Here is a 71,458-nt window from a genome sequence, read left to right on the forward strand (position 1 = left end):
TGGCGAAGGCGTCTTCTCTGGTGATATTGATATTTCTGGCATGAAGGACTCCTCTGGTAAACACGTCTTCTCTGGCATGAAGGACTCCTCTGGTAAACACGTCTTCTCTGGCAAGGGCGTCTCCTCTGGCGGTAATGACTTCTCTGATGGAGTTGACTTTTCTGATGACGATGACTTCCCTGACGATGGTGACTTTTCCGGCGCGGATGATTCCTCTGGAGAAGAGGGCTCCTCTGTCAAGAATGACTTCTCTGTTGCGGATGACTCCTCTGGCTAGAGTCATTCCTCTGATGGATGAAATTCTTCTGGTAAAAATGGTTCTTCTGACCCATACGGCTCCTCTGATGAGAATGATTCCTCTGATTTGTACTCTCTCCCTACTCTGCATATATTGCTCCTCACCAGTTGTTAATTTACTATGACAACATTTCAAAGATCATACTATTAAAAATGTAAATGAGGTTAAAGTAGTGCAGTAATTGCCCCTAAAAAATGTAAAGCTCATGATTTTTTAGAAATACAAACCATATATGATATTGTAACTTTAATATATCACAAAGATAATTCGAATAGTAACCAATAATTAAATTTGAACAAACTAGACCAATAATAAAATAAGATGAAACTGTAATTCAGGAGTGTATTCAATTAAGATTTTAAAAGATTTTTTTGTATTTGAAGAGTCCACAGGTATCCAATTCAGATTTTAAAAAATCTTTTAAAATGATTTTTTAAAATATGTTGATATTCAATTATGACTCTTAAATATCTATCGAAATCTAGTGATATTGAAAATTTATAGGATTATAATATATCATGGACTTTATAGAATTCTTAATGCCCTAATATAAATACAAAGCCCCTCCAAAAATGTCATCTCTACGTAAGAGATTTTGATATATTATGTCTTTCTCTCTCCATCAAACATTAACAAGAAAGAGAGAGAAAGCAGGTATGTGAAAATTTTCAACTATTTTCCGTTTCTTTTTCTTTCGATTTTTTTGATTGCATCTTGTTCTTGTGAAAGTACCCTCTGGTTAGGGGGGTGTACATAACTTTGTCAAGTAACAAAAACTGAAGCAACTGCGTGTCGTGGAACTAATAGAGATCTAAAAATAACTAGATTAGTAAAAAGGGTTTTGGCTTATTCTAAATATTATAACACACAAAACAGTTCAATAGATCGAATCAGGATGTTTTAAACTTTTATATTCCCTCCGTACATAAATAATGACCTGTTTTTCTCTTTGGGTTTTTCCACAAATAATGGTCTGTTTCCCTTTTAGGTTACAATTAACACTTAATTTAAAATTTTAATTATGCCAACAAAATCTTAATTAGTTCACCCCTCCATTCCAATTCCACCGCCTCCTATCTCCCATCTCACTCTACCACCTCCATCTTTCCAATTCCACCATCTCCCATCTCGCCGGTTCCACCCACTGCCGCCGCCCTTCATCGGTTCGCTTGCCTCAACCCTCTGGCGAAGGCGCGACTCGCCGGACTTGTAGCAGTAGCAGCAGCAAAGGCGGAGGCAGCAACGCCTCTCTTCTCTCTACCCGCCTCCACCCTCACCTTTTCCACCTGAACCGCCTTCTCCTCCGCCAGCTTCTCCTCCATTAGCCTTCCCTCCGCTGGTCGCCGAAGTTCTCTCCTCCGCCGCCTTCTTCCACCAACAATCACTGAACCTCTCCTTCAACCGCAAAACCCTAGATCCCTCAAACCCAGAAACTCTAGCGTCGCCGCCTTCACCGTTCAGAAACTCTAGCGCAGCTCCACCGCCTCCACCATCCTCAACCCTCGCTCGTCTCCATTGTCTTCTCTTGCGCCGCCTTCACTGAAAATCCCCTCCGCAGGCCAAGCAAACGCTGCACTCTGCGTCGAGATCCACGCTCGCCTCCACCCTCCGCTTTAATCTTCAGAAATTAGGTTGCTTGACAGAGCAGGGGGAGGGAGAGAGACCAGGATGGAAATTAGTTTGCTCGCCTTCAGATTTGCGGCATCTCTTCCATTTCCGTCGGATCTTCACCGCCTCTTCCACCTCCTCCGGCTCTGTGAAAAATAGAAGAACAGAGGCTCTACCGCCTTCACCCTCTTTTGTTGATTTATTTTTTTTATTTTTTATTGCGTGAAAGATGAATTTCTTGAATCAATTGCTCTGTTGATTTTTTTTATTTTTTTATTTGTCTTCTGTGAATCGATTCATTTTTGTTCGGATATGTGGATGGATCATCCATTGTTATTTGAAATATTTGTAAATGGATTTGGGGGTGGGGAGAGACGACGAGGTGAAGGGAAGGCGGCGGCGGCGGCGGCCTCGCCGGTGATAAGAGCGCCGGCAGCAGCAGCATAATTTTAGATGAATTTTTTTTCTTTTATTAACAATATTTAAAATTAATTAACCATGACATTAAAGATGTGAGCCATACAACTTATCTCTTAATATAAGTCTCCTTAATTCCCGTGCCGAAAAGAAACTGGCCATTAATTGTGGGACGGAATGAGTATTTATTATTTCAACTTGTATTTATTATATCGTATGTTTTTTTATAGATATTTTTTGTTATAGCAATCTATAGATTTATAAAATCTATAAAAATATAGATAAATCAATCTAATAGAATCTGCTAGACTCTACATAAAATTAAAATAATCCATGAAATTAACAGAATCCATATATTATAAAATACTACCTGTCAAACTCTTTTAAAATCTTCATTGAATACACCTTAAGTGGGCAGAACCGATCACCTACCCACCGTAGGCATGCATAACGTGCCCACCATGATGTGGCAATTGTAATTATAGTAAGATAATTTTAATTAGAGTAAGATTTATTAATTCTCTTTCCTAATTAAAATTGTCACGTCAGTGGTGGGCACGTTATGCTTGCCCACGGTGGGTAGGTGATCGGTTCAACTTAAGTGGGACTTGAACCCAATACCTCCTAGGGCTCGTTTGCTATGTGATACGAGATAATATGCGATATTTTTAATTGAAATGTCTATTAATTTATTACTATATTAATATAATGTGTGATAAGATATACTTCATCCATCTCATAAAAACATAAACTTTTTGTCATTTTAGACCGCCTCACAAAAACATGAATGTTTTTATTTTTGTACACCATCCCACTACAATCACTTTACTTTTTATAAAGTGTGAGTCATTTTCAATTTACAATACACTTTTATCTAATATTTCTTAAAATTCGTACTATTTACAAATATTTATGTTTATGTGAGACGATGGGAGTATAAAAAAGTATATGTTATCATACGTCTTAGATGTGATATAAATTAAAAAAAGCATTGAATAATAAATAACAAAAAATTAACTTATAAAACAAATAAATATATTACGATATTATATATATATATATATATATATATATATATATATATATATATATATCTTACTCTTATCATGCATAATAATAAGTATATCGACTTTTGTCACATAGAAGCTAGACATCTTTGATGTCAAAGTTTATGATATTAAGTGCAACTCAAAACGATATTGTGTCAAGTGGACAAATGATTGATGCACATATACGTATACGACAACAGCCATATCAATTTTAATTCTGGTTAATTTAAATTTATCTTGTAATTGTAGAAGTTATTAAGATTATATTCTTTTTTTTTTTTGAAACTATTAAGATTATATTCTTGATCCAACAATTCAAAATGATTTTACAAACTAAAAGTTACTTTAAGCTGACGAGGCTTAGATAATATTCGGTCTGTAATTTTCTAATTTGATTATATATTAGATGTGGTTCAAAAAAAAAGTTAATTTAACATCACGCTAATCAATGTCAAACTAAAGCTGAGTTCTCATTACAGAAAATAAAATAAGATATATATATATATATTAGTGTATAACCCGTCGAAACTTGACGGATCATTATTTTATAGTATAATTTATAATAAATTTTATTGTTAATTAGTTTCGACGGATCATTATTTTATAGTATAATTTATAATAAATTTTATTGTTAATTATTATTTTAATTTGATATTATCTGTAGAAGTTTTAGTGTGACATATTTTTTTATATATGTATAGGGGCGCGCTCCAGTGAGACCCCCTAAGCCCTAGTTTTCGTGAGACACCGAGTACAATGAATAAGACGTATATATTGATGAACAAGGGCCACAAGGCAGTATATACTGATGAATAACTAAATTTAAAAAATTGGTAATGAATAAGACATATAAACTGATGAATAAGACATTATATAACGATGAACAATGCAGTATATACTGATGAATAAAGAAATTTAAAATATTTCGCTCCCTCCAGGATTCGAACTCTGAGAAAAAAATTCTCCCTCTAAATACAATATCAACCATAGGATTGATGAAATAAACACACGAGATCGTGTCTCAGGTCTCACTAAAAATAGAGGATCTCATTGGAGCGCTCCCCTATATATATATATATATATATATATATATATATATATATATATATATAGGGGAAGGCTAAAATAAGAACGCTTCTTAAAATATAAATTAGGAACCATTTTCAGCCCTTAGATCATCAAGATTTACGGTTGATTCATCACCTTGTTGGATAAATTCATGGTCCTGAGTTCGAATCCCAAAGGTAGCAAAAAATTATTTTTCGCAATTCATGCCTTTATACAGTTTATTCATGCGTGTTATACATAAAATTCATGCATTTTTGCTGGTTCGTAATTCTTAAAATAAGGATGGTTTATTGAATAACCCGCCCATATATATATATATATATATATATATATATATATATATATATATATATATAGGGAGTGGTTCAAATAAGAACCACTAATAAAATAAGAACAGAGAACCATTTTAAGTCATTCGATCATCAAGATCTACGGTGGATGCATCATCTTGGTGGATGGATGCAGATGCTGGGTTCGAATCCTGAAGGGAGCAAAAAAATTATTTTTTTTGGATGCATTAAATTTAATAGCGGATGCATTAATTTGTATAGCAGATGCAGTAATTTTATTGGTTCTTATGTTCTCACGATAATTGTGGTTCTCACTATAACCGCACCCTATATATATATATATATATATATATATATATATATATATATATATATATAGGGGTGGGCTAGAATAAAAACACTCTTAAGTGTATAAAATATAAATGTTTCTTAATGTACGAATTTTATGTAGAACACGTATGAATTTATCCAACAGAGTTACGAATTGCGAAAAATAAATTTTTGTTAGCTTTGAGATTCGAACTCAGGACGACGAATTCATCCAACAGGGTTACGAATCAACCGTAGATCTTGATGATCTAAGGGCTGAAAATCATTTATATTTTATACACTTAAGAGTGTTTTTATTCTAGCCCTCCCCTATATATATATATATATATATATATATATATATATATATATATATATATATATATATATATATATATATATATATATAGGGTGGGCTACCATGAAAACACTCTTAAGTGTATAAAATATGAACAAAATTCATCCGTCCATCTATCAAAAATCAGCGCTCCAGATTTAAAATAGATCAAATTTACGGTTCGTAATGCACTGATGATTCGTAACTAACATTTTCGAAAGGGTAGAAAGGTAATAGAGTGTAGTTGACTTTTCCACAAATTCTCTCTCTGTTCCGATTCTGATGCTATGAGATATGAAAAGATTTTTTGTTCCATTTCAAAAATGTTTATTTGTTACGAATTATAACTTCTTACGAATTATGTGATTAATTATTGCAGCCACTGCTCGTAAAAGGAAATCCAAAGAACGTATTTGTAACATATTTGTTTTGTTACGAATCCCATATTATTGTGTTACGAATTTTAAATTTCTATAAAACAAATGCGTAACATTATTTAAAAAATTCGTCTGGAATTTATCAAATCTTAATTCGTAACAAAACTTGTAGAATCACCAAACCAGAAAATTGGTCTGATAAATTTTGAGAATTGAAAATATAGTTGTTACGAATCTGAAATTTTATTAAATTTAAGAATTAATTTTTTTTGTGGTTTACTACATAATAAAGTCATTGTTACGAATCTGAAATTTTATTAGTGAGATTTGGTATGATAAATTTTAAGAATTAAAATTATAGTTGTTAATTGTGAGAACTTATGGCAATTATTCATTCACCAAAAATACAAATTTTTATAACAATTTGTTCATTTTAGAACTCTTTAGCTTAAAAAGATTAGACTTATATTTGTTCATTTTAGAACTCTATTTCTATTTTTTGTTATAACAATTTACTGTAACTAAAAAGATTAGACTTATATTTGTTCATTTTAGAACTCTTTAGCTTAAAAATAAATTTTAAAAGTTAAAATTTATATTAATATAAATTTGTAGATAATTAATTAATTAATTAATTAAATCTTAAAAAAAGAATTTCAAATATGATTTAGATTTATTAAATTTTTGTACGAATTTTTATATTTCTTTATGTTAGGTCCCGGGTGATCTCGAATAGGTGTATGGGGGGGGAATACACCTATGGGTTATTTTTACAAAATCCTCAATCAGAGGGATCTCAAGATAGAGATCTAAACGAAACTTTACACGCAAACAAAGACACCTGTTGACTGAAAATAGTTTTGACCAAACAGGTTGACGACTGATACTGAACGCTCTTCAGTAAGGAGTTATCAGTTAAGTTACTGGAACTTAACTGATGCACATATGGACTTCAGTCGAGTTTGCTAAAATAGAGATGATAACACTCTCCTGACTATCAAAAGATAGATCAGTCAGACTGATATCATACGCAGCAGAAATTAAACTTAGTTTCGCAATAGCCTCGGTTGAGCACGTTGTTGGTCTTAGGTTTCTCTTTGCAGTTAATCAGTATTCAGTTTATCAATTGAAACAACACAAGTAGGAATGTAAAACTGAAAGCTGTAAACAACACAGAGACTTTTACGTGGTTCGGAAAAACTTTTTCCTACATCCACGGTCGGTTGATCAGACCAACAATCCACTTCGCAAGTGCTTAACAGGTGCACACAACTGTACCACTGAAGAAAACCCTTCTTCAGTACCCACGCTTCACTCGCGTCGGATTTCTCTTGCTTAGCACAACCCGCGCTAAGACTCTCAGAGTCAGATAACCCTTCTGAACTCCGAATCACTCAAAACACTCAAATATTTCTTTTGGAAATGAGGTTTGAACGAGTGTCAACTATACTGCAAAAAACAAGTTCTTTGTAGCAAGTTTGACCTTGGCTTCTGGGTAAACAGAGGTTTGCCTAAGGTCTAAGAGAATGTATGTAATCAGCAGTGACTGATTTTGGCTTTCGAATTCTCTTCTTCGATTCAAGCTTTGGGGAGGTTAAGCTTTAGGCTGAGTAGCAATTTCGGCAGAGCTTCAGCTTATGTCGTTGAATCGGTGAAGGTTGAAGTGATCCTCGAGTGCTATTTGGAGGAGAACTCTTGAATAGATCCGTTGGCGTAGAACGTCCTCAAGATTTCTTCCGTTGGAAAGCAATTCGAATTTGGGCTGTGGCTTCAATCTTCGAGGTTCCTTGTCTGGTGGAAACGGCTCTCTTGAAGGACAGGAGATGTGACGTCTCTGATAAAGTAACCACCAAATAGGAATGACCTCTGCAGAGATAAGATCCTGAGATCTCTGCATTTAATGCGGCTGTACTCTTGTGAGTACGTGGCTTCCTTTGAACGTTGGAAGATCAGTTCGAGGAAGAATGATCAACTAATACTTGACTTTAGTATCAGTCTGTGGCACGCATTAAGTAATCAGTTCCAAACTGATTCTTCAATTGATACTTCAGTTGGTATCTTCAGTCTTCAGTCCTTCGTCCTTCAGTCTTCAGTCTTCCGAACCGCATATTAAACTAGAAACGAACTCTAACACTTGAGTTCAAAACAGTTCTAGTCTATTACAATTAAGACCTGTGAATTTTGGCATCATCAAAACAAGGATTAGGATATTCCACAAGGTTCCCAACACTTTATATTAACATATTTGTTATTATTATGTCTTAATTAAATTTAATATTAGATTGAGAATTGACAATCTATATAGTATATAAAAGATGAGTTTTTCTCCTCCATGTTTTTCCTCTCTTCTTCCACCAGTTTTTTCACTTTTTTTTTTCCTTTTTATGTTTTCCCTCTCTAAGGTTTTTCCCTTTGGATTTTTCTTAGAGAGGTTTTAATGAAGCTCGACCCTTAGTCTGCTTTCTTGTGCTTTTAAGGGTTCTTAGGTTTTTTCTCTTTTCTTTCTTTAATAAAATCGCAATTTAATATTTATTTTCTAAAATTCATCAAATTTGATTCCTAAAAAAATAATCATGTGTATCTTATATTTAATATAGTATAAAATTCATCAAAAACGAATTTAAAATGAATAAGTTATGAAAAGTATAAAATATTTTATTTTCTGTCTCTTCATTAAAAAATTACAACTTCTAATTGATTTTGTGAGTGAAAATATTTATTATGATGAATAATACTATATAATAATATACATAATGCAAATTTTCATTATCGAATAATTTTTTAATTTATTTAATAATTATAATTATCATTACACTTTGTATAAATTAAAATTTTATATTTTTAAATTCAGGATTTTATTGAGTAATTGATCTTAATTATTATATTATATTTTTAAAATATATGTTGTATTTGTTTATATATATATATATATATTTATTATTTATATATTTATTATTTTTTTATTTAAATTTATCATTTGATTTCGATGTCCGTGAATGGGCGTATGCTAGTTCTATATTATATGACAGTTTTACATCTTTTCTTCATCTATCCCACATTGAAATTATCCGAAACTTCATCAATTCATAATCTATATAAAAGGCTCAATCTTCATGTAGACATTAGGCCATCTATTTTTTCCACATTGATATTATATTTAATCATTGGAAAATACAGATAAAGAAATACTTATAATATGTATTTCAAATAAATAGTTTTCCACATATTTTTATAACTACAATAGATTATCACATTAAATTTATAATAAACTTCATAATTCAAAATATAAAAAGTCAAAATTAAATTTCAATATTTGCAAACCTAAATAAAAGTATAGATGTTTCAGTCCTCTTACTAACTGTGTGTGCAGATTGGCCCTCGAACTCAAAAAAATGGTGCAGATCGCCCCCTCTGACTTAACACCGTTACGGGCCGTTAGTCAGAGGGGGCGATCTGCACCGTTTTTTTGGAGTTCAGGGGCTAATCTGCACATTTTCCCTTTTTGGAGTTCGGGGGCTAATCTGCACATCGTTCATTAAAAAAAAATCACATCTCATCTTCTCCGACCAACTTTTCCGGTGTCAATCGCCGTCAGATGAGGAAAATCACGAAATCAAGTTCCCAAGCCCCAAATCGGGAATTCCAAATCGGGGTCATTGCTCCCGAAAATCACATAATCGAAATGGAAACTCGAATTCTCCCTCGAACGTCACCGCCCCCAATTGCAGAATCACCCCCAACGAATCGAACTTCGCCTCGCCGTAGGCGGTGATCGTGACCCCAATCGAGATCGAGATCATGTTGGCCATGGTCTCTGATTTGAAGGCGTCCTTCTTCAACAGCACGTCGATAGTGTAGATGGCGACGGGCATCGTCGGCCTTTATCACCGGATTTCGCCGGATTTGAGAGAAAGAGGTGACTCCTTATCGAGAAAAGCTAGGCGACTCCTCATCGAGAAAAGCTAGGTGGCGGGTTCACCGGATATTGCGGCGGCGATTTCCGACGGAATGGGAGAATTAGGGCTCGTCCTTGACGCTAAGCGTGTGCAGTCGAGCGAGCTCCGAGGTTTAGGGCCCAAGAGAGAAAGAAAGGGGCGGCGCCCTCCGCCGGCCTCGCCGGAGCTTGAATCAGTGACAACGACGATCAAATTTTGAGCGAGAGAGATGAATTAATTAAATAGTTAAAAGGTGCATATTAGCCCCTGAACTCCGAAAAAATGGTGCAGATTGCCCCCTTGACTAACGGCCCATAACGGTGTTAAGTCAGAGGGGCTGATCTGCACCGTTTTTTTTGAGTTCGGGGGCCAATTTGCACACACAGTTAGTAAGGGGACTGAAACGCTCTAAGGGCCTCCACCTGAGGGGCCTATCTGCACCTTAGTAAAATGATTGTTAGATATATTTTAAATAAAAAAGTAATTTAATTTAATTTGGTCATATAAAATAAAGAAAATGATAGTAAGATATATATTAAATAATTAAGTTCTTCAATTTAATTTGATCATGTACATAATTTGAAATAATCCTCATTTTCACATTAAACTCATAACCTAAATAAAAAGCTTAATTTTCATTCATATTTTAGCTTTTCATCATTCTCACATTAATATTCTATTGAACTTAATCACTGAAGATCTAGATAAAGAAATACTTAAATTATGTTATTTCAAGCACAGTTTTTCATATATATATATACATATATATATATATATATTTATAATTGCAATAGTTTTCCACATTCAATTGAATTTGGATATATAAAATAAATAAAATGATACTTGAATATATTTTAAATAAATAGGTTATTCAATTTAATTTGGTCATATGAAATAAAGAAAATGATACTAAGATATATATTAAATAAATAAGTTCTTCAAATTAATTTGAAATAAATCCTCATTTCCAAATAATCTCATAATAACATGGGTATTACTATAAATTGGTCCTCAATCAAAATGTATAGTAAATAATTCTTTATTAATTTTCAAACGAATACAACTATACAGGTGTGGATTTATAAATTCAAAATGAGTTTAATAAATTGTATAATATCCAAATATGTACCTTAAATTTGATTTTATATATTTTGTTATTTATCTATGTACTATATCAATTATTTACATACTGAGATGTCTTCACTATTCTTTATCCTATGTGGCACTCACACAATTTATATTTGTTTCACTCCCAATTCTGCACCATATGATATTTATACATTTGTTTTCATCTATCCCACATTGAATTTATATTAAACTGCATCAATTCATAACCTAAATAAAAGGGTCAACCTCTATGAATATATTAGATCATCTATCTTTCCCACATTGATATTCTATTAAATTTAATCATGAGAAAATCTTGATAAAGAAATACTTATAATATGTATTTCAGATAAAAAATAGTTTACCACATTTTTTTTATAGTTGCAATAGTGTTTCACATTAAATTTAGGGCAAATAGCACCAAAATCCCCATACTTTCCCCGAATTCGCATATTTCCCCTGACTTTAAAAATTCGCGTTAGAATCCTTGACTTTTAATCCCGTTCGCGTTTCTCCCTAAAAAATGACCGGCGATATATAGAAATGATGACATGGAGTCCGGAAATCCACATAGGCTTAAGTTCCGGCGTATTAAGCGACGTAGTTTTAGTTACCATTCCAAAACGTCGTCGTTTTGCCTATTTTCGGGTTTTAAATGTCAATCCCACATAGAAATTTAGGGGAAAATTTATTTGGTACAATAATTAGGGTTCTTATTCATGAGTTCTTCTTCAGCCAAATCCATGTCTTTCTCGTCATCTTCCCGGCGGAACGTCAGCAACGAGGGCCGAGTTATGTGCGGCCATGGACTCCCAGCTTCAATGTACGTCTCCCACACTGAAAAGAATCCGGAGCGCCGATTTTGTATATGCCCTATGGCTCCGGTAAGTTCTCGATGTTCAATTCTTGTTTTGGTGTCACGGAAATGGTGGAATGATTGTGTTGAATTGTTTATGTAGGCTGGTGATTGTGGATTGTGGACTTGGATTGATCCCGAGCTATCTCCATACTATAAGCAAGCCTTCAATACCTTGAAGCTTAGAATGAGGAACGAATTACCAGAAAATGAGGCGATTGTTGCACAAGATGAAACTGAGGAGTTGGCCATGATCAAAGAACTTCAAGTTGAGCTCAAGAAAATTGCAATGCAGATGAAACACATGTGTAGATTGTTGTTTATGCTTATTGTTTTCTTTGTTGTGTTCATAGCTTTCAAATGAAGTGTATTGTACTTGGCATTTTCAATGTTGTTTCTTTTGGACAAATGAGAGTACCATTTGAGCACCATTTTATGGCTTACTTCTTTCTTGTTATGAAGAATACTAAAGTCTAGCTTTATATCCAACTGAAATGGGTAAACAACTAAAATGCAAAAGAGAACCATTCAACCATACAGATATGTAAAAGACAAGAAACTGATCTGCAAAAACATCCATCAACCTTTATAGATGTTTCCATTCCAAATCCCTGAAGTTGCTTAACAAAAAAATAAGGGTTTAAGTAGTTTGCACAAAGTTTGCTGAACTGATATTAACAAAACAAAATCCATCCATAAGATGTAAACAAAAACTTCTTCAGAGTAGAGCCATCTAGCTTGGTCCAGCGGTGCTCTCCTGAGTTTGGTGGACTTGTGTTGTAGATGAACTCACTTTGCTTGAAGAAGATGCTGCCCTCTTCACATGAGTCACCACACTTTGTTGTGGTGACTGCTTCATTGATCATGAAGATAATCAGAAGTTAGTATAGAGATAGCTCAGTAATGTGCATTTACAAATTTTAAACATCTTACCTTGTAATAGATGTTTCCCGAGCCGGCCACATAGCAACCAGCCCCCTTTTTGGCTATGTTTCTCTCCCTTGCAATAGTCCCTGCTATAGTATTTCCCCCCCTGCCACGGCCTCTCCCCCTTCCCCTCCCTCTACCTACTGTTTCAGCAGCCCCCTCCCTCATGTTTCAGCACTCCCCCTCCCTCCTGCTTCAGCAGCCCCTCTCTCTCTTCCCCTCCCTCTACCTCCTGTTTCAGCAGTCCCCCTTCCTCTTGTTTCAGCAGCCCCTCTCCCTCTTCCCCTCCCTCTACCTCCTGATTGAGAAGTTTCCTCCCTATCATCAGTGTTTGAAGTACCAGCTTCATTGGGGTTGCTTCTTGTTCTTGGCCTTCCGGGCTTTCCCTACATGCATATCATTATCTTAGAATATCAAACATTTAAGCATATCATACATATACCATTAGAATATTGAAGCACATTACCTTATCTTTTTGAACTTTAACTACTGTCTTGTTTTTGCATCCTCTCGAGTTATGGCCAACTTGACCACAGTTCTTGCAAGTGATTTTTTGGCCATGCCTTCTGAGCTTGTTAGGGTTGACTGGATCCACTTCATGTGCTGCCCTCTTTCTCTTCAACTTGGGCCTTCCTGGCATCTTCCTAATGGCAGGGGGTTTCACAACATACCCCTCCACCTGAGGCCACAGCCTTTCCCCATTCAGTGGCTCCAACCCAAAGTTGTAGGCTTGTTTGTATCGCTCAATGGTGTAGTACTCATTCACATAAGATGCAGGATCGTGTTCCATGAATTCAATGCCATACTCTACAAGTGCATGTCCTATTCTCAACATGAACAACAAACTTATCCCCTTCTATATGAATTTCAAATTTTCCACCTAATGCAGGGTAAGGCATGCAATTACTACTCATTAGCTTATTATTCATAGCCTTTGAACATCTATGTCTACCCCCAACTGTCTTGATCTTGAAAGATCCATCCCCACTAACTCTACTTGCATAAATCCTCCAAGGACACCCTTTCTTACAAAATGCCTCACAAAACTCCCCTGACACCCTCTTGAAATGGACATGCTTGTGATTCTCAATTGCCCAAGCCTGAATGGCCTCTCTGCATTGCCAGCCATCTTGAAATCTAAGGCCTAGACAGAGATCTAAGTCTTTGTGGCTACACTTAGGGTCATAAAGTAGCTTCTTTGGTTTACCTCTAAGAACAACTCCCTCCTCATCAGTTTCAGATGAGTCAACATCCCCTTCACTAGCATCATATTCAGATTCTACATCTACTTCACCTACCAAATCTTGTTCTGTCCTAACATTGTCATCAATGAGCTCAAAAACATTGGGCTTGTTTGCTAAGTTCCTTCTTGACTGGACATATTCCTCATCATCACTCACTAGCTCATTCTCTGCTAAACCATCCAATGCTGAATCATCATCAGAACCATCTATAGAAGGGGTATAGTCATCATCATCTTCACTCATATCATCTAGAGGACCCTCCCCATCTCCACCCTCTATCCCTTCAACCCTCTGCCCCTCAACACCTTGCCCCTCAATACCCTGCCCCTCAATACCCTGCCCTTCAACAACTAAATCAGCAGCCTGCACCTCAATACCCTGCCCTTCAAAACCTAAAGCATCAGCCTGCCCATCAACATCCCCCATTTCATTGTCCTGACCTAAATCAATAGCATCATCATTGTTTCCCATCTCCCATCCCTCAACATAGACAGTTAGTACCCGTTGGTCTTTCTCTAGATGACCTAAAAGTTCCATAACCTGCCTGTCTGCATTTATAGTCTTATAGGTACTAGTTTCAGGTATTCTCCACCAAATATCAGTCCATTTCGTGTACCCTATTTGTTCTACGATTTCAGTTAAGTCAAAATATCCAAATAAATCAGGATCAAGACGAGACTTAATCTCAATCACACCCCCAACATAGTGATCTGCACCATTAACTGGTTCAAACCCACCCCCATGACGCACAAACAAGGTAAAAGTATCACTGTAACAAGCAAAACAATAAAGAATCAATCGTCAACATAACTTTGAAAACATGCATTGCAAAACTTAACTTTACAAAGGTTCTCCACATACATGCATTTCAGAGCTTCCCTTCGTTTTTTCCAGAAAAATTAAACTCAAAATAACATCTATAAGGAAGCACACTTACAGATTAGCCATCGCCGATGATGATGCAATCAGTTGGAACGCTTGAAAATGGAGATATCGGACTTTCCTTCTTCCTCAGAAGCCGATGAAGATGACACAGTGTGAGTGACTCTTCGTTTTTTTTACCTTCTTAGTTTTACTTTTTACAAATTGATTTGGTAGGGTTAAATAATTCTGTAGCCAAAACGACGACGTTTTTGCTATATTAATGACTCAGCAAAATTATGCCACATAAGTGACACGTCAGTGGGGTTAGTCGCCGGAAAATTAATTAAGGGAAAATTGCGAACTTAATCACCGGTCAAGGATTCTAACGCGAATTTTTAAAGTCAGGGGAAATATGCGAATTCGGGGAAAGTATGGGGATTTTGGTGCTATTTGCCCTTAAATTTATATTTAAATCCATGAAAATGGAATACTCCTATGTGGCATCACCATATTTTTGCATTTTTATTTATCCTAATTCTCTAAACATTTTCATATTTCTTGTCATATTTATCTAAATCTTCTCATCAAACATTGATTTTTTATGAGATTTCACCAAAATAAAATCTATATAAAAGGATGTTCTTACTCTCCAAACCAAAAACCCACATTTAATTGGTGAGTGATTGAGATTAATACAATTTAAATTGCAATAAAAGTTGATCAAATTTATTTAGTTGAATAAAAAATTATTTAATTTTTTAAAAAATAAATACTTGTGATTAAATAAATTATTTCTTTATTTTAATTTGGTCATGAAATAAGATATTTTGCATAAATTTTTTTATTACACATTCATTTTTTTTAATGAAAATTTACCAATTGAAATACTAAATACTTTGATATGATATAATTTGAATATCACATCAATTTTCTCAAGCCTTAGACGAGATGATTCTCAGAACTTAGTTATAGTCTTCTTTCAAACTTCAAACAAGATGATTCTCACGAATCGGTTTTATTCTTTCAAACTCCAAACGAAATGATGCTTGAAACTCAGTTATGATATTTTAAGCTCCAAATAAAATGATGCACAAATGGTGATTGTTTAAGCTCTATACAAGATGATGTTTAGAAGTTAGTTATAATCTCACAAGTCAGTCCTGGTCTTTCAAGCTCATAATGAAAATGATGTTTAGAAGTGAATTATGATATTTAAAGCATCATATAGCGATTTTCAAACAATTGACGCATTAAGTCAATCATACTCCCTCCGTCCCTGAAATAAGTTCCTCTTTTTCCATTTTGGGACGTCCCCCAAATAAGTTCCTCTTTCTTTCTTTCTATTTTTGGACAACTACCTCACCACTAATAATACTTTATTTATTCTTATTTTTCACTTTTTCACCACTCCCAATACTAATTATAACATACTCCCTCCGTCCCGCCCAAGATGCTACATATTCATTTTTGGGCCGTCCCAACGAAGATGCTACATTTCTATATTTGGCAAAAATAAGGAATTTTAAACACTTAATTAACACTAATTAAGTATTTCTTTATTACATTCTCTCTCCTACTTTATCACTTTATTATCTTCTCTTTCTTACTTTATCACTTTCTCTCTCCTACTTTATCACTTTATTACCTTATTTTTCTTATTTTATCACTTTCTCTCTCATACTTTATTACTTTATTATTACACACTTAAAACATTAATCTACAACTCCTTAAATCCCGTGCCGAAAGGTAAATGTAGCGTCTTGGCCGGGACGGAGGGAGTATTTTTCTCCACTATCAATACACTTTACCATTTTCCTTAAAACCCGTGCCGTCCCCAAAGATGAACTTATTTTGGGAACGGAGGGAGTAGTATTTTAGGGTTTAGATGAGATAATGCTCAAAAGTCAGATAGCGTCTTTTGAGTTCTTGATGATCATAAGATGAAAAATGAGATCTTAAATTAATTCTTATTCATCAATATATTAAAAATGTACAAAATTTATATAAACGGATAATTTTACCGCTCTAACAAAAAGTTAATATTTAATTGACAAATATAATTAAGATTAGTATAATGTAAATTCTATTACATCAAACTAAATTAATTATATCATATAAAAATAATATAAATAACTTAAATTATAATTTGAAATCCCGTCGAATTTCGACGGGTTATAAATTAGTGTTACGAAAAAGAGTTTCATAAATAGGAATATTCTGAGCTTAGGCGACAATTTTAACTCACGTTATTATTAAAAAAAAGAAAGTTATACATATTATATATATAAACAGGAAAAAAGCGATATATATTATATTTTGGAAAAAGTGAAAAAAAAACCAAAGGATTCAAAGCTTTCATCCGCAGAAAACTTCATCTGATTACCCTTTCCGTCAGACATTCGTTATTCGGTCAGCAATTTTCCTTTCCCTTTTTTCTTCGTTCAGATAAATTGTCATTTTAGCGGCTGAAATACATGAATAATTTTAGGTAGTTGAATTAATTGCTACAAGATTGATGGGCATTTTTTCTTTTAATTTTTTAACCCTCCCTACCGTGTGTAATTTTGGTTTGATGGTTTAATGAGGATAAGTAGTAGATGATTTTGTTGATTTATTAAGTTTTTTTAGGGTGGTGGGGAGGTGGGTGAAAATTGTGAAATTGTTTAGGAAATTGGTCAACGATCCAGAGCTGATGGAATTGTATTTCTGGGATGACAATTAATTGGGGTTTTGTTGATAGACTTTAATCAGTTTTCATTTGTCAATCATTCTGATAGTGTTTGTTTCTGCAGTGATTTATAAATAGAATCGATAATATGATTAACCTCTTTTAGTTGTTCTAGAAAAACTGTGTTATATGTGCTTGTTCTAATTGCAAGTGAAATCAAGTTTTGTTCAATTTTGTCAATGCACTGTTATTTGCTCAATGTGCTGTTTGGAGAGAGTTGTAGCGGTTGTCAGTGAGCTTTTTTTGGGTTGTGAAACAATGTGGGAGTATTGATGGCTGAGGACTCGAACTGAAGTTGGAGTTAGCACATTAGGGATTATTTATCGGCCTTTAATTGAATGAAGATGGAATGAAAATGCCGAGTTCTTAGTGAAAATGCTGAGTTCTTAGTGTTTTGGTTATCAATCTTGGGTTTGGTTAAACATGCACTATTTTTTAAAATGTGAGAAATCGAGCAAGCTGGTTATGACCTCCTTGCTTTATGTACATGGAACAGGATGCTGGGATTGTGTAATCTGGTTGAAGTTTCGAAAACTTGGGAGGATTAGGGTTTAACCGACTGCAATAACTTGTCTATTAAAGTTTGGGAAGAGTCTGAATACTAGTCTGTCGTCCCATGTTTTCTCTGTGTGGTGTCTGGTCAGTGGAATCGGATGGCTTTCCCCATTCTGGGACTTCATCGTAAGAGCCAAACAAGCAAAGTCCCTTTGTTGATGGAGCGTGCAGATACACGTATTGGTAGTGAACATGTTATTGACATTGCTAGTACCAGCGATGCTTCGTCCAGTTCATCACATGAAAGGCAGTCGAATGGCTTGGAGCGGCACCAAAGTGAAGATCAGCCATCTACTAGTTCAAGAGTTCCTGCATATCAACCTCAGCTCTTTTCTGGCGGACCAATTTCAAGAAACTCATCTCTCATCCGGAGAGGAAATAGTCGAGGCCGCCAAAGAAGTCCACTAAATTCTGGCTTGTGGATATCGGTGGAGCTAGTGTTGACACTCAGCCAAATTATTGCTGCTATTATTGTCTTATCTTTGTCAAAACACGAGAAGCCCCATGCTCCTTTGAGAGCATGGATTGTGGGTTATGCGTCTGGATGTTTTTCAATTCTTCCCCTTCTATATTGGCGATTTAGATATCGAAACCAGGTTTCTGATCTAGATGCATCTCAGAGTCGTGTGGATCCTTCTCAGGGGAACAATAATGCTGGTCCCTCGAGTAGGAGAGTCGTGGAAGGGGAAGACCGACGAACAACTAGTACAACAACCAGAGGCAATCAGAGTAACGGGATACCAAATGCAAGGTACTGACAGTGTCTACTTAACCTGAATCTTGCATGCATTCATTTTATAAGCTTGTGATTGATCTGTTTTTGAGAGACTAACTGATGCTATTGTGTTTTTCTAAATCTACTCACTGTTTGCCACTTGCTTTTGTGAGTTTCTTATGCCAGTAGCTGCTGAGGATTCTATAACATATTCTTTTACAGCTTCTTTCTTGTTTAACATTGCCAATAAAATGGATCATATATTTATGGACTCTTTCCGGCTATGCATGACATGGTAAAGAAAGTACTTCTATGAATGTGGTTGAAAATTGCTTTATTTTCTTACTGGAGATGACTCTATGTGCACAGTGCACTGCTAAAATTGCACTTTGAACTGGAAAGATGGAATGAGAAAGTAATGCGTGATGATTTCATCGGGGTTGCCTAGCTATCTCCCCGCAACATTTTTAGTTAATGCAAGGAGTCTCCTTTCCTGGATTTCTGCAGCTTTAAGTTAACCACTAGATATTATTGTAGCCTAAGAGTTGTTCACCAAGAATTACCAATAGTCTTGGATATTGTCAGTGAATGCTAGGTTGGTATGTAGGAGTCATGCATTGTATACATATATATTAATAGGCCATAGTAAGGTTGATGAAGGAGATACTGTAGATATAGTTAATTATCATTCAAAAGGGCAAAGTATGACGGTTCAGTTTATTTCCAGTGAACTACCGAAACAAGTTCTTATTAATAACCAACCAATGTCACCTCCATCTGTTATTATTGATAGTATATACTGAGATTTATGCGTCCTTCCTTTGTTTGTATTAGATTGGTCTGTGGCCTGGGGGCCATCAATATGATAGGTGCAATATATGAAGAGTATGGGATTTTTCTTGCAGGCTTAAGGTATTTGTCGAGTATTTCAAGATGACTTTGGATTGCTTTTTTGCTGTTTGGTTTGTGGTTGGAAATGTATGGATTTTTGGAGGGCACTCATCTTCTTCTGAAGCCACCAATTTGTACAGGTAATGCGTCTACCTGCCTAAAGCTTCCAATAATAATTTGCTCAATCTACTCATAATTTCTTGTGCATGAAGTCTGGTTGATCACTTTCCTGCACACACCCATCACCCATGCACAACAGTGTTAAATTAGTTAACTATAACATTTGCTCAATTTTTATATAATTATTCATTTTCCTATCTTTGTTTACAGGTTGTGTATAGTATTCCTAGCCTTTAGCTGTATCGGATATGCAATGCCTTTTATTTTGTGCACTACAATCTGCTGCTGCCTCCCTTGTATAATATCAGTCCTGGGCTTCAGAGAAGATTTTTCGCATAATAGAGGAGCTACTCAAGAGTCAATAAATTCTCTCCCGATCTATAAATTCAAAGTAAAAAAAGTTAAGAACAGCAATGACAAAGAGAGTGAAGGTGGGATAGTTGCTGCTGGAACAGAGAAAGAGCGTGCAATATCAGGAGAAGATGCAGTAAGCTTCACTTATCTCTTCTTAATTATCAAAGTTGATTGTTCATTACAACATTATTCCATATCAATTCTTGAGCCACTTCTTTTCTTTTCTGTTACCAAATTTGATTATCAATTGTCGTTTGAGAAAACATCTGAGGCCCAATTTATTTACCAAATACCAGAGCCAGAGGATTTTTGCTAGATGCCTGTCACCTTTATGTCTTCCATAATTGGTAAACTTGAATTGAGAATTTTGTTGATGAAGTACATTTTTGAAGGTGCATCTCTCTTACAATAGTGTACTTTACCATCAAGTTAAGACGTATCACTATACAACAATTCTTGCACTACTCACATTTGTGGCCCGTCTTCACAGATTCTTGCACACACAAAAAAAAGTTCGGTTTAAGTCGATGGATACATTGTTGCAGAATGACAAAAAGGCATAAATTTGTCGTTTAGAATCTAACATGTTTTTCTGTTAACCAGGCCTGCTGCATTTGCTTAGCAAAGTACGTAAACAATGATGAACTCCGCGAGTTGCCCTGTTCCCATCTGTTTCACAAAGACTGTGTGGATAAATGGCTCAAGATCAACGCGTCGTGCCCACTCTGTAAAGCTGACGTTGGTGAAACCGTTTTGACTTCCCTGACCGAAGCAACCGCCAACCTGCGAAACGGCAGCACTCTATAAATACTGCAGGTTTGATATCCAGAATTAATTGCTCATGGTTGAGATTTAGTTTTGGACCCCTCATTTAAGTTTCAGATGCCACAGATGTTATTGTGTATTAGAGAAAAGATTCAAAGAAAATGATGGTTATGTAATAGAAAGACTAATATCAGATTAGAAGATATGCATCGAGCTTGTTGTATCGTTTAGAGAGCCTTAAAGATTATCGTTAAGGTTGTTAGAGTACCAATAGAATCGAGTTTGAACGAGCTTTGATCGAGCCGAACATGAGTTACAGTTACTGTTCTTTTTATATTTTGTTTAGTCCTTTTTGAGCTTGAGTTGCGTTCAAGATTTCATCTAACTTCGAAGATATGAATTTGCGGAAAATTCCGAGGTTCGTGCAAATATCGGTTTGTTTTTAAGCCAATGTAGAATGTTTTTAAGGCTAAGGTACGTTAGATATCTTCATACTATTTTGTTTTATATAAAAAAATTGATTGTTGTTTAAATGGTTAAAATATTGAAATGTGTTGTAGTTGCTACATTGTGAAAGTAATATCATCGTGATTGTAAAACCGACTAAAATTCGTGACTTAAATAAGTCCTAAATTGTGTGATGATATCTACACTAAGTTAGAATTAAATTGTGTTCTTAAAAAAATCGTACTACAGGTTTCAAAAAGGAAAAAAAACTTCTTACTTTTTCTTATTTTTTTCACTGGTCCTACTTTTTTTTAAACATCCACAAAAAAACTTCTTACCTAATTATAGACTATACCCCATTATTTATAATACTTCATTTAATTTACTTTTTATATTTTTTCATCACTCTCAATATTAATTACAACACATTTTCATCATTCTCAGTGCATTCAACAATTTTTTCTTCACTCTCAATACACTCATCAATCTTTTCTTAAAATTCGTGTCAGTACCTCTTAAAAAAAATCATGGACGGAGAAAATACTTTTTGTCCATTTAATTCCTGCTTCTTTTTTTTTCGGCGGAGAAATAATAAATTAAAGAATTTTGAAAGAAAATGAAGGAGAGAATGCATAGGGGGCTGTGAGAATAGAATGATAAACTTTTATGGCTCGATTGGTACGGGTGATTAGGGTGTATAATATATTTATGACACCCTACTACCTCCGTCCACGAAAGAACTTCCTATCTTTCCTTTTTGGGACGTTCACAAAAAAACTTCCTACCTATTTTTGGACTATATCCCACCACTTATAATTATTTACTTTTCACTTTTTCACAACTCCAAATATTAAATATAACACATTTTCACCACTTTCAATATACTCAACAACTTTTTCTCTACTCTCAATACACTTAACAACTTTTTTTTTAAAATCCGTGTCACTCACTCTTAGGAAGTTCTTTCATGGACGGAGGGAGTATTTGGTAAGAAGTAATACAAAACACACGACTCTTTATAAAATAAAAGTCCAAAAATATTATACTAATTTGAAGGATTATGTATACCACCTATAAAGGCGGTATACGTAATACAAATCTTAATTATAATTATTATTAACTTTATATAATCTTAATACATCGTATCAAACGACACATTATATTTTACATATATTTTAATGCATTCTACCAAACATGATATTAATATGATAAATAGTAAAAGACATCACACTCAAACATATCACATATTATTATGTATCGCGTATCAAACGAGTCTTATTATTTAATAGATACTATAATTAGTAAAATGGGGCTATGAATATAATCACCCTCACTTTTTTTTTTTTTCTTTCTCTGAAGCCAATAATCACCCTTATTCTAATAAATCTTTGTGCAATCGTGCCCGTCAAAAATTTGATCTTGAAAATGGGCTGGGTCGATCAACAAATCTTTCTACTTAGAAGGCCACGGCCCAACCCAAAAATTCATCAAACTATCGGGAACAGTACACAATTTCGGGCCTACCCCAGCCTTAAAAGTGTGGGCACTCATAAAATGTAATGTAATTAACCCATTATATAATCATTTACGGTAAATGCACACATATATATTTCGTAAATATTAGTAGTAAAAGAAATTGGTTGGTGGTCCAAATTAGAAGTAAGAAATAAAGTTATGAAATCCATTAAAGTGCGACAATAAAAGATTCCATTGAAGGGAGATCTAGAGATTGAAGAAAAAGTTAAAGAGAGAAGATCCAAAAAGTACATTCATTCATTGCTTTTCCTTTTTAATATGTACACCCTACACAATTTAATTCTACCGAATTTTCTCTAGTTTCTCCTGTGGTGACTCGAACTCTCAATTTATTGATTGGAAGTGAAGCATCTTATTAATTCAGTTGCGCTTCTATCAAGTTTCAAGATTAGAAGATCAGTATAGGATTGCAAATCAAGTAGGTTACGTACATAAATTAAAATTAGAATAATCATTCGTGCAATGCACGGTAATAATTACAGTTAAAATAGAAAAATAAAGATATGTATAACTAAATTTTAAAAAACATAAATATATTAAATGAGATTATATATTGATTTAGTATTTTTTTTAATTATGTTGTATAATATAATACTCTCACCGTCCACGAGAGAACTTCTTAGGATGGAGTTGCACGAGTTTTAAGAAAAAAAAAAGTTGTTGAATGTATTAGAAATGTTGAAAAAATGTTTTAATTAGTATTAAGAGTGGTGAAAAGGTGAAGAGTTAAGGTAAATGAGATATTTATAAGTAGTTGAGTATAGTCCATAAATAGGTGATGAGTTCTTTTGTGGACGTCCCAAAAAAAATAAATAAGAAGTTGTTCAGTGGACGGACCGACGGAGGGGGTATGTTATTATTTTATAATAATAATAATTATATAATTTTCTATTAATTATTTTTTATATAAAATAAATAGAAATACCTAATTTAAGAACTTAAAATATTAGAATAAAATAAAAAAAGAAAATTAAAATTAATTCGGATGATATTACGATACTTTTTAAACCCTTTGCAAAGGAAAAGGCCCAAGATAAAAAATCGAAACCCATTAAGGGCCCAAAAGGATGTTATTTATTCTCTTTATAAGGATGAATATATTCATAGTCCTCATTTTATTCACTAAGTCCCCTATTTAAACAATAATAATAAATAATTATAACTTTATTATTTTATCCTCCAATTAATAACTTCCAAATTAAATACATGGGATCATTCTCTCTAGTTCATTTTTTTCTCTCACATAAGCTATTTATTTTGAAAATATTAAAAATACTAATACAAGTATCTTATTATCCCTGCAATTCCACTTTAAAAAGTATGGCAACCCCTTTCCTATGCACAGTTGGTTGAATGCATTAAAAAAATATCGCAACCCCTTTGTAACCGTTGCCAGTTCTTGAATGCATACATTTTTATTGCTACAAAGCAATATTACGTCATTTCGACATGAACTCGATTATATTGACATGCATTCAAATAAAATGGATTGTTTTAAATATTTTCAAAACAAATTATGGTGGATCTAATTTTTAGAATATGCTGAGTTAATATGCTGATCTACATAAAATTAGTTATTTATATATTAATAATATTATCTAATTTATTTTGACACAACATAACACAAAATAAAATCCAACACCTATAAATTCAAGCTCAACATAATATAAAATAAAATTCAACATATAAAAATTCAAGCCCAACATAATACAAAAGAAAAAGAACTTGAAGCATAATTCTGCGGACCTAAAAACAAAAACAAAAAAGGAACTATGTTGCCTACTCATCGATCCAAGGTGCTCGTCTTCCCTAATTCCTCTCCTATTTTACTATTTGGTTCTCTTTTATTAACTTAAGATATTCATCATTAAACCCTAAAATCCTAATTAATTTGATTCAATGAACAATAGTTAATTGGTGATTTGATTGGGTGGGTGGATGCAAATGATTGATTTTTAATTTTATAATTATATATTTATAAATTGTGGATTCAAAAAAAAATATGTTTGATCTAATTATTAGAATTTTTCGAGTTAATATAAACCTAATTATAGTATTTCAATCTTGATATATCAATGGAAGTAAGAAGAAAACAATGATTTATTTGGGTACCCCGTGTGCAATTTCAATGCTCAGCTTAGTTTTACACAAAAATGGTACAAATTTGTAAGGATAAATGATTGTATTTTGGAACCTGATATGGAATCATATATTTACAAGGTATTTTAATCTAGGGTTATAAATTATAAGATAATATAGTAAATTTATTATTCACTTCGTCCTTATAAAAAGTAACACTTGTAAATATAGCACAAATTTTATTAAAGTGGTTGAATGTGTTTTAATAAAAAATATTATGAGGACGGACGAAAATGACAAATTTGATATATTTTATGAGGATGGATGAAGTATTATTATTTTAATTGAGAGTTACAATGAGTAAAATAAGGACTATGAATATGATTATCCTTATCAAAGGCATATACGCGGCACAAAGCATACCTAAAGAAACTCATCGAGACCTCGCCGCTTCCCCTCCTTCAAGTAAAAAAAAAAAGAAAAGTCGTCGAGGCTTTATTCAAATCTATCGAATTTGAATGAACAAATATTAAAAAAAAATTAAAAATTAAAATATTAAAATAAAATATTTAAAATAAGGTTTCTAATTGCAAGAAAAATATAGTATTATTTAAAAATGTAATTATTAATATGTTAAAAATTTAAATTATCACAACATATTCTTTAAAGGTCATTTGATGATCTTTCATTCAAGACATATCTTACATATTTTATTCATAACAGATTTAAATGAGAAAAAAATGTGGAAATTTAAAATTTAAAGATCAGTGGCGATTAAGGGACTAATGAACGATTAATTTGATTTTTATATATTCACATAAATTATGACATCAAATTATCATTAAATTTAATTTAAATTAATTTTAAATTAAAGACTCCCTTTTTGTGCTTTTTCTGAGACCAATTATAAAAATTCTGTCAAATAAACAGTGATACATATAGGATAGATTTAAAGATAAGCATTTCAAACGCACCAGATGCACGAATCGATTATTCTAGGTTCGTAATCGTAGATAAGAAAGGACCAATCTCTCTGCTCCCTCTCTCCACAAATCCACGCATATTCGCTCAATCGACTGCTCCTCACTCCTAATTAGGTAAATATCTCTCGTTCTATTCATGAATTATGGTATTACGATGATTGGTGTCGGATTGAAGTTTCATATATGTTGATCAGAAAATAAGAAGCTGTTTTTTGTGTTTATGAATTCTTCTAATTCTATGTTAGGGTTTTTCAGAAAAAAAGTTTGATGCTTTTGCGGTAGTTTGACGAATCGAGTAGTCTGGATTGCCGGTAGACATTAGGCGATTGAGCGCGTTTTCTAGAGCAGGAATAGAAAATTGGGATATTGGGGCATCGATTTCTCTGTAGGTTGTTTGGGTGGGCGGTTTCAGGAAGGAAATATTGGCCTTATGGTGTCTGTTTTTCGATTAAAAGTAAATTAGACAAACTTCTTGATATATAATTAAATGTCGATGAGCATCAGTTTATCGTTTTTATTTTTAATTTTTGGGTTTCGACTCTGAGGAAGATTTTGCCCTGTGTTATTTCGTTTGGTTTGTTCATTTTGGTGGTGGTCTGGTTTTCCCTGTTTCCCCTGCATTTATGTTATGGTTATTGTGCTTAGTGGTCAAATAATAACTGAAGAGATATGGTTTTCCTTGTACTTTGTGGGTTGAGAAACCAAGTTCCCTGATATATTTTCTCTTTCTTTATAAGAAGTGAAGCTGCTAGCTTTATTGTTTTTGATCTGCATGTTTGTTCCATTGTTAGTGTTGCTTTATTATGTATATGGAACTGGCTCTGATTTTTTGGCTAGCATTTTTGGAATTTGAAGTTAGAAATTACATCCATCTATAAGTTTGGTCGTATTACTTTTGGTGTCGAACATGTCAATATAAATCGATCTCTTTTGAATATGTTCACTTGGAGCAGCATCCAGGTTGACTTTTTGGATGGTAGTTTCATTCATGCTATCTTCTGTGTATCAGTTTATGCAGTTGGATTAGACGTATTATCTTATTCATTTTCTGGAGACCCTTGACAGTGCTTGTTAGATATGTCTACTTTTTTATGGTCTTAGTGTATGAGCCCATTCAGCTTATCTTGGGTTTATACTGTGTGAGTCTTTAGAATTTCTACAGCCTAATAGGATTTTTTTTTACTTGTGCATTTTGTAACATGTGGGAATTGCTTGAAGCTGTTGCTGGAGGCTCTGCTTAATATATTTCTAAAGCTAGTTTCCTTTGCATGTATCTTTCCCTGTTTCAGAGAGGCTGTTAATTTAGATGGAGCATGTTTCCCGCTCTATGGACTTTCCAGTACGTGGGGTGCATATGGAAATAGTACCAAACATGTCAAACTATCACGAATCACAGCATTTTAATGTGTCAATGGATCAAATGAGTTTTCTGGAGCCAGTATCATATGATTCTGAGTTCAATACTGTTACGATGGCAAACAACAATGCCGGACATGGGCAATCTACAGATGGTAGTGTGGAGTCAAGCTCCATCTTTTTGTCAAATCAGCCCGGACTTGATGATGCAACTATGCTGGATAGTATCACAGGGCCAGTGGAAAGGAAGGCTGAGATGGAACACACATTAAACAGTTCTGTTTCTCTGCAGACGCAGTTGCCTAGTGAGCGCTCAGTAAATCTCGGAGCTGGTAATAGACCCCTTGGGTCTGTGCAACCATCGGAATCCCAAAGGCAACCTGGACCGGTGCAGCACAGTCTAGGTTCTCCTGGTTCACAGGCTCAATCTGCATCAAGTAAAAGAAAGGTACGTCCCGAGTCTATTGGTAAATCTGGCTTACAACGTGGACGGCCTCCGAAGAAGCAAACTGCTCAAATTGATTCAGCAACCAAGTCTCAGCCTGAGTCATCTGATGCATTAAGGTCCAAAATGAGGGAGTCTCTGGCTGCTGCACTGGCTTTGGCATCTCAAAAGCTAGGTAACGTCTCAACTGGCAAGAAAGTTAAAACAGAGCATACTGCTACACATCAGATGCTCGTGGGTGGCCAGTCTTTGGAGTCCAATTCAACGATGGGAGGTAATGTTCCTCATGCTGCTAATGAGGAAGTGGTTCCTTCCCAAGGATCAGCATTAGGTAGTACAACAAGCGATTTACAGGAGTTATCTTGTAATAATCTTTCAAAAACAAGCAACTTTAGTGGTGCACAGAACCTGCATGAATTCCAGTTTAATTCCATTTTGCCTGATGGCGACGTTCAATTCAGTGACAATATTTTTGTTAAAGATGATCTTTTGCAAGGGAATGGGCTGTCTTGGGAATTTCATGTTGATGCACAGATGGAGGAGGGGAAAGTGGATCAAAATGCTGATAAGCCCCCATCTACGGAAGTTGGAAACGAGGTAGCAATTTTGACACCAGAGAACTTGGCTTTCAAAATTGAAGCTCAACTGTTCAAGCTATTTGGTGGCATAAACAAAAAGTACAAAGAGAAGGGTAGATCTCTTCTTTTCAACCTCAAAGATCAGAAGAATCCGGAACTGAGAGAAAGAGTTATGTCTGGTGAAATATCGCCTGAAAGACTATGCTCAATGTCAGCTGAAGAGCTTGCTTCCAAGGAATTATCAGAGTGGCGAATAGCCAAAGCAGAAGAATTTGCTCAAATGGTAGTTTTGCCTGATACTGAAGTTAATATGAGGCGCTTGGTCAAGAAAACTCACAAGGGCGAGTATCAAGTGGAATTTGAGCATGATGATGGCATTGCTGATGAGGTTTCTAGTGGCAGTTCTGTGAACGTACAACGTTTACCAAAAAAGGAGAATGGAAATCACTCTGCCAGTCCAAGTCGTACAGATGAAGAGAATGTCTCTGGTCAAGGAAAAACATCAGAAAACCTGGAATTTTCAGGTAGCCTGGTTATTCCTACTGATTAAAAGTTTGCCAATGTTTGATTAAAAGATTGACTTTCAGTTAATTGTTAATTTCTTGTTGTATGAGTTTGCTGGTCCTTTGAACTTCTGAAATTGGTGTTTTTCTAATCAAATGGATTATTCCAAATGTGTCATATATCTGATCTTCAATGTACTTATGTTTTCAGGTAGCCTGGTTATTCCTACTGATGGAACTGATTTAATGCAAGGAATGATGGTGGATGAATTCAAGGATGCGGCATCTCTACCTCCTATTGTCTCGTTGGATGAGTTTATGGAATCCCTTAATTCCGAACCTCCTTTTGAAAATTTGTCAGAAGATGCAGCGCAGAAAATCTCACAAGCTCCTAAGGTGAGCCCGAAAGCGGTTAGAAACACCCAGGCTTCTGGTTCTCATACAGCTTTAATTTCTCCTGAAGATGCTCCCTTGAAAATCCCACGAGCTCCTAAGGTGAGCCCAAAAGTGGTTAGAAACACCCAGGCTTCTGGTTCTCGTGCAGCTTTAATTTCTCCTGGAGATGCTCCCTCGAGAAGGGCTGACGTTGGCAAGAAATATCAAGCTGATATGACTTTGAAATCAAGTGGTCCAGAGAAGAAAGTTCTTCCTAGTAGTGGATTGGAGGTTGAATCTATTTGGGAGGGTATTCTTCAGTTGAATATATCATCCTTCGTTGCTGTTCGTGGTCTATTTCAGAGGTTTGTTTCCTGCACCTGCCACACATTTCTTATGTGTATTTCCAAATATGGTTCTGTGTCTCTTTTTTTTATTATTATTATTTCCTGCTTTAATCGTATGGAAAATATGTTGCTTACACCACAGTTCTGATGTCATTTTTCTCCTCTCCCCCTCCCCCCCCCCCAAAAAAAAAGAAAAAGAAAAAAGGACTAAGCTAAGCTTCATTTTATATTAAATGCTGCTGTCGCTATTGCTCCCCTTTTTCAGTCGTTATCTTGTAAAACTGTTCATGTTTATAAAGTGCTCGGTCCCCAGTCCTCCATTTTGATATGTTTCTTTTATTTGAAACAATGCTATGTTTTTTCCATGTATATATGTCAGCTCTTTTAGCTCTGAAATGCATCACAATTATGAATGCTAAATAATATGTCGATTTTGTCAACAGTGGTGAAAAGACATCCGCAAAGGAGTGGTCCACCTCTCTCGAGATCAAGGGCAGAGTTCGACTCGATGCCTTTGAGAAATTCCTCCAGGAACTCCCAAAGTCTCGAACTCGCGCACTCATGGTACATCAAGGCTGCCTCCTTTTCTCTGCAACTAAATTCTGCAACCTCTACAGGCCATTAGCTTTTGGTTTTCTGCAACTAAGGCATAATAGCCTCCTATTTTCTGTGTTTGATACCATGAACCATAGCATAGTATTTGTTTCGATGTACAACTTTAGACGTATTTCTAGCAACGAGATTGTGTTTACAGCATATTTTCGCTTCAGCAGCTGCCTACATTTGTTAATCTACATAAACAAGAATAATATCTAAGTAGCCACAGACACTTGCCAGCAACAATCGACGAAGCCCGACGCCACTCTTGCTTGCATTTGTCTTTAAGTTCAACTATACCAATGCCTTGCTAGACAGAACGTCCTAGGTTAACTGAACTTCACATTTCTTGGTGTTCCTGGCGATTGAAAAATCTAGATTTTATTTTCTCTTGCTTTCATGAGCAAATTATACGACGACGGATTGTGGGCTAGAGGATTTCTAACTAGACGTGGTTTGGAGCTATAATTGTTTTGTTACTTGTGTGCATATCAGAAAATTTTGTGGGATTTGATTTTGCTGCCTAATCGAATCACAAATCTTTCTCTATCTGCAGATAATCCAGTTTGTGTTGAAGGACAAATCATCTGAGAGTCAGCAGTCCACTATTTCTGAGGTAAACTCTTGATCTTTCCTCATACCAATGATTTGTTCCGATATGTCATTTTATACACGTGACATATTTTCGTCCCGTGCAGGCTGTCGATTCGTACACCTCAGACGAGAGGCTAGGATTCGCGGAGCCGGCGGCGGGAGTGGAGCTCTACATATGCCCTCCCACTCCAAGAATTGCAGAATTGCTAAAGAAGCACATGCCCAAGGAAGAAGGTCGTGAGAGTGACATTCTATGGAAAATGGAATGTTGGGTGTTGTTGTATGGAGAAGAGCTCATATAAGTGTATCACCTAATGCATCATCGTATCACAAACACACCTCGAAAAAGCAACCATTTTTTCCTTCTAACAGGCTACAAGATTCCTCAAATCTTAATAATGTTAATAACCCCAAGCCAACTCGGGCCTCGGCTCCCATGTCCAAAAGCGCCTTGCGTCCGAAGCCCGAACCGGAGGAGGAGGATGACGACATCCCACCCGGGTTCGGGCCCGTGGCTGCTGCACGAGCAGCGAGGGATGAGGATGATTTGCCGGAGTTCAATTTTTCCGGTGGTTTCAACTCATCTGCAACTAGGTTATTACCATCATCACAAGCTCTACGTAGTGATGTTAACTCGACTTCACCTACGGTAGACCACGTAAGAGAGCTTATTAAAAAATACGGCCAAAGTGGCGTCGCTACTCCCAGTAGAGTGGAGAGTCGAGGTCTTAGCGTCGAGCCGTGGGAGGACGATGACGATGATATTCCCGAGTGGCGGCCGGAGGCTCTGTCTCGTCTCCCCGCTCACCCGGTGGCTCGTGGTGGTAGTCCGTTGTTAGTGAACCGGCCGCCATCGGGGGGCCTTGGGCAGCCGGCTCGATGGCCGCGGCCTCATCAGAACATGAATGGTGCGAGGTGGAGGCAGCAATAGTTTGTAATTTTTAGAGAAAATAGTTTTTAGGCCTTTGCTACTTAAAATGATGAAATAAGTTATAATTTTGAATCTATTTTTGCCAGTTTCATTTCATGGATTTAGTAATCGATTCCTCCTTTTGTTTCTGCAAATCTTTTTCATTGTTGAATTAGATTTGTATTGTGCTCTTTTTGAAGTTTAAAACAATCACATGCTTCAAGATATCTCTCACCCCACATAGTTAACCATCAATTCTCCGAATTCTAGCACATCAACATGAACATAAATCATCACACATTCTTGTATGCTTAAGCTCAAACTCAACTGAAATCAAAGATGCAGAACACTAAATTGCAATACTACACGAATATACAAACTCATCGATCCACGATCATCCTCCAAGAACGCGCTTTAGGGCCTCTCGTTGCTCGGGCGATAGTTTTGCAGGAAACTTGACCTCAAACTGAATCTTGAGATCACCCTTGATGCTAGGATCCCTAGCAATGGGCATGCCCTCTCCCTCCACCACGTGCTCGTACCCGGGGCTCACAATACAAGCCACCGGCACAGAGATACTCCGGCCATCTACTGTCGTGAACTCCACAGTCGTCCCTCCAATAGCCTCAGCCAGCGTAACACAATGGCTCATCATCAAGTCGTTGCCATCGCGTGTGAAGACGTCGTGAGGCTTCTCATCGATCACAAACACAAGATCTGCAGGGAGCTGGTTCATCTGCTGATTCCCTTTGTCTGGAAATGTGATCTTTGTTCCTTTCCTCCAACCTGGCTTCACCTCAATAGTCAATATCTCTGATTCAGTCCTCAAACGCCTATAAAATCCAAAAAAGTTGAATGTAATCAAACACATTATTAGGCCAACAAATTGTCCAAAACTGCTGCACCAAAATTGTTGCACTGGATCAAGAAAAGTTCAAAACTGCTTCATTAGGCCAAGAAATGATCAAAATTTTTGCATTAGGGCAAGAAATGATCATAAACTGTTGAACTGTGCTAAGAAATGATAAAACAATTGTTGCATTAGGCCAATAAGTGATCAAAACTGCTGCATTAGGCCAAGGAATGAAGCAGAAGTGTTGAAATGATCAAAAGTGGTGCATTAGGCCAAGAAATGTGCAATGTTTACCCGTTTGGATCGACAACTTGTCTGGAGATCTTCATCTTTCTAGTAGATCCAGTGTAGAGCTCATCAAGGTCACAAGGCAACATACTCTCCACAGGGGGTGGTTTCTTAAGCATACTTGTTCCATCACCATACCCAAAGGGGCTTGTACCGAAGAACTCTGCAAATATGTCCTCTGCATTTCGAGGATTGAACTTGTCCGGGCTTCCGGCTGAGCCGGGCGCTGGCCCGTCTTTCAGGCCCTCTTCGCCGTACTGATCATACACTTGCCTCTTCTGAGGATCACTCAACACCTGAAACACCATCATCAAAACAGATTATCAAATAAACTTTTTTCCATTATATTAACATCTTTCTGAGGCATTATGGTATGCTATGAGCGAACATGCAACTTTCTTGCATTCAAACTCGAGAGAGAGAGAGAGAGAGAGAGAGACTTCGTAGGCTTCAGAGATTTGCTTGAACATGGCCTCGGCTTCGTCTTTGTCGTTGGGATTCTTGTCTGGATGCCATCTCATCGCCAGTTTTCTGTAGGCCTTCTTCAGATCTTCCTCTGTTGCGCCCCTCTCCACCGTCAGTATTTCATAATAATCCAACCCCATCTCTCCCTCTCTTCACGATATGGTGGATTCTCTTCTTAGATTATTACATGAAAATCCCTTGAATCTTCAAGAATATGAGAAAAGAACTTCAAGAAATTCTCAAGGGTTCAATGCATTCCAGAGATAAGAAAGCTTGCAAATTCTGGATTTTTGAATACGAGAAAGAAATAAAAAATTTGGAATCCCCCTCTGTGTTTCTTTGGGGGGGGGGGATGTGCTTTGTTAGTTATTATGGTTATATCACATAAGTCTAAATGGACAAAATGTGGGATGAAATTGAAAAAAGAAAAAGAGAGAAAAATATTTTATTAGAGTACAGCCGCATTTATAGGGAGGTTCAATAGTTGCCATTAAGATCGCAAGATTCACCAATTTTACTTCACGAAAGCATTCCTTCACTTCAAAGACATCGATAAAAATAAAAAATAAAAAAAATTATACATTGCTATCCAAATCTGTGTGACAAAACGATAATCAAATATAAGTGTTGGTGACTCTTTTCAATCAACCAATAGAGTGGCTATTGTTACTATCATTAATTTATTTTTTTATAACCAGAATATATATTTTAATAGCTTCACGACATATATTTTAATTGCTTCAAATATAAGTGTTGGTGACTCATTAATTAGTAGAGATCTGTCGTAAACTTCCTCTTATAAACCCGACTTGAAGCTTTCGACCCATCAGACAGTCTGACATAAGTTTTCGACTAAAAAACATGGATTCAAGCCTTCATCATCATGCTGTGATTTAAAGAAACAAAATCTGTTTGAACAATCAATGCTATGATACAATTTGCGTTCCCAGATCAAAACAGAAACAACGCAATCAATTTGTACAACAGAAAGAAGAAAATGGATTTTCTCGATTCAGAAATTCATAGCCACATTCCAGAAAACAAAAATACCCATAAAACTGCTAAATTCCAAATTCGTATGCAGATTAGCTCTTAGCAGGCATGTCGTTGGACGAAGCAGATGTTGAAGCTCCACCGGTTGCATTCTTTGCTTCCTGTGGTGCTTTCACCAGCACAGGCACAGAATCGGGCACATCGCCAATGTCCAGTGTATCGGGAAGCTTATCTGATGAATCATCAGGCTGGATCTGTAAAACGTAAAACGAAATTATGATCAACTTGAACTTGTAAGATTTGCCAAAAAAAAAAATCTTGCTATTCCAAATATTACTAAAGCCTACAAATTATCAAATCAGCACCCTTAACATCGATGGAGCTAAACATCATTGAACATACACATTGTAAGAATTTTGTAAAAAGTAGACCAACCATACAGAAAAGGGTAAGCAATAGAAAAACTTGACATGAATATGGAGATTACTGATTGATATTGTTTCATCCGTACCAATCTTCACTAATTCTGAGCAAGACTAGACATAAGATTTCAGCCTAATTGCAACCACAAAATGACAAGAAAAGGGTATGCATGCTAGAAATCATTATGCATCAGATAAAAGCATGATCAACCGTTTTGAAGCATTATAATGAAGAATACAATTTAAAATGCCTGTAAACTGAAAATTTTGCAGGCAGTACCTCAAGTTGGTTTAGCATGTCGACTGCAGAATCCAAATCACATCTGTTGGCTTGATAGACATCAGAAAGAGACTCCTCTGATATTCCAGGAAAGATCATTTGCAGGTAAGCCAAGTCCATGTCAGAGTCTTCATCAAAGCTGCTTGGTTTTTCTGGGTATTGTGACGTTGAAGCAACAAATTCACTGCTGCGATGATCTTTCCATTTGGGATATTCAGCAGTTTGGGGAGCACCAGCATTTTGGGGATGACTTTGAGAAACATTTTGGTGCTGACCTTGTGGGAACGTACTTACAGGCCGATAGCCAAATTGACCAACCTCATTCCCACTGTTAAATTCTTGAGCTGAACCAAACTCTTTGTTTGCATCAACAACACCTCTTTTAAAGAGTGGCACATAGGATGCTGCATAAGGATTTAAAGAAGACCCTGTCTTCATTGCTGCAACATTGAGAATTGTGAGAACGATGAAACTATTCTAGCATTTGCCATAGAATAATTTTTTTTCATTAGAGAGATTCAGAACATAGTGGAATCTCTAAACAGAACAACCATTATGTAGCATCAAGTGCATCTTAATATATTTGAGAAAAAGAGTTCAACAACGCCAAATCTAACCAAGTTCTGATCTACAACCAGCATGCATAAGATGTGATCTACAATGATTTTAGAGAAAAATATACTTGAATGGTTGGTTTTACTTTCATTTTATTCCCACAAATCAAAACCAGAAATACATCTTAAATACTTGCTTGTTTTTATAATCACGAGTAGCTTTGTAACTTATACAAAACACTTAGCCTCATAACAGTTCCATAAAATACAGTAATGAAACAACAAAAGATTATGGAAACATGATCGACTCTGACTTCTAAGCCTAGCTCTTACGCTTTGTGCACAAAACCAAGACAAAAGAAGAGATTGGCTGCACAAATAGAAGTAAAAAGAAAATTGTATCTTATTTGATATCACCTTACGAACCACTCATCCAAAATACAAAACAAGAAAATTAATAAAAACGCGAGCACTTAACAACAACATCGCTTCTCAACAGAAAACTCGCAAGAACAGGCAATCATACAGAAGCAGACTTTCAGAAAATCAAAAAAAATTCATCCTATCCATTTACACATCATGTCGACGATGCGACATAGCAAGATTCAGGCAAGAAAGTGCATGATCATACGGTTACAAACAAATCGAGATGAATAAGAGAAGGAATCACGATTCGCAGCTTCAAACAATAAGTGCAGTATACAACCACGAGATCGCATGCGACGAATACAGATTGGAAGAATTCTCACCTTAGGTTGAGAGCGCTGGGAACGAACTGCGGCTGATTTCTGAAACCCTAGGATTCGTGATCACCTGAGGTCGAATCGGAAAATCGAAAATAATAGCAACAAATTGGGGAAGAATTAAAGTGAGAATTTTGGAATCATAGCGAAGGATCGGAAAAATGAAAAATGAAAATGAAATACCGGCCGGTTTATTTTACTTTATAATAGTACTATATACTAGTACATACTATTAAATTCGAAAGTAGAATTTGTCATTTTCTGTGCAAAAGGAAAATAGTATATCTACATATTTTAAACCATTAATTACATTAATATAATTAATATATAGGGGAAGAACTAAAATAAGTGCATTTCTTAAGATATAAAATAAGAATCATTTTCAACCCTTAGATCATCAAGATACAGTTGATTCGTAATCCTGTTTGATGGATTTATGGTCCTGAGTTCGAATCCTAAAGGTAGCAAAAATTTATTTTTCACAATTCATACCTTTATACAACGAATTTTTACGTGTTCTACATAAAATTCATACATTAAAAATTGCTCTTATTTCTTTTTTTTCTTTTTTTTTTGATGAAATTACATTATAAATAATACAAACCACACACACACCCCACCTAGTGGTTATTGTGGCCGAGAGTACTCGAACATGTGACCTCTTGGACAACAGGCAACCACCTTAACGACTAGGTCATCCCAAGGGGACTAATTGCTCTTATTAATTGCTCTTATTTCTTATTTGAAGATGTGCTCGCACGGTAACCCACACCAATATATAGTTATTATATATATATATATATATATATATATATATATATATATAATTAATTTGTTCAAAGAATATTCGTATTTGAGTTAACCTATCTAATTAATACTCCCTCGTCCTTCAAACATATTCTTCTCTTTCCATTTTGGTCTGTCCCCAAAACATCTTCCTAACCTATTTTTGGAAACAATTTCATTAACTTTTACCTTAGTAATCTTCATTTTTTGTGAGAACAATTATTCACTTTTCAAATATACAACCAACTTTTATTAAAACCTATGCTCCTTAGAGCACTCCTAGCAGATCACCTAAATGCATCACTAACTCTAAATTTAGGCTAAAATAATTAAAAATTAAAAATGAGATAAAAAATACATCCAGTAGATCCCCTAAATTTGAAGGGGCCCATAAAAAATTTTACACCTACCTAAATTCAATCTTAAATGTACATCCACCCTAAATTTATTTTAAGCTTATAATTAGTAGGGCCCACACATAATTATTGTTTTTATGTAGAAAATAGGAGATCTAGTGTATGCATTTATAAAATCAAGATCCTAAAATTAAATAGGGGAGCTTTATGGAGGAATATAGGAGCATAATTTTGGGATTTTTGCTGGGAGTGTTCTTAGAAACTTATTTGAGGGACGAAGAGAGTATCAATTAATAGATTATTTTTTTAATATCTGATAGTTGAGGTAGATATCTGTATATTTCTTTATTTAAAGATAATTAATTTAAAATAATAAGTAGAATTTTCAGTATTTTTATAAAAAAATAAATAATCTATTTGTAACAAATATTATTTAAAAAAAATATGACTCAAGTTGTGTATTAGTTAATTTTTTTTATATATAAATTTTTGAGTAACTAGCTAGATGGGTTAGCTTAAAACTCGAAAGTTTAAAATTATAATTGAAAATTTATAATCGGAGAAAATTTGAACCTGAATAGCACACGATCTGATAGAACTAACCCGAAACTCGTGAATTAGTCCAATTGACATATGTAATTATGAATATCATTATAGGCATGTTTATTGATTTGTACTCTCAAACATATAGTAACAGAGAAACAAACATGCCATCAACATTCAACACCGCTCATTATTACAGAGAAACAATATGCCATCAACTCCGCTCATCTTTATTATTAACATCATGCACTAACTATTGTCAAAATTTTAATTGCGAAATCATCAATGCACATGTTACCAAAACGCCACGCTTCTTGAGAAAACAACAATATGCCAAATTCGATTTCAGAATTTGGCAGGTTTTGCTCATAGCTAAAGGAATTTCAGAGTAATCAAGAACACAAATCAATTCTGTAAACCCTAGAAAAACCAACCTTTGTTCATACCCAACTCTGGCTACACTCCCATGTAAAAACCATCCAAATCATAATTACGTGCTAGGCTTGGTTTTCTTAGAACCTTTTTGAAACAACGAGAAGAACCCGACGTAGCATGAGAAATAGAGATGCAGTAAGCTACGCCGGACCAAAAAAACGATTGAAACGCAAGAACATCCATCAGATTTCCAAAAGAAATAGATACATGACAAGTACTAATATGATACAAACTGATCTAGGAAGAGGAAACAGTGCCAAATAGAAACAAGTTCAATAACCAAAATCATCATCTGGGGTCATGTAAACGTCACATCAAAGTTCATCGATCGTGAAACGAGAGGACTCGGGGGAAGGAGCTCCAAGTTTATTCGTGAGCAATAAAATCACATCTCCATCTCTATGTAGATTCAATGATCTATATATCTCTCTTACCGAATTGGCTGCTGGTTGTAATGGTTCTTCTCTTTCTTCTTGGCAGCAGCGAGTCTTTTACTCCTAGCAGCAGCTTCCACAGCAGCAGCTTTTGCAGCAGTGTCCATCTCTTTATTCGATTTCTTTTTCTTAGAAGATGCGACCCTCTTAAGCCTCTCTTTCACATCAACAGCAGAAGTGTCTTCATCCGCCTGTTCGGTTCCAGCAGTCTCCTCTTGTCCGTTAGGAACATCCGAGTCCTGAGACTCCTTCACCTCTTTGGCAGCCTTCTCCTTCTTTTTCTTCTTCTTTGCACTTTTAGACTCAGCAGGGGGGTTATCCTTCTTATCAGCATTCCCATTAGATTGTCCTTCTTTCTGCTCTTTCGCAACATCTGCACAATAAAAGCCCCGATTTTTTCTCCATGCCCAAAAAAAGAATAACAAATACAACAATAGCACAAGATCCAACTGAAAGAAAAGGGAACAGCAAAGAGCATAACGAGAAAATATCTCTGCAATCATACTATAAATCAAACGGCTTTTTCTAGGACACTCTCCAAATTTATAATTGAACAAAGGGAGAATGTTACCAGATGATGCCTCATCTTCAGCTTTCTCTTTGGGGTTCACTCCAAAATCAGCTAAAATTGCCTCTAGCTCAGCGAGCTCCTTTTTCCTTCTCTCCTTCTTAGAAAGCTGTCTTTCTGTCTCTTTAGGTGCTGATGTAGCTTCTGCAGGCTTTGTAACCAGTGGTTCAGGCTGTTCTTCAACCTCTGGTTCCTGGTCATGCCCATCTTCCGCATCATCGTCGCCTTCATCAAGAAGTTCATCCTCACTTTCACTTTCCTGCAATTCGGATGAATTAGCTATTATGTGTAAAACATGCAAATTCACGCATTTCAATGCACCGGATTTATGATTTGTGTTAATTCAGTAATAATAACAAGGAACCTTATTATCCCTTCTCAGTTGTATAATTTAAACATGTACTATTTACCATCAGGTCAGAGGCAGAAAAATATAATTTGTAAGAAGAGCTGGCCTATCAATCATGGGGAGGAGGGAGAGAGAGATTGAATCAAATACTTGGCAGAGCGGCTATATGTCTATCAATGATCAAAACAACAATCTCAAATGTATGTCTAGTGGCAAGCAATAATAAACTAATAACCTCTTAAGCAACTTGGCAACAACTGGAAATTGCACATTCAATAAGAAAAACCAAGAATTTCAGACCAGAACTCAAATGGTCAACAGATATAAAGCATGCCATGGTAAACATAAGTACATTGAAGATCAGATATATGACACATTTGAAATAATCCATTTGATTAGAAAAACACCAATTTCAGAAGTTCAAAGGACCAGCAAACTCATACAACAAGAAATTAACAATTAACTGAAAGTCAATCTTTTAATCAAACATTGGCAAACTTTTTTTTAAGAATGAAAGCACAATTGGAGAATACAGATTATTGATTCTGCATTTCGGCCAACATACTTCAGATCAGTCATGACAAAAATCAAATTTCCAGCTGTATTGATGTTAGAAACTTTGTACGAGCTAAATGAATGTTTGCAAAAAATGGCAACAGCGTGGAAGCTCTTTTAATGTCAATCACACAAACAAATAACAGTGTGGAACAGTGCCACCCAAATTACGGTTACTCAAGCTATATTTCAAAAATTTTTAACATCCAGTTCAAGCAAAACCTAATCTGACAAAAGGATTTCATCAAATTATCGTGCGCACAGTGCTGTTTCACATAAATTACTGGGAAAAATGGAAAAACTCAGCTAAGCTACACTTTTAGCAAGACATATACAAAGTCAAGTCAACTAAAGAACTTACATTTACGAAACTATTGTATAACAAAGCAAGTCGTGACTTAAAAGTTATGTGTTACAACTTCATTACAAACGGCTAGTATAACAAAGCACACCTCCATCTCAAAGGCATCTCCGAAAGCAAGATATAGAAAATGATGAATCATTTCATCATTCATGCTCAAAATTAGTCAGAAACATGTCCAAATAGGAAAAAACACTAAAGAACTAGGGACCATCTAGCAACTAATGCTTGAGACTAGAAAAGCTCATAAAGTTCAATCACGGAAGTCCACCACCAAGAAAAGAAAAATAACACATGTATACATGATATATCATAATCTTCATTCGTTATACCTCCACAACATCAGGTTTATGAGTCTCTTCGGGTGCATTCAGACCTGAACCACCCCATATCGCCTGGGGAGGAGCAGTGGTGGCATAGTAATCATCATCATCCTCATCATCAACATCCGCCCACGACTTCACCGTCAAAGGTGCCGGAGCCCAGAACACCTGCTTCTCTGCTTCGGCATTCTGTCTCCCAGCAGCTTTCGAGGTGCCCTTGCCCCCCTTGGAGGACCCCTTCTCTTTGTCAGACTTCTTCTTCTTCCTCAAACTCTCCAAAGCCGCAAAAACATTGGTGTTGCTCACAGTAAACGACGCCTCATCCCTTCTATTCCCGCCTCCGACCATTTCCAATCACACGAATTATCAAAAGCCCTGGCGAAACACAGAATTTTATTCGAATTTGATCCAAATCCGGAGCTCGGATACAGCAATTGCCGATGATTCCAAGAACTCCTAGAGTTTCAGAAGCTACAAAAATACTGCTCCAAAAAGAAAAACACAATCGCAAGAGAGTAGATTCAAACACCAAAAATAAATAAATTAGACGAACTCCAAATTAATCGAAACTTAGAAAACAAATAATTAGATTTCAGATTTCCAAAAACCTTCTATCGATTTTCAACTTCCTTTATTCACAACTTCCAACAGATTTGCAAATGCGATTCCAAAAAGCTAAGGCTAACAGAGAATTAGGGTTCCAAATTGACAACAACAAAAAAAAAAAATCGAAATGAGAGAGGTGTGTTAGGGTTACGATTTGTGAAAGAAAGATATCCGTATCTATATCCTTTCGCTGTGTGTGTGTTTAATGTGTGTATAGGTGTTGCATATACATACAGTGATGTTTATCTATAGAGACAGAAATGTAGAGAGAGAGAGGGTTTCAGAAATGGAGACGGAGGTGTGGTGCAGATAACGTGAGAGAGGAAGCCACGCACTCTTATATACTTGTGCTTTGTATAGGAACTTGGTCCTTGTACTTTCTATTATTTTCATTTTGACCCACTGAATTTATGTTCTTCTATATACGTCAAATGTTTCATAAATCCAATTTAATCATATTAACTATACCATTTATTTAGAAATATCTTACAAAATCAAATCACGATTTGGTTTCTACTTCATCAAAATAAGTTTTTTCGCCAAAGTATATTTAGTTTTTTTTATTTTAAATTATATGTTTAGTTTGTTAAGATGGCTTGTAAGTTATGATAGATAAAGTAAAAAAAAAGACAACAATACTAAAGAATAGATAAGTGAAAAAAAAAAAAAAAAAAAAAAAAAAGATAAGTGAAAAGATATATATTTTCGTACTAGTGTATTCGACGGGATTTTAATTTATAATTTAAATTATTTATATTATTTTTGCATAATATAATTAATTTTTAATTAATTTAGTTTGATGTAATAGAATTTACATTGTACTAATCTTAATTATATTCGTCAATTAAATGTTAACTTGTTAGAATAGTAAAAATATCCGTTTATATAATTTTTGTACATTTTTAATATATTGATGGATAAGAATTAATTTAAGATCTAATTTTTCATATAAGCATCATCTCATCTCATGATCATCAAGAACTCAAAAGACGATATCTGACTTTTGAGCATTATCTCGTCTAGACCTTAAAATACTATGTTTTATTTTCACTGGTTTGTGTGGGCTGGTCCTCCTAGGGGTAATGGTTCGGCCGGAGCTTTTGAGGAGGCCCTCTCCGCTCACCGCCAGTTTTTATTTCTTCTTAGACTGGCACTTTTTCCCCTTTAAGCTTTTCTCTCTGTGGTTTTCCTTAAAGAGGTTTTAATTAGGCTCGGCCCTCAGTTGCGTCTGTGCTCTCTTGGGTGTAGGTTCTTTTTTACTTCGTTTTAATAAAACTTCTATTTCGGCGTCAATTGTTTGAACATCACTATCTGATGCTTTAAATATCATAATTCACTTCTAAACATCATTTTCATTATGAATTTGAAAGACTAGGGCTGACATATGAGATTATATAATCTGAAGCTTGTGAGATTAATAGATTATAATTAACTTCTAAACATCATCTTGTATAGAGCTTAAAAAATCATCATTTGTGCATCATCTTATTTAGAGCTTAAAATATCATAAATGAGTTTGAAAGATCATAACTAAGTTCTGAGAATCATCTCGTCTAAGGCTTGAGAAAATTGATGTGATATCCAAATTATATCTGTTAGGTCCCGGGGGGTCTTGAATAGGTGTATGGGGGGGGGGGGAATACACCTATGGGCTATTTTTGCAAATTCCTCAATCAGAGGGATCTCAAGATAGAGATCTAAACGAAACTTTACACGCAAACAAAGACACATGTTGACTGAAAACAGTTTTGACCAAATAGGGTTGACGACTGATACTGAACGCTCTTCAGTAAGGAGTTATCAGTTAAGTTACTGGAACTTAACTGATGCACTTATGGGCTTCAGTCGAGTTTGCTAAAACAGAGATGATAACACTCTTCCTGACTATCAAAAGATAGATCAGTCAGACTGATATCATACGCAGCGGAAATTAAACTTAGTTTCGCAATAGCCTCGGTTGAGCACATTGTTGGTCTTAGGTTTCTCTTTGTCGTTAATCAGTATTCAGTTTATCAATTGAAACAACACAAGTAGGAATGTAAAACTGAAAGTTGTAAACAACACAGAGACTTTTACGTGGTTCGGAAAAATCCTTTCCTACATCCACGGTCTGTTGATCAGACCAACAATCCACTCCGCAAGTGCTTAACAAGTGCACTGCAAACCAAACCGTGTGCTTGCCGGGTGCACACAACCGTACCACTGAAGAAAACCCTTCTTCAGTACCCACGCTTCACTCGCGTCGGATTTCTCTTGCTTAGCACAACCCGCGCTAAGACTCTCAGAGTCAAAAAACCCTTCTGAACTCTGAATCACTCAAAACACTCAAATCTTTCTTTTGGAAATGAGGTTTGAACGAGTGCCAACTATACTGCAAAGAACAAGTTCTTTGTAGCAAGTCTGACCTTGGCTTCTGGGTAAACAGAGGTTTGCCTAAGGTCTAAGAGAATGTATGTAATCAGCAGTGACTGATTTTGGCTTTAGAATTCTCTTCTTCGATTCAAGCTTTGGGGAGGTTAAGCTTTAGGCTGAGTAGCAATTTCGGCAGAGCTTCAGCTTATGTCGTTGAATCGGTGAAGGTTGAAGTGATCCTCGAGCGCTATTTGTAGGAGAACTCTTGAATAGATTCGTTGGCGTAGAATGTCCTCAAGATTTCTTCCGTTGGAGAGCAATTCGAATTTGGGCTGAGGCTTCAATCTTCGAGGTTCCTTGTCTGGTGGAAACGGCTCTCTTGAGGGACAGGAGATGTGACGTCTCTGATAAAGTAACCACCAAATAGGAATGACCTCTGCAGAGATAAGATCCTGAGATCTCTGCATTTAATGCGGCTGTACTCTTGTGAGTACGTGGCTTCCTTTGAACGTTGGAAGATCAGTCCGAGAAAGAATGATCAACTGATACTTGACTTTAGTATCAGTCTGTGGCACGCATTAAGTAATCAGTTCCAAACTGATTCTTCAACTAATACTTCAGTTGGTACCTTCAGTCTTCAGTCTTCAGTCTTCAGTCTTCAGTCCTTCGTCCATCAGTCTTCAGTCTTCAGTCTTCCAAACCGCATACTAAACTAGAAACGAACTCTAACACTTGAGTTCAAAACTGTTCTAGTCTATTATAATTAAGACCTATGAGTTTTGGTATCATCAAAACAAGTATTAGGATATTCCACAAGGTTTCCAACAATTTCTCCCTTTTTGATGATGCCCAAACCATACAGCAGTTCTAGACAACAAAAAAAGACTGAACTCACAGCACAAGTTCGAAAACTGGGGTGAAAACAGTTCCCCCTTAACAATAGAACCTAAAAACTTGTACTTGGAGTTAAGAACGAAACAGTTCTAAAACAGAACAGGAGAAGACAGAAAAACATAATCAGAGCCTGGACAAAAAGTCATTGTCTTCAGGTTGAGATCAAAAAAGAAGTTATTTTCATTAATAAAGGACTGATAAGCCATCAGTTGGGGTACAGAGCGAGACTTACATAGGAGTAAAAAAATACAAACAAAAAAACAATAACAACATGGGAAACCCATGGACTCCAGCAGTCTACTTGGCTGCGCCTTTGAACTTCTTGATCTTCATCTTCTGTCTTCGTGTCTTCATGTTCCTAAGCTTGTTCCATTCTCACTTGTTTTCCGTTGAGTTGAGGTCTTTACTGGAACGTCGTCCTTACAACTTCTGGTGATCTTTGTTGTCTCATCTTCAATCAAGAAAGAAGGGACAGGAGCAACTTTAGGGAAGGTTTCTCTCTGACTTCTGACTTTCCCTCTTTTTGGCAACATCAAAAAGAGAGCTGATGATGGAAGCTATGATCGAATGGGACTTCAACTCCGATTCTCAAGCACTCGTGGGAGAACTTGAAAAGGGAGAAGAGATCCCGAGATGCAGAAGGAAGAGGACGCCAGTGGAGAGGTGGAGAGATGAGAAGGGAGACGGAGAAGTGATGGAGACGGAGAGATGGAGAAGAGCAGGGTGTAGGAAAGGAAAGTATGCATAGCATGTTAGAGATAAACATGAGATGCAACTATGCATACAATCCGGAGGGCGAATAGACAGACGAGAAGAGAAGAATTAGAGGAGTGCGAGAAGTGGGGAGGAGAAACGAAGGAAATGCATGGCGAGGCTTTGATGAAAGAAGTAGATCAAAACGCGCCTCGGCATACATGGAGGAAAGAGAAGGTGAGGATGAAAAATCGAATCAGTGGTAGTCGTGAGGACTAGCACTGTCGATATTGCGCCGGTTGACAACGAGCTCCTGCTCATTGTTGTTGCACCACATGGAAGCTTCACAAAAAGGTGAGAAGCTCGCCTGAAGAACAAGTGAAGTCCGTCTGCTTGAGACAGGTACTTCAAGCCATATGGTCCGGGCATGAGGATGGGAGACACTCGCTTCGCTGGATACAAGTGAGGGTAGAGCAAACTTTGACGTCGGAGAGACGTTGAGATCCAGTGGAAGGTTCCGGTGAAGACCAATTATGTGAGCGTCATTCCCCCACTCCATGACTTTGCAGTCATAGATTTTTCCTTTAGTCGGAACAAAATTTCTCTGCAACTTTGGAAGGTTTGAAAATTTTTCTCACAGTGAAGGCTGTGGAGATTTGTTAGTTGACGCAGAAAAAGAGTGAAGACAACATGATATTAAATAGACAAATTTTGTACCAAGTAAGAAGATGAAAAGTTTTTCGAAGACTGTGCCTAAAAATATTTTTGAAGAAAATTTCACGTCCGCCGTCACTGCAGGGGACTGAAGCTTCAAAAATGTGAGAGGTATCATTGCATTATGTCATGTCAATGAGGTTCTCAAGAAATTTTATACAGAGGCAACATGTTGGAAAGATTTTTAGAGAAGATATTGACAAGTTCAATCAAAACAGATTTTCCCTTTTATAAAATACTTGTCCTTCTCGGATATTCCATTTTCCAACAATCAGTTAAAGTTTTTGAAATAAACTGATCAGTTAGAGAAAGATTTTGAATTTCAACTCAAGGCTCTTAACTGAAATAACTGATTTTACATAGGAAAAAAAAATACTTAGTGATCGACTAATCATTGTAGCCAGTCGATACCACTTGATCCTGGTTGAATCATCAGGATGACTTTTCTTCAGATGAGCGCTTGACTTCATTGCTTTCCACGTCAGTGGTTGTTGATCAGCAAATGGAAGACCACCAGTCAGCATGGCTGTTTGAGAAAATTTTCAAACACAGCATCACTCTTCAGGGTTGATGAGGCCGATCCTTCCACACAGATCGTTGAACCTTTCTTCTGGAAGAGCTTTGGTCAGCAAGTCCGCTCTCTGAACAGCAGTTGGAGTCCATTCCATAGATATATTCTTCTTTTCGACGTGATCACGGATGAAGTGATGTCGAATAGCAATATGCTTGACTCTGGTGTGATGAACTGGATTCTGGGAGATTGCAATAGCACTGGAGCTGTCGCAATAGATTGGGACTTCCTTTTCGTCTATCCCATAGTCCTTCAACTGTTGGACTAACCACAGGAGTTGTGAGCAGCAGCTTCCGGCAGCAACATATTCAGCTTCAGTTGTGGAGGTGGCGACTGAAGTCTGCTTCTTTGAAAACAATGAGATGAGCTTGTTGCCTAGGAATTGACAGGTTCCGGAGGTTGATTTGCGATCAATTTTGCATCAAGCAAAATCTGAGTCTGAATATCCGGTGAGCTTGAAGTCGTCGTCTGCTGGGTACCACAATCCTAAGTTGGATGTGCCTTTGAGATATCGTAGAATTCGCTTTGCTGCATCCAAATGCGCTTCCTTTGGATCTGACTGATATCTTGCACATACTCTGACTGCAAATGCGATGTCTGGTCTGCTCGCAGTCAAATACAGCAATGATCCAATGATTTCTCTGTACTTCGTCGAAGAGACAGATTTTCCTTCTAAGCCTGGATCAACTTTCCAGTTTGTGTTCATTGGGATCTTAACTGATTTCATGTGCCGAATACCGAACTTGGCTATCAGTTCCTTGGCATACTTGAACTGACTGATCAGTATTCTTTCACTGGTCTACTTGACTTGCAATCCGAGAAAGAAATTCATTTCTCCCATCATGGACATTTGGAACTTGTTGGTCATGATGTCAGCAAACTTTTTGCACATGCGTTCGGATTTGGATCCGAAGATTATGTCATCGACATAAATCTGAACAAGTAAGAGATCTTCTCATTCTTTGAGAGTGAACAAAGTTCTGTCCACAGATCATTTCTTGAAACCTTGTTCAACAAGATACTCCGAGAGAGTATCATACCACGCTCTTGGAGCTTGCTTCAAGCCATAGAGCGCTTTCTTCAGCTTGTACACCTTTTCTGGTCCAGCAACCTCAAAGCCTGGAGGTTGTTCCACATAGACTTCATCGGTGAGCACTCCATTGAGAAATGCACACTTGACATCTATTTGGTGTACCTTGAAACCTTTGTGAGCTGCGAAGGCTAAGAAGAGTCTGACTGCTTCCAATCTGGCAATTGGAGCGAACGTTTCGTCGTAGTCGATTCCTTCTTCTTGATTGTATCCTTTTGCTACAAGCCTTGCTTTGTTTCTCACAACCTTTCCTTATTCGTCTTTCTTGTTTTTAAAAATCCATTTCAAACCAATCACTTTTGCATCGTCTGGTCGATCCACAAGCTCCCAAACTGAATTCCGGTTGAATTCATTGAGTTCTTCTTGCATTGCGATGACCCATTGAGTGGACTTCAGAGCTTCTTCAACATCCTTGGGCTCTGTAGATGATAAGAAACAACTGAAATTTTTATCTTCGTTGATGCAGTTTTGATTGATGTCAAAGACGAGGTTGCACATTGATCTTCGAGTCTTGACGCCATCTGATGGTTCTCCAATGATGTTCTCCTTTGAGTGGAGTTCAAACCATCTTCGATACTTCTTGATTTCTTCTGGAGATGGTGGGGCTTCTTCAGTCAGAATGGTTCTGAAGTGTTGAGCACCTTCTGGAGCAGGGGAGAGTTGAGCTGGAGCTGCTTCGGCACGTTCAACTCAATTTTCAGTAACTGGAGTTCCCCCTTGACTGATGCCATATGTATTGGCTCCAGTCTGAACTTCAGACCTTTGACTGATCTTTTGATACTGAAGCCTTTCAGTATCTTCATCTTTTCCTGGTCCCCACACCAAGACAGTAGAAGGCTCGGTGTTGTGGATTTCAGCTTTGGAACCTTCGGTGTTCTGATCACGCCATTCTGTTTCCTGTTCCCTGAAATCATCTGTAGACTCATCAAAGACCACATGAGGTGTTTCTTCAACACAAAGAGTTTGAGAGTTAAACACTCGATAGGCTTTGCTCGATCGTTCTGTTCCAGAGTATCCAAGAAAGACTCCTGGATCAGCCTTGCTGTCAAATGTGTTTAACCTCTTCTTTTCATTGTTGTGGATGAAACACTTAGAATCGAAAGCATGAAAATAGGCAATTGAGGGCTTTCTGTTCTTCCATAACTCGTAAGAAGTTTTTCCATGTCTTTGAGTGAGGAAGGAGCGATTCTGCGTGTAGCATGCGTTGTTGACTGCTTCGGCCCAAAACTTCAAGGGGAGTTTTGATTCGGCTAGCATCGTCCTTGCTGCTTCCTTTAAAGACCTGTTTCTTCTTTCTGCAACTCCATTCTGTTGAGGAGTTCTTGCTGCAGAAGTTTGATGACTGATTCCTTGTTCATTGCAATACTCACGAATGACAGTATTGAGGAACTCAGACCCACGATCTGATCTGATGCTGATGATGTTGACTTCCTTTTCCACGCTCAGTCTTTTCAGCAACTTTGGCAGTTCCTCCAGTATCTATTTCTTCTTGAAGAGAAAGATAACCCAAGTATATCGTGAATAATCATCCACAACTACTAAGGTGTACTTCCTACCGTTGTAGCTTCTTGGAGAGATTGGGCCAAACAGATCCATGTGAAGTAGTTGAAGGATTTTTCCAGAGGAGTGTCCTGACTTTGACTTGAATGACATTCGCGTCTGCTTTCCTCTTTGACATGCTTCACATTCTTGTTTCTTTTGGAACACAATAGAAGGCAGACCTTCTACCAGTTGATGTTTAGCAAGCTTGTTGATCGTCTTGAAGTTGAGATGGTTGAGTCTCCTGTGCCACATCCAGTTGAGCTCCGAGCTGCTTTTGCTGATGAGGCATGTTTCTGGTGGGCTGTCTTCCCATGAGACGACGTAGAGACTTCTTTTCTCCGCTTCGATCAGTGGAATGTTTGGAGTTGTTTTCTCTTTTCTTTCATTTGAAGTGCTGCTTGTGAAACCTTCTGTACTTCCGGAACTTGGACTCCATTTTGTTGAATCTTTCAGTCAGCAAAGCATATTGACTGAAGAAGTCCTCAGGGTTGAGTTCTGTTGGTTCCTTGATTTGCTTCTTGCCTTCTCTTGCTGAAGCTTTCAGTGATGCTCCTCTTGAGGTTGATGGACCATCTTCGTCTGATCCTCCAACCTTCTTGATTATAAGATTTCTCTGAAGGTCGAACTCATTTGCCATGAGGTCAGAGAAAAGCTTGTTTGTCGGGAGCTGACTGAATCCTGGCTTATGTTGATGAGCGACTGAGTAGATCTGCCATTCTCCTCGTGGCAGTGCTCGAAGAATCTTCAGGTTGATTTCTCGTTGAGTGTATTTGTCTTTAGAGATGGATTGAACTTCATTCAAGATTTGATTGAATCTAAGTTTCATTTCTTCGACAGATTCATTCTTGAGCATGAGGAAGAAGTCGAACTTCTGGCAATCTATGGATAACTTATTCTCCTTGATTTCCTCGGAACCTACGCACATTCTTTCAAGAATGTCTCACATCTCCTTTGCAGTTCCGCACTTGATGATCTTCATGACATGCTTGTCTGGAACGGTGCCGGAGATGATACTTTTGGCGAGGTTGTCTAGCTTATCTTGCTTCCTTTCTTCGGTGGTGAAGTCTGCCTTTTGCTTTGGCTGGACCTCATCGTAAGGATCCTGATGTGGATCAACAGGGATCCGTTTGACGGTTTCGGTGATGATGATTGGTCCTTTGGTGATGACTTCCCACATTCGACAATGTTGGGCGGTGAGGAAGCTTTTAAACCGAAACTTCCATATGTCGTATTTTTCAATACTAAACATAGGTAGAGAAGATAATCTGCTGTGGTTAGTCTCCATCTAAAAAGAGAGAACAAATAACAACAGATAGAACAAACAACAAGCACAAAAAGAAAGAGAAAACTTTTTCGAGACCCTTGAGAAAAAGGATCTAGTTCAATCAGAACGTAATCAGATATTGAGTGTTCTTGCGAACAACCTGCTCTGATACCAATTGTTAGGTCCCGGGGGGTCTCGAATAGGTGTATGGGAGGGGGAATACACCTATGGGCTATTTTTGCAAATTCCTCAACCAGAGGGATCTCAAGATAGAGATCTAAACGAAACTTTACACGCAAACAAAGACACCTGTTGACTGAAAACAGTTTTGACCAAATAGGGTTTACGACTGATACTGAACGCTCTTTAGTAAGGAGTTATCAGTTAAGTTACTGGAACTTAACTGATGCACTTATGGGCTTCAGTCGAGTTTGCTAAAACAGAGATGATAACACTCTTCCTGACTATCAAAAGATAGATCAGTCAGACTGATATCATACGCAGCGAAAATTAAACTTAGTTTCGCAATAGCCTCGGTTGAGCACATTGTTGGTCTTAGGTTTCTCTTTGTCGTTAATCAGTATTCAGTTTATCAATTGAAACAACACAAGTAGGAATGTAAAACTGAAAGTTATAAACAACACAGAGACTTTTACGTGGTTCGGAAAAACCCTTTCCTACATCCACGGTCTGTTGATCAGACCAACAATCCACTCCGCAAGTGCTTAACAGGTGCACTGCAAACCAAACCGTGTGCTTGCCGGGTGCACACAACCGTACCACTGAAGAAAACTCTTCTTCAGTACCCACGCTTCACTCGCGTCGGATTTTTCTTGCTTAGCACAACCCGCGCTAAGACTCTCAGAGTCAAAAAACCCTTCTAAACTCCGAATCACTCAAAACACTCAAATCTTTCTTTTGGAAATGAGGTTTGAACGAGTGCCAACTATACTGCAAAGAACAAGTTCTTTGTAGCAAGTCTGACCTTGGCTTCTGGGTAAACAGAGGTTTGCCTAAGGTCTAAGAGCTTCAGGCTGAGTAGCAATTTCGGCAGAGCTTCAGCTTATGTCGTTGAATCGGTGAAGGTTGAAGTGATCCTCGAGCGCTATTTGTAGGAGAACTCTTGAATAGATCCGTTGGCGTAGAATGTCCTCAAGATTTCTTCCGTTGGAGAGCAATTCGAATTTGGGCTGAGGCTTCAATCTTCGAGGTTCCTTGTCTGGTGGAAACGACTCTCTTGAGGGACATGAGATGTGACGTCTCTGATAAAGTAACCACCAAATAGGAATGACCTCTGCAAAGATAAGATCCTGAGATCTCTGCCTTTAATGCGGCTGTACTCTTGTGAGTACGTGGCTTCCTTTGAACGTTGGAAGATCAGTCCGAGGAAGAATGTTCAACTGATACTTGACTTTAGTATCAGGCTGTGGCACGTATTAAGTAATCAGTTCCAAACTGATTCTTCAACTGATACTTCAGTTGGTATCTTCAGTCCTTCGTCCTTCAGTCTTCAGTCTTCAGAACCGCATACTAAACTAGAAATGAACTCTAACACTTGAGTTCAAAACTGTTATAGTCTATTACAGTTAAGACCTATGAATTTTGGTATCATAAAAACAAGGATTAGGATATTCCACAAGGTTCCCAACATATTAACTATACCATTTATTTAGAAATATCTTACAAAATCAAATCACGATTTGGTTTCTACTTTATCAAAATAAGTTTTTTCGCCAAAGTATATTTAGTTTGTTAGGATGGCTTGTAAGTTATGATAGATAAAGTAAAAAAGAAAAAGACAACAATACTAAAGAATAGATAATTGAAAAGATATATATTTTCGTATCAGTGACGAGACATATGTGCATTAATTTTTTTAATTATTACTAAAATAACTCAACGGGTTAATTGCCTGTAAATTCCTAACGTATACGGTATACACGAAATTGGTTTTTGCACCTATTTTTATTTTTTTACTTTTAAATACCTAACCTTTCGTTTTTGTCTCAAATTTATCCGATGACCGATTTTTTCTTACGTTGGCGCCGAAAATGCCACTGTGGCAGCCGAAATTTATGACGTGGCACCCGAAAATTGACACCTATGCACATTTATTACATGTGGAAAAAAACTTAAAAATAAAAATAAATAAAAATCCATATCATCTTATTCCACATTCTTCCATACTTCCAAACCCTAATTCCCTTCCCTTCCCCCCTACCCGCCGCCGCCACCCTCCCCCATCCCACTGCCGCCACCGCCCCCTCCCCTTCCCCCACCCACCGCAGCTGCCACCTCCCCCAACACACAGAACATGAAGACAGCGATAGATGTAAGCCCAGATCTGCCCAGATTTGAAGCTTTGTCTGCTCTTTCTTACGCATCGTCTGGGGCGCCGCCTCGAAGCATTGAATTCGTGGAGGCCGGCTTGGCGGAGGTGCCGCCAGAGGATTCGGCGGCGTTGGCTAGCGTGAGAGGTTTGATGGTACGAGAGGCTGAGAGGGTGGGGCGGCGTTTGGAGAAAAGGGGAGCGACAATGTAGGCGGATTTGAGGGACCAGGACCAGTGCTGGGCAGAGGAGAGCACCGCTCCACCGCCGTTGGCGGCCGGAGTTAGCAGAGGTGAGTGTTGTGTAGACGGATCTGAATTTCCCCCTTTTTTTCTTCTTATTTTATGTTGGGAGAATGAGAGTGTTGTATAGAGCAGGGTTGGGGTCGCCGGCCGCAGAGGGGGAGGCGGCGGCAAAGGGAGGGGATTAGGGTTTGTTGGATTGATTTGATGGTGGCTTCTTCTACTTTGAAATCCATATCTTCCATGGCGGAATTCTGTGAACGGTGGTGGTGGTGGTGGCGGTGGCGGTGGCAGGGGGAAGCGGCGGGAAGGGAAGGAGGCGGCGGAGGGGCGGCGCCGGTGGTGCTGGCAGGAGGAGGGGGAGGCAGTGGCGGATCCAGGATTTTTAAATCGGGGGTACGAAAAAATAATTTAATAAACATAAATATAAACTACTTTAATATTAAAAATAATACTCCCTCCGTCCCGTTAATGAAGTCCCCTTTCTTTTGGGCACGGGTATTTAGGAGAGTTAAAGTGAATGTAAAAGTAGTAGGGACCACATAATTAATGCTTTATTTAAGGGTTAAATGCATGTAATATCATGAACTTAAGTCGAATTTCAAATTTAGCACGACTTTTAAAAGTTCCAAATAATATCACTACTTTTACCCCGTGTCCAAATTTAACACCGATTTATTTTCCGGTAGAACTACGTGGCAATGATGTGAACCACGTGGCAATGACGTGTCTTCCAAATGACACGTCATAATTTGTAACTTAAAAATGTTCAATTTAAATGTATAGCTTTACTTTATGTTCAATTTAAATGTGTAACTTTACTCCATATTCAATTTTAGCACCGACTTCAAACCGGCATAAATCTCTTCTCTCTCCCTCTGACGAATTTCAATTTAAAATACCAATTTCTCAATGAACCAACAAATAGATAAATTTACATAACAAAGGGAGGTAGGAACTTGAGCTGATAAAGGGCTGTCATGCCGGCGAGACAACCAGAGATGTCTCGAATCAACGATTCCTGAAATATAAAATAATTAGAGATTTAATTAAAATAAGATATTAACTGAAAAGTTAAGAAAAGAACAAAAAGAAGAAGAAGAAGAAGAAGAAGAAGGGGGATGACAGCTGCAACCGCGCGCCACGACAACTGCCAACAGAAGAGAGAGAGAGAGGGGGGGTAGATTGAGCGAGAGACATAGTGAGATAGAGGAAAAGGCAGACGTGAGAAGAAGAGGGAGGTGGTGGGGTGAGAGAGGAAAAGAGGAGGGGGTAGAGGTGGCGGCGACTGCCAGCGTTACTACGCAACCGCGACACACAGTGGCCGCCGCGAACAAGGGCAGAGAGAGAGACTGTGAGGGAGAATATAGAGAGAAGAAGAGAGATAAAATATAGAGAGAAGAAGAGAGATAGGGGGCTTACCTGAGGCAGGGAGGACGACGGAGGAGCGACAATCCCATGAGCTGGGGTGGCGGCAACGAGGAAGGAAGGAACTGGATGCGCTGTTGAAGGGGGAAAATTAAAAGAAATCCTAACTTGTTCTAATTTGAGAATTGGGGGACGAGGACGGAAGAAATTGGAGGCGTTGTTGAAGAAGACAAGCAAAACGCAACATTTTGCTCGTCGGCCGGAAACTTGTGCTTGCAAGCCACGTCATTGACACGTAGGATTCAATTTGGGGGAAAAACGACGTTAAATTTGGACACGGGGTAAAGGTGGTGATATTATTTGGAACTTTTAAAAGTCATGCTAAATTTGGAATTCGACTTAAGTTCATGATATTACATGCATTTAACCCTTTATTTAATGTTATTTTATTTACTAATTCAATTGACTAATACAAGTACAACAAGGTATATAGCAAAATTAAAAAACTGGAATTCAATTGACAATGCAGACACTTTGGAGACTTATCCCATAAATTAGCCGCCCTACCGCTGCAACCGTGAGCCAAAATCAGCAATGCAATGAAAACTGGAGACTGGATTTTCTTTGTTTCTCTTGAATGCTTCAATAATATGTTACCACCTCCAAACATGGCTGCAAAACACAACATTGCACCATTTTTTCCACATCAAAAACCCTAATTAAGCACGAAACGAATCTAAACTTCGAGCTATCTCAACATCACAACCAACACAGATCTCAACATCACAACCAACACAGATCATATCCTCGTTATTTTGAACTAATCACACAAAATTAAAATCGAAATCGGCCAAACCAGCTCTATAACACCTTACACTGAAATATGCTTCATTATCAATTCAGAAACCAAATTCAATTGCAAATATGCAACCACACCCCAACAACTAAAACCGGACAATTTTCCCTAAATACCTGCAAATCCCTAAATTATTTGAGCAGATCTGCCCGCGGTGGAAGGTGGCGCAGGAGGAGGCGCGAAGCGGCGGTGGCGTTGGAGACGCGTGAAGACGGAAGCGCGAGGCGGCGCGAGTTCCGTTGGCGGCGGAGACGCGAGGCGGAGCAGGAGGTGTTGGAGGCGGTGGAAGGTGGAGGGGTGAGAGGAACGATGGCGCGGAGGTGTTGGAGTCCGGCGCAGTGGTGGCTCTGTTTGTTCGGCCGAAGAAAATGGTTGTAGAGGCGGTGAAGGTGGAGAGGTGGGAAGCGGTGGAAGAGGATGGCGGTGGAGGCGGCGCAGGAAGATGGTGGCGAAGGCGCGAGGCGCCGGAGGTGCCAGGCGATGGAAGAAGGCGGAGGGCGGCGGCTGTTGCGGCAGAGGCGGCGTTGGAGCCCGCGGAGGCGCGAGGCGGCGGAGGCGTTGGAGGCGGAGCAGGAGGAAGGTGGAGGCGTCGCAGGAGGATCGTGGCGGAGGCGTGAGGATGGTGGAGGCGTCAGTGCAAGAGGATGGCGGCGGAGGTGCGAGGCGGTGGAAGGTGTTGGAAGCGATGGAAGGTGGAGGAAGGCGTGAGGATGGTTGATGCGTCAGAGAGAAGAGAGGAGAGAGAGAGAGTGGCAGACCGGGTGGGTGGGTAGGTTTTAGGGTTAATTTTTGTGTTTTATAGTATAGCTAATTAAGTTACTAATTCATCCCTAATTTTAGCCAAAAAAGGAAAGGGGACTTGTTACATGGGACGGCTCAAAAAGGAATACGGGACTTGAATATTGGGACGGAGGGAGTACATTTCAAAATATTGTTCAAAAATACAAAAACAAAAAAATATTATATAATTATCTAATTTATCATGTGTATCATGTGGACTCTGGCAAGTGATAATTTTATGGTTTTAATTTAGTTTGTTATACTTTTTTTTTATTCGTTTTTTAGAAGTATTTGTATTAGTTAACCATTCCTATTCCCTATATAACCCAATTCGGCCGTCATTTTAAAGTAGAATTGAGGCCCACCAAAATCAAAATAAAATTAAAGAAATTTTTCCTCGCCTACTGTTCGAGGACTTTATGAGATACATAATACATGAGATTTTGTTATAATACATAATAGTATTACTTAAAAAGAAATGGGGGTACAGTCGTACCCCCACCGCCCCACTCTGCATCCGCCCCTGGGGGAGGCGGCGGCGGGTTGGGCGAGGGGGATACGGGTTTGAGGAAGATGATGATGATTTGGAAATTTTTTTATTTTTTTATTTTTATTTTTTTGTCACATGTAATAAATGTGCATAGGTGTCAGTTTTCGGCTGCCACCTCATCAATTCCGGCTGCCACAGTGGCATTTCCGGCGCCGGCGTAAGAAAAAACCGGTCATCGGATAAATTTGAGACAAAAACGAAAGGTTAGGTATTTACAGGTGCAAAAACCAATTCCATGTATACGTTAGAGATTTACAGGCAATTAGCCCTAACTCAAATGCAGTAGTAATAGTTGCCTATCTTTTGTTAGAAATAACAATCGAATTTCATAATTTTTGCTCGGAATAAATAAGAAACGCAAAAACAGTAATTGGATCTTTTAATGCAATTTGCAAATTCCAAATATCTTAAGTGATAAACATAGCATGTTGACTTGTAGTATATTTTTACTTGTACGTCATTCAAGAATATCTAACCTTTTTTCTGAGTTGACTTAAAATATTTAACCTTAATTCTAATTAAAACATGTACTTGACCATTTTTTTAGCTATTATATTATATGCCAAAAGAATATATCTATATATATAAGAAAAGGAAGCAGCAGAAAAATTGAATGACAAATCAAACTTGTGCTTGAACTTTGATGACGTACCTAACTTGCACAGTTCGGAGCTTGGTCAATTATTTCGTAAAATGAACATTTTGACAAGAAAAAAATAGGGTATATTAGGTTTACATTTTCGGTATTTTAATTTTAAGGATAAAGGTTGAAATATTTTAAAATATGTGTGGTGCCATCGTCAACAAAATATTTTAAAAGACCAACAATCTTAGATTTCGAAATATTTTACGCGCAACAAAATTTATTCTTCAATTTTATTTTGTAAAATATTAAACCCTGTTATTTTAAAGAAAAATACTTATACTAATTTAACATCTATTATATAATAGGTTAAGCCTTAACCTATGTGGCATATCTAAAATGTCACCATTTCAAAATTTACCATATATAATCTTCATCATTTATTAATTAATTAACTATTACATTCTATATAAAGATTCATTAATCATAATAAATATAATTAATAATAAATGTATATATATAATAATATTAACATTACATATATATAATCTAAATTAATAAATTTTATTATTTCTTTTTTCTAGATAAAAATTAGATTTACATGTCTGATAAGAAAAAATTATAATCTATATACGATAAATTATTTTAATTGAATGTTAGTGATTAGATGTATATTTGTTATTAATTTTATATTTCTCAATAGCGTACATATTATATGTATATGTTGCAATATTATATATATATATATATAATATTTATATTCTTAATTTTCAATAAAATTAATTTTGAATTAAGTTTGAATTGAGACATGCACGTATATGTAAATTATAAACGGGTCCGATCATTGATTTACATGTTTGCATAATAAGGCACAAATTCTATAAACTGATTACTTTAAAACAAAATCTTATTTTATGTCTATCAAAATAATTAAAAATTTATTTTTATTTTTTATAAAATAAATCCATACATTTTATTTACATAGGGAAGAAAAATATATTTTTCATTTCTGCAAACTTTATTTGTTTCTGTTCGTCCATTACTACAATAATAATAATAATAATAATAATAATAATAATAATAATAATAATAATAATAATAATAATAATAATAATAATAATAATAATAATAATAATAATAATAATAATAATAATAATAATAATATCTATTTTATAATACGATTAGGCCTTAGCCTACGTGGCAGGCCTCAAATTCTTTCTTTTCAATCTCAATCTCCAACGTGGCATTTGAGAATCCAATCTATATATTCTCATTCTCACTTTTAAAACAAAAGTCACGCCTCCCTCTTCCTCACCCCATCGCCGCCGTCCCTGAGTCCGGTCGGCGTCGTCTCCCCCTTCACTGTCTCTCTCTTCTCTCAATCCTTTTCTCTCTCTAAAGTCAATTGCACACTCAAATTGAGCCATAATTCCCCCCTTAAACTGCCCGCCTCTCTCTCTCCTTCTAAATTCAAGCGTCGTCGTCGTCCTAAGGGCGACGTTGCTCCGCCTCATCTCTGACTCCCTTTTTCATTCCTTAATTAGTTCGATTCTGTTTCCACTTCTTAAATCCATGAGAATTCTCCATTCAAAGCAATTAATACAAGAGCCCTAAGATTTCTTTTTCCTATAACCCGTTGCCGTTCCTTCTTCTAGACTCCGACGAATAGTTGCCGCTGAGCTTGCGGTTCATCCGCCGCCGAGTCACCGCTGAGCCCTGGAGTTCGTCCACTGTGTCGTCGACCCCCCACCCCACCGACGACTTCTCTGTTTTGATACCTCCATTTCCTGATCTGCCGTGATTCTTCCTACACACCTATGGTAAGTATTAAATTAGTTTCCTAATTTAATAACGCGTTTCACTATTTTAAATATAGAATGATTATTATTTTAGAAAGAACAAATTTTGGAAATAATTTTGGCATCTGCTATCAAGCGTGTTGTGATTGTTGCATGGAAGCAATATGATTTATCAACTCTGATGAGGGGTGAAATATGCAAGGTCCTAAGATCAGGACACGTGGCTTTGCTTGGAATACCAAAGTGGAATACCAAAGATGAGCAGTAGGGAGCAAAGAAGCTGTGAGAAATAGGCAGAGGAAAAAGTCCAGAGCAGAGCTAACCAGAGCAGAGTTGGCAGAGCAAAGCTTCCAGAGCAGAGCTTCCAGAGCCAGAGCTAACCAGAGCAGAGCTTCCAGAACAGAGGGCCAGAGCCAAGTTGCCAGAGCAGAGATGCCAGAGCAGAGCTGCCAGAGTAGAGATGCCAGAGCCAGAGCTAGCCAGAGCAGAGATGCCAAAGCCAGAGCTAACCAGAGCAGAGATGCCAGAGCATAGTTGCCAAAGCAGAGCTGCCAGAGCCAGAGCTAACCAGAGCAGAGCTTCCAGAGCAAAGGGCCAGAGCAGAGATGCCAGAACAGAGCTACCAGAGCAGAGATGCCAGAGCTAAGTCATTAAAGTCAGAGCCAAAGCCAAGTCGCCAGATCCAGAGTCAGAGCTAAGTCGTTAGAGTCAAAGCCAGAGCTAAATTGCCAGATCCAGAGTCAGAGCTAAGCTATTGGAGCCAGAGCGCGGAGCCACATGCCAGAGACAATTCGCTAGAAGGCGGAGCTACTTAGCAGAGCGGAGCCAAAGAGTAGAAGTTTGCCCCAAGGAAGGAAATCCAGAGCTACTAGACAGAGCGGGATGATAAGGACAGAATCCAGCTCTGTAATTAGAGGACAACGACCTGACAAGTTATAATCTAATAATAGCCTTAATTAGTTTAATGGCGAGCATGCAGAATAGATGATCAAACGAATTTACTACTTTACCCCGACTGTAATGCCTATAAATACATACGATGATGAAATAAAGCACACGCTCTCTCTTTTATTGCTTTAAGAACTCTTCTATTTCCTTTATCTCTAGAGTTTGAACTAATAAAATTACATATATAAATAAAATATCTAATTGTTAGAGTTATGTTTGTTAGATAGTTGACAATTGGAGTCATGGTTGAATATAATTTCATATTTGATGATACTCTCTCAAACTCTAGATGAGATGATGCTCAAAACTCCAGACGAGATGATGCTCTTTCCAGTTTTAGACGAGATAATTCTCTATCAAGTTTTAGACAAGATGATGCTCAGAAGTTAGAGATCTGATCTGTCAAGTTTGCGACGAGATGATGCCCACAACTTGGTTGGTCTTAAAACTCCAAATGATACGATGTTCGATAAATCAGTTATGGTGTTTTAAATATCAGGCGATATTATTTTCATAATTAGTTATGCTTTTAGAAGTTCAGAATTATATGATACTCACAATTCAATTATGATTTTCAAACTCCATATGAAATTATGGTTAAATAGCAAAATTAAAAAAAATTAAACAAAATTAATAAATCATGTAACAACAAATGCAACAAATCAATCCTCCATCATACCAATGTCAAATTTATATGTATTTCTACTCTCTTTTTTTTTCTTACGCATCAACTTTTTATAAAATTTCATATGAATTAATAATTTAATTGCTAAAAGTTGTCGAGATTAATATAATTTAAAATGTATTACTAATTTAATTTAATTTAGTTAATTATATAAATAATTTACATAAAAATTATTTTATATAATTATCATAAGAATAACATAAAATATATAAATTACAAGAAAATTTGTACCCGTCGAATTTCGACGGGTAATACACTAGTGATAATATAAAACAGTTATAGCCTAATAAATCGAATTTATGTCAATTTTAACGCGTAAAGGTACGTTCTCTTTGGTTGTAAATTCATGATAAAAGGAGGGATAAACAAAATTTCACCCTTTAAAATCCTTCCTTTTTTTCACATTTCCTACTTGACCCTTACTCATTCCTTATTTACACTACAAATTATCTCTCCAAAAATGATGTGATAATATTATCCCTCATTTGTAGTGTAAATAAGGGATGAGTAAAAGAGTAAGGGTCAAGTAGTAAATGTGGGAAAAGAAATGAAGAATTTAAAGGGTTAAATTTTGTTGGGTTAATTGCCCATAAAATACTGAACTTTCTTCCAATTCTGATTTTGCACACAAACTTTGAAATGTAGTGTGAAAATTACTAAACTTTAGATTTTATCTGATTTTGCTACTAATCCAAATTCTGCCAAATACCATGCTAATATGATGTGCAAATATTTGACATGACGTATCTATTGTTAATTTCTTATTAATAATAATAAAAAAAGAACACAAAGCAAATAACCCAAATTGTCAATAACTTAATATATCAAATCAATTAATACTAGTATTTTTTTTTAATTCTCAAGTTTAAATCAATTTTTTCTAGTTCACTATTACACAACTGATTACTCCAATATATAAAATAGAAGTCATTCAAATAGTATAAATATATATAGTTTATAAAAAAATTAATATTTAGATAATGAAAATTTAATAAACTTTATTACTTAGCTAAATAAATTTTTTATATATTAAGTGATTGATAATTAAAATGTTCTTTGGTTGACGCACCTAAATTCGAAGAATCCCCTTACTATTATCGAATTTATTCAATTAATTAATTCAACTAAAAAATACTATTATTTGATTCGATGTATTAAATTATTGACAATTTGAGTTATTTGCTTTGTGTTCTTTTTTAATTGATAAGAAATTAAATAACAAATATTATTTTGTCAACTAATTGTCACGCAATAATAAATACGTCACGTCAAAATTGGCACATCATATTATATATTAGCTTGCTATTTGGCCGGAATTTGGATTAGTAGCAAAATCAGATAAAATCAAAAGTTTAGTAATTATCACGCCACAGTTCAAAGTTTGTGTGCAAAACCAGAATTGGATGAAAGTTCAATATTTTATGAGCAATTAACCCAATTTTGTTTATCCTTCATTTTCCATGATAAATTTACAACCAAAGAAACGCACCCTAAGTGATTTTCGACAAGGAAAGAAAAGTAAAAATAAGATCACTGAAACAAGAAATTACCATACTTTTGTAATATCACACCCTCTCATTATGAATGTTACATCTTCAAATCAACCCTTTGGTATTTCATAGCAACAAAACACACAGATTCCATAACAATTGCACTTGCACAAAAGAGCCAAAATCTACCGAAAAAGAATAAGAAAATATTATAACTGATAGCAATGATCAATTCTTTATATCCCTGCAGAAAGGAAATGCCGGATCTCAACTCATTAGGCCACAAAGAATAGGAATATCATGAGAAAGAAAATCAATACAAAGAAGATCTTCATCATCAGCCACCGATTCGAGGAGATGCTGTTGAGATACTTGAGAAGAGCTCCCTGAGCCCCTTCCACATTCGACAGTGTGTCATCCATGTTCTCGTCAATCCTGTTGCAAACAAATTATAAATAACAAGAGTCGATGCAAGAAGACCTAAAAATTCAAGTTATCAGGATCAGGAAGTGCAAACCATTTAGAATTTCGACTCTATCACCATATGCCTATATCATAACAAATTCTAAGCCAAATGAACATCAAGCTATGCATAGTAATTGACAGTGAGTTTGGTCAGGAAAAAAATGATACTGGAGAGTTTACTCTGCTTCTCCCCACTACTATTTTTCAATTCTTTCTTCCAAAACATAACCAGACACGTTGACGCTTGCCAATGCATTTTTCTTACTAGTATATCAAACTTCCCAATACATCATATTTTAACTTTTCTTCCAACTCTCTCCACAAAAGCTCAAAACAATTGCATTGCCACCAGTTTGTTAGAGTAAACATGGTAATAGTGTGATAGAAGTACTTATAGTTACGCTACATATCATTTAGCATATTCAGAGTGCTACATGTATTTGTAATTAAATTATCTAGGTGACCTGATAGCAATCTCTCCCTGCTGAGAAACTAAGGTCGCTAGCTGATTGAAGATACTGCTCAGCTCATGAATTGTTGATTCCACGTTCTGAAGAGCCTCGGCTCTGCTCTGCATGTAGCTGTCTTGTAGTGGAGCCAGTTGCTGTTGCTGTTGATTTTGTTGCTGCTGTAGTAAGGGCTGAGATTCCCCGTCCACCTGACTCCTGTGAAAGGAGTTCATGAGAATAAGTTTTTCCAGCAAATGAATCTCTTTATATCTTGGCAAATTCACATGAAACTGATCTGCTCAGCATGTATCATCAAAACACTACGCCGAGCACTACAGTAAATGGTTTTTGTGAAAGGGAGAATCAAAACATTCTTGTGGAGATGAAGTTGGGGAGAAAAATCAACTTTATTACTGGTCTTACTTGGGAAACATCTGTGATGAAGATTCTCCCCCACTACCCCATGGAAGAGGAGGGGCGGCTGAGGTAGTGGTAGCAGATTTTGCAGCCAAAGGACGCTGGCGAATAAAAGGGTTTGTAGCATTCTTGGACGCAGAAGAAGAAAATAACTGCCTCCTGTTCTCGTGAACCTTCAAGTTCTGTTAAAATACATGTCCAGTGTGATTGAAAATTTACAGAAATATAAAAGTTACTGCAGTTTCTAACAAAATGAAAATGGAGATATTTCCAGGTTCACCTCTGTTCGCATGGTCAAAACATCCTTGAACTCCTTTGTTGTGCTCATCAAACGATTCTTCAAATCATCAACAACTGTAGTTGAATGAGTTGTGTTGTCGGTGGATGTCTGCGCACTTTCATTACGTGAATTGCTGAGTAACTGTAGATCAACTACTGCAGAATTAAGAGCCGTTATATCTTGCTTAATAAGTGCAGTTAGCTCCTGGATTTCCATGGTAGGGTCATCAAATACTGAACTCCTCTTTGCCACTACAGTAGAAGTCGTCATGTTAACTTTGACCTTAACATTATAAAATTCAAAAAGTACAATCACAAAGACAGAAATAAATATTAACCTTAAGAATAGGCTTAGACATTTTGGTGCTGAAAATAATTAACTGATAGAGTAAAAACTCCTAAAATTTATTCTGCCCCTGTACACAGCAATCAAAACATTCCCATAGGGCAGACAGAAAAATTATTAAAAATGTAGTACTCACGGATCGGCGAAACAGGACAGGATTCAGCCATCGGTCGCAATTTTTACAGTGTAAATATAAATTAATATTCTGGATAAATCAAAATTCTCTTCAATTCAGCCTATATAACACTTTATAGATCATACAATTCAATCCCCACTCCCTCTCCCCCCGAAACAAACTAAATTAAAAGAAAAACAGTTGGAACAAATGATCGTTCAACCAGGACCCATTAAGTCCATGGAAATCATAATCTTCTAAGTCATTTTAAAGATACCTTAAAAATACATTCGTACATATATTGACTCAACCTTAACTAATGGTCGCTCTTAAAAAATACAAGAATAGAGGAAGGAACGGCAATCTCCAATACTGCCTGCAGATCACAAGTCAACATGAAATTTGGCAGCATGGCTTAGATTTCATATTCCCATACCAACCTAGGACAACCAATCATACATAAGGAAGCATATTCATTCATTTCATTTTGTCACCAAAACAAGTATAAGAGGTTGGTTGCAGGGTTCTAAGATCAGCAAAGAATCTTCCGTTCTCTAAAGTCTCGAATCCTTGAAGCACAAACTGACTTGAGAGCAACCCATAACTGAAAGTACACTTATAACACAGAAAACCTATCAACTATAGCCAAATATGGTTACAGACATAGCTCAAGCAATACATGTCTGCACAAACAAAATCGTAAAAAGTACATTAAGTCGAAAGTCCACCTACATACAAATCTCACAGTTCCTCAAGCAGCACATAGACCAATAGAAAGCATATTACTAAAAAGCACAGCTAAAATCACTACATAGCCAACTTCTAAATTGTCTGGTGAAACCTAAAATCTTGCATCCAATGCTTTGTGATCGAATTCAACAGAAATTCTACCGCATAAACAATAAACTATAATCAGAGGCATGGCGCAATTCATTCAATCCTCAGACTTATACTCACAATGGAAGATACACTGAATTGACTAAATTATCAAAATTCACTATAATAAAACCCCAAAACCACATTGATATTACCTTAGCAATATATAGAAACCAAACAACACTACTCAAAACCACAGCCGAAAAAACCTTTAAAAAGTTAATAATACTCAAAACGTACAAAAAATAAGAATAATTACCCACATTTTGCCAGCTTAGCTAGCTTCTGAGAAGTCTGGTGAATCCCGAACCCAATTTTCGACGCCCTCCGATTGAACTCGGATTGCATAGCCATAGCCGACCGCGGCGGCTCCGACGGCTTCGACCCACTGCTGCTCGGCCCATTCTGTGACGACAGTGGCTTCTTCACCCTCTCCGCTATCCCTAAGAACTCCTGTGTCCGATCCCTAATCGATGCATTCCCGCTCTTCACCAGCATCTTTCGCAGCTCGGATTTTCAACGCCGCGGTTACATAAATGCCAGCGGGGATTTATTGCCCCTGAATTCTTGAGTGAATCGGAGGTCGGGGGCACGAATTGGGGGAATTTTTGGCTGATCCTAAACCCTAAATTACTATAAGTCTGAAGGAGTATTTTTTTTTCGAAAATTATGTCTGAATTATATTTACAACTCGACTTAAAATAATTTTCATATATTTAAACTTACTTTTATATGATGTTATACATTACTCCCTCCGTCCCAGCCCAATAGGCTCGCTTTCCTTTTTGGGACGTCCCACTCCAATAGGCCCAGTCTAAATTTGGAAATAATTAGGGCTCTAATTAAAATTATAACTACTTGATTAAAGGGGATATCCCCTAATTAAAACTCTAAAAACTCTCATAATTCACTCGCAACTTTTTCTTCTCCCCTCTCCTTCTCCCCTCTTCCGCCTTTTCCATTCAAAACGATGAGCGCCGCCGCCATTTCCACGGCCTCCGCTGTGCTCCTCTTCTCCCCTCTCCCGGCCATGGCGGTCTTCTCCCCCACCAGATCTCGGAGCCTCTGCCAAATCGTCTCCTCTCCACCCGTCTTCTTTAGCGGTCTTCTTCTACCTCTGTCGTCGTCTCCACCGCGTGCTACCGTCTCCACCTTCCATCGCGTCCTCCGTCTCCGCCCTCCGTCGCGTGTACCGCCTCCACCGCCTCTACCCTCCACCTTCTCCACCTCGTCTATGGTCTCCTCCACCGCCATCTGCCTCGTACATCGGGATTCCCAGATCTGGTGAAGGAGACGATCTGGTGAAGGAGACGATTTGATGGGGTTGCAGATCTGGATTTTTTTTTTCAGAGTTTGATTTTTAAGTTATTGATTTAAGGTTGCCTCCTCTCCACCCTTTTCTTTCTCAAAGTTCCGTCCTTGATTTTTTTGGAATTCCATTGAATATTTCAATTCACATTTGCTGAAGCAAAGAAACAAAAGGTATAAATCGGAAAATTGTGTTTGTTGAATTCAATGGAATTCAAAAGGTTGCCTCCTCTCCACCCTTATCGAGTTTAATTTGCTGAATTTTTTCCATTGAATATGCTCTGTTGGTTGCAGATCTGGAATTCATTGTGTTTGATTCCTCTAATTAATTTCCAGATTTTCCCTTGATTAATTCGTGCAATAAATTGCAATGCAAATTTAATTTAGTTAAATTAAATGAAAAATGAGATAATGAAGCAAATATGATTAAGGAAAAATAAGAGAACATTTAAAACCTTAATTATTGGTGGACCACACCATTTACCTACTAAAAAATGAGTTTCTTAATCTCCGTGCCGAAATAAACTGGCCTATTGGCCTGGGACGGAGGGAGTATTATATTTTGTGCCGGTAATACACACGGAATTTATAACCAACACGTCAATGATTTTACATTATAAGCCACGAATACACCCTCAGTCCACGTTTGATTGAGTGTTTTTAGAGGTTCGAAAAAAATTCAATTAATTGAATTCATTATACTTAGTTGTTTGATTTGGGTAATGAGTTAACCATTACTCTTCATCCAATTTGTTACCCCTAAAAGTCGAGGGGAAACAAAAGAAAGAGAATCCATTTTCATTGTTTAACCAAATACTCAATAAAAGTAATGATTATTGTTATTATTTCACTCATTTATTTGATTCAATTCTCTTTCTATTCCTTTACTTGAAACAAACGAGCACTCAATATCCAATCTTACACAAATCTTTTTTTTCTTTTCTTTTGAGCATGAATAATATCGTAACTATATTAGATACCTTTAAGATTCAACATTGTTTTAAAAAAATTCAACATAAAAGTATTAATATTACAAATATACAGGTTGCGGTATACTTTAAAATGTTCATAATTAGAAATGATACACTAGGAGTACTAATTATCAAAATAATATGGTCATGTTTGATAAGCTTGATAAGGCTCACATAACAAAATTATCAGTTGTTTGATATCCAATATTATTAAACTAGAAGACTCGTGTTTATTAAAAGCCTAGGCAAAAATTATTGTTCTTTTTTTAGTAAAGAAATCTTGAGCGAGACCTACAATATGTTTTCTTGCCTCAGTAATAACATCTTATTAGAATATGGGTAGACATTACCTTATTGTCTACCTCAATAGTATCGTCATCTATATGATTGAGCATGAGTAGGTGAAGGCGGCGGCGTCGAGGGCTATGTCGCCGAGTAGGCGGTGCAATTAAAATATCGACGTCGGCTGAGAGAATAGCTGGAGTAGAAGGTTTTTGTTTGGACTTTGATTTTATTCAGACGAATTTACAGCGTTCAACGTTAAATTCATTGTCAGAAATTCATCGTCCAACACACAACGCCGTTCGCGATTGCCCGGAATTCACATCCTTCGTCGTCGTTGAGTGGTATGAGTTGGATAAATCAAATCTCCAATTTCATCTTCGTTTTCAATTATTTTCCACAGATCCAAAAGAAATGAGTTTGGTTGCTTGTCTCCAATTTCTTTATGCAAAGGTTTGATGAAGGCTGTGTTTTAATTTTGGTGAATTTAATGTTACTCAAATAATTATAATTGCTTCGCTACAGCACTGCATTGATTACTGGGACAAAATGATATATACCCATTCTGAAAAATAAAATATAAAAAATATTCATCTTTTATAAAACATATAAATATACCTATTTAGGACATTTTTGCTCTTATGTCGAGCATTAGTGCATTTTACACTGATGCTCGACTTGTAAACGATAAATGTCGAGCATTAATGTATTTTCTAAGAGTGCTCGACTACAAATGTTTGATTACTCGACTAGCAATGGTTGAGCATGTCGAGCATTGCAGTATTTATCATTATATACTTATCACACATACGCAATGCTCGACTAATGCATGTCGAGCATTAGTGTATTTACCACTGATGTTCAACGTGCATTAGTCGAGCATGTCGAGCAAAGTTCGCAATTTCAACATTTTTTATGAATTTGTCCTTTAAGCTCAAAATTGGTAGTTTTTATATAAAAAAAAAAATTATAGTGAGTATTTTTTATTTTTTGTCTTTAAAAATAAGTAAAAAGAACCATTAACCCTTGATTAATTTTGGTGAATTTGATGTTACTCAAATAATTATAATTGCTTCGCTGTTCGATTTTGGTGAAGGCAATGCATTGATTAATTTTATTTCGTTTCAATACAATGGGTAGACGGTGATTGGTGATTGTTACTTATTTTTTATTTTTTAATTCCTAGGGCGTATTTGTCTTTTCTAAAAATTTTTAAAGTTAAAATTATAAATTTAAGATGTAATACATATTTTAAACTAAGATATCAAACATGAATTCGATGTTATCTAGGTTTCATATCTAGGATATCAAACACATGGAAATGGTAAGAATCACCCCTTATTAATATTTATTTTAACTTAAGTTATGTTATCATATCCTAACATGTTTATCAAACGAGCTTTAAGGATTTGTGTCATTTTTAGCTTCACTGAATCGATTTCGGCTTTAAGGATTGGTGTCATTTTTAGCTTAACTGCGGATCACGAAAGTAGGTAAAACTCTTGCTCAAAATAGGACATATACTAAATCAAATGAACGGTGGAGATGGAATGATATTGTTTTGATTGGAGCTGTACGCCCATGTCTCTGTTTCAGAAGAAAAATAACGAAATTATGTTTTTTGAGCAAAAGAGAAGAAGACAACTCACAGGCTGAATTGAAAAAGGAAAATAGAAAAAAATGGGCCATAAGCCCAAGAATTAGCTTTGCAAAAGTCACATGAAATTTGGGCCGTTTCAAAATATAGGCTGTCCAAATCGAATTTTATTGCTACCAAGTGGGCCGCCCAAATTCAATAAATAGGTCAAAGTTTTGTCTACTAATTCACTGGGACCAAGTGTTTTGCACTCAATTTATTTTTGTTGTAATGATTACTTCAAAAATAGTTGATTAAAAGAAAATAGACATTTCTTTACTGATTGGCAAAATTCGATCAATGGAATGGAATGCCTAAGTTAAAACGATAAAGGTACATTATCGAATCAAATTTTTAATTCATCAAAAAGGGGTGAAACCAATAACTTCTAAAGATGAGTGTAATTAAACTATTTATAAATTTTAAAAAATTTGAGAACTCCTAAATACGAGTATAAACTATTTAAAATTTCAAAATTCAAATTGAAGAACTCTTAAATAAAAGTATAAACTATTTAAATTTCAAAGTTCAAATCAATAACTCCTTAACAAGAGTCTAAACTATCCAAATGAATTTTTGAGACTCGTCCATTTTCAAAGACATTTCGTCCATGAATAAGTCTCGATGGGGCAATTTGTAGACAACTAAATTTATCGTTGAATTACATCATGCCACGTGTAAATTCATGAATTAAATATTCAGTTATATTTTCTATTTTATTAAAAGGAATTATATTCCAAAATTAAATGGCTATATAATTAATATTTAATATAAATAGTTTAATGGGCCCATTGATACCTAAACCCTAAAACCCATGTATGGAGGCCCAAAGTCCATTAGCCCACCTCCCTACATCTATAAATAGGGGTGTGAGGGCAAGCATAATCACAAGTGAAGTGGTGCAAGAAGAGCTCAAAAATTCTCTCTAGTATCCAAAGCTATCTTCAAGTATCCAAAGCTATCTTCAAGTATTCAAAGTATTCTTCGAATCTTCAAGGCGATCTTCAAGCATTCGAGGCGATCTTCAAGTATTCAAAGTATTCTTCGAATCTTCAAGGCGAACTTATAGTATTCGAGGTGATCTTCGAGTATTTGAGGTGTTCTTCGTGCAAATCATCACGAACCAAATCAAATCAAATCAACTTTGACGTTCAAATCAAAAATCATTACTTGAGTCCTTTGGATTGACGTTATCAAATCAAGTGTTTCATAAATCTTTGAGATTGCTCGCGAATCAAATGAAAAAGATGAATCAGAGGATCAACTAAAGAATCGCAACCCACATAAATCTATGTTCAAGTTTATCAATTTATCTTTGTAGCACATTATTTTATTTTATTAAATTGAAATACAAAAATATGTGTTTACAATTGCATAAGTCATAACCACACACTTGTACGAATTCGTTCATCACAAGTCCTTTTAATTAATGATGAATGTTGACCACCAATGTTAAAGTTGGGGGCTACCAATTAAAAAGACGTGATAAAGAATGAAATCCATTTGATTTGGTCTTATTGATATAACACAATCACAGAAAAATAGGTAATTAGCTAACACATTGTTAACTATCCTGTTTTTAATTACTTACTGCTCTAAACCCATGAATGGGGAAATTCTAATTTGTCGTATGAACTTTAAAATTTGAATGATAATATTTGAAGTTTCATTTTTTTTTCTCCATTTAATTTTTGAAGCTGATTTGGCGAAATAAAAATAATATGGATATCAAAACAATCAAAACAATGTCGTTTTAATTGCCACATTATTTAAAAAATTATTAGTTTTTTTTTTCAAATTAATAAACATCTTCTCTCCCCATTAGTTACCTATTTGTTAATTAAATGAGAGTTTTGGAGAACTGATAATTCTATCACATGCTAATTATAAAAGGTCTATAAATTAATTATTCATATATTCTCGAGACTTAAAGTTTAATGCAACGAGACTCATAGTGATCGATACTAGGTTAGCGTTCATCACTAGCTCAATCATTTCATGCTATTTTTTAATTAATTAAATACAACCATATAGTTGAGAGCTTCACGACTAATGTTAACATAATCAGATAATTATATATTTTCTT

At 36.4% G+C, this 71,458-nt stretch overlaps 6 protein-coding genes across 13 annotated transcripts; 2 read left to right on the forward strand and 4 right to left on the reverse strand.

Annotated features, from left to right (window-relative positions):
* Positions 1 to 16,945: 16,945 nt before the first annotated feature.
* Positions 16,946 to 21,173, forward strand: LOC131024935 (E3 ubiquitin-protein ligase At1g63170-like). 2 transcript variants are annotated; one of them, XM_057954497.1, is made up of 5 exons: positions 16,946 to 17,095; positions 17,911 to 18,720; positions 19,590 to 19,715; positions 19,906 to 20,182; positions 20,653 to 21,173. In XM_057954497.1, the coding sequence occupies exons 2-5, from the start codon at positions 18,068 to 18,070 to the stop codon at positions 20,854 to 20,856; spliced, it is 1,260 nt and encodes a 419-aa protein (XP_057810480.1). In that variant the 5' UTR covers positions 16,946 to 17,095; positions 17,911 to 18,067; the 3' UTR covers positions 20,857 to 21,173. The 2 variants fall into 2 exon arrangements, with proteins under 2 accessions (XP_057810480.1, XP_057810481.1); XM_057954498.1 differs by having other exon boundaries at positions 17,051 to 17,174.
* A 4,635-nt stretch (positions 21,174 to 25,808) lies between these two features.
* On the forward strand, positions 25,809 to 31,681 carry LOC131024897 (uncharacterized). The gene is given in 7 exon segments (XM_057954445.1): positions 25,809 to 25,973; positions 27,078 to 28,762; positions 28,953 to 29,481; positions 29,907 to 30,027; positions 30,617 to 30,676; positions 30,759 to 30,906; positions 30,909 to 31,681. Coding segments are annotated over 6 exon segments (3,132 nt in total). The 5' UTR covers positions 25,809 to 25,973; positions 27,078 to 27,165; the 3' UTR covers positions 31,586 to 31,681.
* Positions 31,682 to 31,779: 98 nt separating this feature from the next.
* Positions 31,780 to 33,539, reverse strand: LOC131024956 (uncharacterized). The gene is made up of 3 exons (XM_057954545.1): positions 33,146 to 33,539; positions 32,712 to 33,001; positions 31,780 to 32,397 (listed from the first exon to the last, which is right to left on the reverse strand). The coding sequence occupies exons 1-3, from the start codon at positions 33,308 to 33,310 to the stop codon at positions 31,959 to 31,961; spliced, it is 894 nt and encodes a 297-aa protein (XP_057810528.1). The 5' UTR covers positions 33,311 to 33,539; the 3' UTR covers positions 31,780 to 31,958.
* A 493-nt stretch (positions 33,540 to 34,032) lies between these two features.
* On the reverse strand, positions 34,033 to 36,418 carry LOC131024971 (polyadenylate-binding protein-interacting protein 6-like). Its single transcript, XM_057954563.1, has 3 exons — positions 36,169 to 36,418; positions 34,866 to 35,305; positions 34,033 to 34,417 (listed from the first exon to the last, which is right to left on the reverse strand). Exons 2-3 carry the CDS (start codon positions 35,301 to 35,303, stop codon positions 34,256 to 34,258), a joined length of 600 nt encoding a protein of 199 aa, XP_057810546.1. The 5' UTR covers positions 35,304 to 35,305; positions 36,169 to 36,418; the 3' UTR covers positions 34,033 to 34,255.
* A 2,026-nt stretch (positions 36,419 to 38,444) lies between these two features.
* LOC131024943 (uncharacterized) lies at positions 38,445 to 41,801 on the reverse strand. 6 transcript variants are annotated; one of them, XM_057954520.1, is made up of 4 exons: positions 41,481 to 41,801; positions 40,882 to 41,247; positions 39,288 to 39,543; positions 38,445 to 39,089 (listed from the first exon to the last, which is right to left on the reverse strand). In XM_057954520.1, the coding sequence occupies exons 2-4, from the start codon at positions 41,218 to 41,220 to the stop codon at positions 38,713 to 38,715; spliced, it is 972 nt and encodes a 323-aa protein (XP_057810503.1). In that variant the 5' UTR covers positions 41,221 to 41,247; positions 41,481 to 41,801; the 3' UTR covers positions 38,445 to 38,712. The 6 variants fall into 6 exon arrangements, with proteins under 6 accessions (XP_057810503.1, XP_057810502.1, XP_057810501.1 ...); XM_057954519.1 differs by having other exon boundaries at positions 40,882 to 41,354; XM_057954518.1 differs by having other exon boundaries at positions 41,630 to 41,786.
* A 20,471-nt stretch (positions 41,802 to 62,272) lies between these two features.
* Positions 62,273 to 65,850, reverse strand: LOC131024949 (syntaxin-32-like). 2 transcript variants are annotated; one of them, XM_057954526.1, is made up of 5 exons: positions 65,439 to 65,850; positions 63,840 to 64,090; positions 63,566 to 63,741; positions 63,158 to 63,358; positions 62,273 to 62,663 (listed from the first exon to the last, which is right to left on the reverse strand). In XM_057954526.1, the coding sequence occupies exons 1-5, from the start codon at positions 65,671 to 65,673 to the stop codon at positions 62,504 to 62,506; spliced, it is 1,023 nt and encodes a 340-aa protein (XP_057810509.1). In that variant the 5' UTR covers positions 65,674 to 65,850; the 3' UTR covers positions 62,273 to 62,503. The 2 variants fall into 2 exon arrangements, with proteins under 2 accessions (XP_057810509.1, XP_057810510.1); XM_057954527.1 differs by having other exon boundaries at positions 63,840 to 64,121; positions 65,435 to 65,541.
* Positions 65,851 to 71,458: the final 5,608 nt, after the last annotated feature.

This window comes from Salvia miltiorrhiza, chromosome 5 (assembly GCF_028751815.1).
Source record: "Salvia miltiorrhiza cultivar Shanhuang (shh) chromosome 5, IMPLAD_Smil_shh, whole genome shotgun sequence".
Lineage (NCBI taxonomy): Eukaryota > Viridiplantae > Streptophyta > Magnoliopsida > Lamiales > Lamiaceae > Salvia > Salvia miltiorrhiza.

Bases quoted from the DNA above. Each gene is read 5' to 3' on its own strand.
- LOC131024935 (XM_057954497.1), top strand. From the start codon at position 18,068: ATGGCTTTCCCCATTCTGGGACTTCATCGTAAGAGCCAAACAAGCAAA. The intron at 18,721-19,589 runs GTACTGACAGTG...TTTTTCTTGCAG, and splicing joins AACGGGATACCAAATGCAAG to GCTTAAGGTATTTGTCGAGT. The intron at 20,183-20,652 runs GTAAGCTTCACT...TCTGTTAACCAG, and splicing joins CAATATCAGGAGAAGATGCA to GCCTGCTGCATTTGCTTAGC.
- LOC131024956 (XM_057954545.1), bottom strand. From the start codon at position 33,310: ATGGGGTTGGATTATTATGAAATACTGACGGTGGAGAGGGGCGCAACA. The intron at 33,002-33,145 runs GTCTCTCTCTCT...ATGGTGTTTCAG, and splicing joins AAATCTCTGAAGCCTACGAA to GTGTTGAGTGATCCTCAGAA. The intron at 32,398-32,711 runs GTAAACATTGCA...TGGATTTTATAG, and splicing joins CAAGTTGTCGATCCAAACGG to GCGTTTGAGGACTGAATCAG.
- LOC131024971 (XM_057954563.1), bottom strand. From the start codon at position 35,303: ATGAAGACAGGGTCTTCTTTAAATCCTTATGCAGCATCCTATGTGCCA. The intron at 34,418-34,865 runs GTACTGCCTGCA...TACGTTTTACAG, and splicing joins ACATGCTAAACCAACTTGAG to ATCCAGCCTGATGATTCATC.
- LOC131024943 (XM_057954515.1), bottom strand. From the start codon at position 41,220: ATGGTCGGAGGCGGGAATAGAAGGGATGAGGCGTCGTTTACTGTGAGC. The intron at 39,544-40,881 runs GTATAACGAATG...TCCGAATTGCAG, and splicing joins ATAAACCTGATGTTGTGGAG to GAAAGTGAAAGTGAGGATGA.
- LOC131024949 (XM_057954526.1), bottom strand. From the start codon at position 65,673: ATGCTGGTGAAGAGCGGGAATGCATCGATTAGGGATCGGACACAGGAG. The intron at 63,742-63,839 runs GTGAACCTGGAA...GTATTTTAACAG, and splicing joins TTTTGACCATGCGAACAGAG to AACTTGAAGGTTCACGAGAA. The intron at 63,359-63,565 runs GTAAGACCAGTA...CTCCTTTCACAG, and splicing joins TCATCACAGATGTTTCCCAA to GAGTCAGGTGGACGGGGAAT.